The sequence below is a fragment of the Panthera tigris genome, chromosome X (assembly GCF_018350195.1).
Source record: "Panthera tigris isolate Pti1 chromosome X, P.tigris_Pti1_mat1.1, whole genome shotgun sequence".
NCBI lineage: Eukaryota > Metazoa > Chordata > Mammalia > Carnivora > Felidae > Panthera > Panthera tigris.
The window spans coordinates 122,116,179-122,185,005 of record NC_056677.1 but is presented as its reverse complement, the minus strand read 5'-3'; the positions used below and the strand labels follow the sequence as shown (position 1 = coordinate 122,185,005).

The 68,827-nt window shown below is 52.7% G+C and overlaps 4 protein-coding genes and 1 long non-coding RNA gene across 11 annotated transcripts; 4 read left to right on the top strand and 1 right to left on the bottom strand.

Moving 5' to 3' along the window:
• Positions 1-635: 635 nt before the first annotated feature.
• Positions 636-2,057, top strand: LOC122235540. Its single transcript, XR_006213591.1, has 3 exons — positions 636-734; positions 1,667-1,769; positions 1,926-2,057. It is a non-coding gene; the product is annotated as an uncharacterized LOC122235540 (long non-coding RNA).
• Positions 2,058-3,406: 1,349 nt separating this feature from the next.
• On the top strand, positions 3,407-4,732 carry LOC122235386 (melanoma-associated antigen 9-like). 2 transcript variants are annotated; one of them, XM_042974565.1, is made up of 2 exons: positions 3,407-4,354; positions 4,501-4,732. In XM_042974565.1, the coding sequence occupies exon 1, from the start codon at positions 3,506-3,508 to the stop codon at positions 4,223-4,225; it is 720 nt and encodes a 239-aa protein (XP_042830499.1). In that variant the 5' UTR covers positions 3,407-3,505; the 3' UTR covers positions 4,226-4,354; positions 4,501-4,732. The 2 variants fall into 2 exon arrangements, with proteins under 2 accessions (XP_042830499.1, XP_042830498.1); XM_042974564.1 differs by having other exon boundaries at positions 4,472-4,732.
• Positions 4,733-16,489: 11,757 nt separating this feature from the next.
• LOC122235410 (heat shock transcription factor, X-linked member 3-like) lies at positions 16,490-18,435 on the top strand. Its single transcript, XM_042974740.1, has 2 exons — positions 16,490-17,061; positions 17,731-18,435. Exons 1-2 carry the CDS (start codon positions 16,564-16,566, stop codon positions 18,319-18,321), a joined length of 1,089 nt encoding a protein of 362 aa, XP_042830674.1. The 5' UTR covers positions 16,490-16,563; the 3' UTR covers positions 18,322-18,435.
• A 591-nt stretch (positions 18,436-19,026) lies between these two features.
• On the bottom strand, positions 19,027-23,801 carry LOC122230417 (protein EOLA1-like). The gene is given in 5 exon segments (XM_042974741.1): positions 19,027-19,675; positions 19,678-19,881; positions 20,730-21,012; positions 21,131-21,278; positions 23,534-23,801. Coding segments are annotated over 3 exon segments (507 nt in total). The 5' UTR covers positions 20,983-21,012; positions 21,131-21,278; positions 23,534-23,801; the 3' UTR covers positions 19,027-19,625.
• Positions 23,802-24,682: 881 nt separating this feature from the next.
• On the top strand, positions 24,683-66,326 carry IDS (iduronate 2-sulfatase). Of its 6 annotated transcripts, none has more exons than XM_042974118.1 (11): positions 24,683-24,833; positions 28,387-28,466; positions 44,124-44,260; positions 44,921-45,098; positions 48,075-48,163; positions 50,764-50,964; positions 52,418-52,588; positions 56,075-56,201; positions 58,070-58,243; positions 61,511-61,693; positions 63,478-66,326. In XM_042974118.1, the coding sequence occupies exons 1-11, from the start codon at positions 24,706-24,708 to the stop codon at positions 63,510-63,512; spliced, it is 1,503 nt and encodes a 500-aa protein (XP_042830052.1). In that variant the 5' UTR covers positions 24,683-24,705; the 3' UTR covers positions 63,513-66,326. The 6 variants fall into 6 exon arrangements, with proteins under 6 accessions (XP_042830052.1, XP_042830051.1, XP_042830048.1 ...); XM_042974117.1 differs by having other exon boundaries at positions 61,511-61,702; XM_042974114.1 differs by having other exon boundaries at positions 61,511-66,326.
• Positions 66,327-68,827: the final 2,501 nt, after the last annotated feature.

The window sequence follows — 68,827 nt, the reverse complement described above, 5'->3', positions numbered from 1 at the left end:
TCCTGGGGCGATTCCTAATGAGGAGCAGAGGGATCTGCAGGCAAAGGAGCCAGGACCCCACAACAGAGTCAGTCCGCGCAGGCCCCCGGGAGGGATGGGGACACTGGGCGAGGCTGGACTTGGGCATCCGGGTCTCGGATCACCCGGACCGGGGAGTGGGGGTCGGATGGGTGAGCTGGGGAGAACCGAGGACCCGCTGTCGGTCGGGAGCAGCCGCTCCGGCGGGCAGAGGGGAGGAGGGCCCAGGTGCTGTCAGGAGACCAGGTCCACCCCAGCCCAGAGCTACGAAGTCAGTCCGTGCCGCAGGCCCGGGGAGCCCCTGCATCGGGTGGCCAGAGGTGGCGGGCGCCCCGTCACTGAGCCTGGGCGGTGCGTCCCAGAGACCTTCGGACCCTGGTCTGAGGGGCACGAGTTCCCTTCGTCAGCGGCCACGCGCCCAGGCCATCCCCGGGGTGCAGGAGGCCACGGAGGGAGCACCGAGGGAGGGACTCCGGCCCCCAGAACGGAGGCCCCGGCCCGGAAGGCGACCCCTAGCGGCAGCCTAGGCAAGCCCCTAGTGGGAATGAGGCCCCGCGGGGTGTCTGGACTTCCGCATCCGGGTCTCAAGAGACTGGCGGGGCGGGGCGGGGCGGGGCGGGGCGAGGCGAGGGGGCCTCGGCGTCGTCGGCGTCTTCCGGCCTGCGCCTCGAAGCCCGTCGGGCGCGGGAAGGGCGCCGAGCCTCGTGGGCTTCGAGGTGAGGCCCAGAGGGAGGAGCGAGGGAGCCGGGACCCAGAGGGGAATGAGTCCGGCGGTGGGGGCGGCGGTGGAGGCCGCAGGGTGGCGCGACCACGACGACCGTGACCAGGGCGTGAGGCGTGGGCGGCCTCGGGCTCTGGGTCCCAGCCCGACCGAGAGCTGGTTGCGCGCGAGGAGCCGGCGTCAGGCGGCAGAGCCCGAGGCCCAGGCCGCCCAGGGAGTCCGGATGGGGACGAGAGGACAGGGCTGAGGGACCCCAAGGAACCCATGTGAGCCCCTGCCATCGGCCCCGGGCCTCCCCGGACTTGGTCGCCTCGTGCGACGCCAGCCGCCTTGGCCCGGACCTCGCCGGGCCGGGAGGGCTCTGGTGGGAGGCAGCGGGCCCGGGGCTCCCCGGGAGAGCCGTGCGGGAGGACGGCCGGAGGCCCCTTGGACCCCAGCCCCGGGGCCGCCGTCGGAAAGCCGCCCCCGCGGTGGGTCTGGGCGAGGGGAGGGCCTTGGTGTGCGGGGCTGGAGCCCGGTCAGCCGAGGCAGGATCCCGGGCCCTGGCCGGGGTGCAGGGGAGAGAGGAGGCGCTGCCTCCCAGCCCAGGACACCTACGTAGGGCCCAGGAGGCCTGCCCTGCCGCTCGGGTCCGCTCTGGCTGTCAGCGGAGGCCCAGAAGGGGCAGGTCCAGGCTGGATGGGGTGGGGGCTCCCGGGGTGGGGGGGCGCCCAGAGTCCTGGCCAGAACCTCCTGGCCGCAGTGGGGGGTGGGGGCCCGGGGCGGTGCACGCGGTCGGCACCCACCCTGAGACCCTGAGGCGCCCCCTCCGTCCCTCCCTCCGTCTCTCCCTCCCTCCGTCTCTCCCTCCCTCCGTCCGTCCCTCCCTCCGTCCGTCCCTCCCTCCGTCCGTCCCTCCCTCCCTCCCTCCCTCCCTCCGTCTTCCAGGGGCTCGGAGAGCTCTGGAGTTGAGGCCTTGGTCTGAGGCAGGAGTCCCGAGGTCACAGAGCAGAGGAGGCGCGGCCGCGTGCCAGTCGGTTGTCCAGGCGAGGTGCGTGCTCCGCGCGTGGGGCCGGGGGCTCGCCCATCCCACCCCAGAGGGGACCCCTCGGCCCCCAACCCCCACGCGGCCCCGCTCTCAGGCCTGGGAGCTGGGGCTCTGTGGGCTGGGCCTCCCCCTGAGGAGCCACCCCTCATCTGTCTTCAGGGTCTCGCGACCATCATGCCCCTGGGTGAGAGGGGTGCGCTCTGCAAGCTTAAGGAGGAGCCAAGAGAGGTCCCGCTGCCATGGGATGCACCGCTGCCAGAGCCTGAGGACAAGGAGGTGGAGTTGAAGAAGGAGGAGGTGGAGGAGGTGGAGGAGGAGGTGGAGGAGGTGGAGTTGGAGGTGGAGGAGGAGGAGGAGGAGGAGGAGGAGGTGGAAGAAGTGGAGGTGGAGGTGGAGGTTGAGGTGGAGGACGTGGAGTCGGAGGAAGAGGAGTTGGAGGAGGAGGAGTTGGAGGTGGAGTTGGAGGTGGAGGAGGTAGAGTCGGAGGAAGAGGAGTTGGAGGAGGAGGAGTTGGAGGTGGAGTTGGAGGTGGAGGAGGTAGAGTCGGAGGAAGAGGAGTTGGAGGAGGAGGAGTTGGAGGTGGAGTTGGAGGTGGAGGAGGTAGAGTCGGAGGAAGAGGAGTTGGAGGAGGAGGAGTTGGAGGTGGAGTTGGAGGTGGAGGAGGTAGAGTCGGAGGAAGAGGAGTTGGAGGAGGAGGTGGAGTTGAAGAAGGAGGAGGTGGAGGAGGTGGAGGAGGAGGTGGAGGAGGTGGAGTTGGAGGTGGAGGAGGAGGAGGAGGAGGAGGAGGAGGAGGTGGAAGAAGTGGAGGTGGAGGTGGAGGTTGAGGTGGAGGACGTGGAGTCGGAGGAAGAGGAGTTGGAGGAGGAGGAGTTGGAGGTGGAGTTGGAGGTGGAGGAGGTAGAGTCGGAGGAAGAGGAGTTGGAGGAGGAGGAGTTGGAGGTGGAGTTGGAGGTGGAGTTGGAGGTGGAGGAGGTAGAGTCGGAGGAAGAGGAGTTGGAGGAGGAGGAGGTGGAGGAGGTGGAGGAGGAGGTGGAGGAGGTGGAGGTGGAGGTGGAGGAGGTGGAGTTGGAGGTGGAGTTGGAGGTGGAGGAGGTAGAGTCGGAGGAAGAGGAGTTGGAGGAGGAGGAGGTGGAGGAGGTGGAGGAGGTGGAGGAGGAGGAGGTGGAGGTGGAGGTGGAGGAGGTGGAGTTGGAGGTGGAGTTGGAGGTGGAGGAGGTAGAGTCGGAGGAAGAGGAGTTGGAGGAGGAGGAGTTGGAGGTGGAGTTGGAGGTGGAGTTGGAGGTGGAGGAGGTAGAGTCGGAGGAAGAGGAGTTGGAGGAGGAGGTGGAGTTGAAGAAGGAGGAGGTGGAGGAGGTGGAGGAGGTGGAGGAGGTGGAGGAGGTGGAGGAGGTGGAGGAGGAGGTGGAGGAGGTGGAGTTGGAGGTGGAGTTGGAGGTGGAGGAGGAGGAGGAGGAGGAGGAGGAGGAGGAGGTGGAAGAAGTGGAGGTGGAGGTGGAGGTGGAGGTGGAGGACGTGGAGTCGGAGGAAGAGGAGTTGGAGGAGGAGGTGGAGTTGGAGGAGGAGAAAGCAGAGGAGGAGGAGAGGGGGGGCCCGTCTCCCCCCCCTCCTCCTCCTCCTCCTCCTCCCTGTCCTCCTCCTGCTCTGTCCTCATTCTGGTCCCCCTGGAGGAGGGATCTGCTGCTGCCCGGTCCCCGAGTCCTCCCCAGAGCCCTCGGAGCACCTGCCCCTCCCCCAGTGCCATGGCAGGCGCTCCGGGGAGCCAGTCCCACCAGGGCTCCAGCAGCCCCGATGAGGAGGGGTCGAGCACCTGGGGGGCCCCGGCAGGGGCCCAGGCCTCGCTCCCAGATGCGCTCCGCGTGAAGGTGGCCGGCCTGGTGCTGCTGCTGCTCCTCAAGTATCGCACCAAGCAGCCGACCACACGGGCGGAGATGCTGGCGGCGGTCAGCCGAGATGACCGGGACCGCTTCCCCGTGATCTTCCGCCGAGCCTGCGAGTATCTGCAGCTGGTCTTTGGAGTCGACGTGAAGGAAGTGGACCCCCGCGAGCACTCCTACGTCCTGGTCAGCATCCTGGGCCTCAGCTGCGATGGGACGCCGAGTGGTAGGGACGGCATGCCCAAGACCAGCCTCCTGGTGCTGGTCCTGTGGGTGATCCTCCTGGAGGACGACCGTGCCCCTGAGGAGGCGGTGTGGGAAGCGCTGGGGGTCATGGGGGTGTATGCCGGCAGGGAGCACGTATTCTATGGGGAGCCCAGGGAGCTGCTGACCGAAGTCTGGGTGCAGGAAGGGTACCTGGAGTACCGGCAGGTGCCCGGCAGCGAGCCCGCACGCTACGAGTTCCTGTGGGGTCCCAGGGCCCACGCAGAAACCAGCGGCGCGCAGGTGCTGCAGCACATCCTCGCGGTCAACAGCAGGCAGCCCGGGGTCTCCGTGTCTGTCCGAAGAGGCTGTGAGCCATGAGGAAGAGCGGGCCTGAGCCCGAGGGGCAGCCGGGCCCGTTCCCGCCTGGGGTCGAGCAGCTTCTCCTGCGGGGCACGAAGCCAGGCCACTTCTCGCCTGCGAGTGCGAGCAGAGCGGGCGCTGGGCGTTGTGAGTAGTGGAGGGCCAGGGCGGCTTGGGGGAAAGCGGGGCCAAGAGCACGTTTGGGTGGGTTCTTGTTCTCTGTCTACGTGGCCTCGGAAATCGATCTTTGTTTCCTCGAGGAAGTTTTCAGATGTTGTTCCTTGTCACAGAAGGTTTCGTGAGCTTCGGGCTCAGCGTGGGAGTGGCACCCACGCCACAGGTGTTCGAGAGTCAGAGTTTTGCCGTTTGGTGCAACGAGCCGGGAACCCTTCCGTCCTCGTTCGGGATCCAGAAGGGAATCGCGGTGCCTGGGCTGGGCACAGACAGGGATGTCTTGCAAACGTGAAGACCTTGGCAGTAAACGGATGGTTTCAGGCCATGGAGAAGTAAAAGATGTTCGTTCTTGCTTCTCGTCCCTTGTCGTCTGTCATTCTGGACAAGGGACGTAGAGATGTGTGCCTGCCTTTGCTCGGGTCTCCAAGAAAGGAGGAGACACTCGATCTGAGCAGAGGTCCCCAGCTCACTGGGACATTTGTGGCCGGACATTCGCCGAGCTCTGCTCGCTCTCGGAAGGGCCCTGTGTTGGCAGTGAGGACACTAGGAGAGAGAGGCAGGACACGTCTCGCCCATAGGTGACTATCTAGCAGCTGCGGTCCCCATGGGAAGGCAGGGAAAGGTCCCCTAAGAGGAGCAGAAGAAATGAAAGAAGGCTGAGGCGGTGGGGCTCCAGGGGGGGGAAGCCCTGCAGTGGAGATGCCCTGCCCGAGCCAGGCTGGCCTGGGATCTCGGTTCAGTGCGATGCCTTCCGGGCAGCTGATCACAATGTAGCGGGGAGGGGACAGTGGCTGCGGTGGGCTCCCTGCCTCTGTCTCCAGGAAGTCGGGGAGTGAGAGCCTGGATCTGAGGCGCACAGACTCAGCTGTGCAGAGGGCGGGGGCACGGCCCGAGCCGGTCAGAGTCAAGGTGAGGATCCCGGAAAGGATGGTGACAGAGGTGGGGGCCTCGGTCTGGGATGCCTGGTTCGGGCCGGCAGAGAGAAGGGGCCCGGCCGGGCAGCAAGGCGTGCACGTCGACATGTGAGGGAGCACGGCCGGCCCCCCATCCCGGAATCCAGGTCAGTCCAGCCGGCAGCCCGAGAGACCCCGGCAGGGTGGTCAGGCGGAGCCCTTCTCCCAGCGGGGCTAAGGGTGGTAGACTCGGGGCCCCAGAGGGACGGGCCCAGGCTCTTCCTGGAGCTGGTGTCTGGACCTGAGGGAGAGCGGTAGGGCCTACTACACCCGCCCACCCTGGGTAGAGGCGTTCAGGCCCCGCTGAGGCCCCGGGGTTTCTGGAGAGGGCAGCCGCAGGCTGCGTCCACTCAACTGTACCTCGGGGGTTTGAGGGAGCTGAGGACCTTGGGGTGAGGGACAGGATCCCAGGTCAGAAAGGGCAGGGGCACGGGCCGGGCTAGGGAGTCCAGGTGGGGACATGGGGGGGGAGGACCGAAGGACTCAGGTCCCTAGGACACACAGAAGGAACCTGCCAGAGTTCGGGCACCCGCGTCCTTCTGTGAAGGGCCATGGGCAGGATGGGCATTTGGGTGGACAAGTCGGGCCGGACTTCCACAGCGGAGTCTCACAGCCACGGGGTGTGTGTGTGTGTGTGTGTGTGGGCGGGGGGAGGCGGCTGGGACACCTCAAGTGGGCAGAGGGCAGGGCCTGGGTCCTGCGGCCATTCTTGGCGAGGATGCAGAAGGAGGACAGAGGGAGCCTGGGCCCCTCAACAGAGTCAGTCTGAGCCTTCCGAGTGCCTGCCCCTCCCCCGCTGACATGGCAGGTGCTCCGTGGAGCCAGTCCGATGAGGACCCCAGCAGCCCCGATGAGGAGGGGTCCAGCAGCAGAGGGGACCCAGGAGGAGCCCAGCCCTCGCTCCCAGACGCATTCAGCCTGAAGCTGGCTGACCTGGTGGCATTCCTGCTCCTCAGGTATCGCACTCAGCAGCCGACCGACCACACAGGCGGAGATGCTGGCGGCGGTCAGCCAAGATGACCAGGACCACGTCTCCGTGATCTTCCACCAAGCCTGCGAGTATCTGCAGCTAGTCTTTGGTGTTGACGTGAGGGAAGTGGACCCCAGAGACCACTCCTTCTTCCTGGTCACCATCCTTGGCCTGATATGTGATGGGATGCTAAGCAGTAGGCAGGGCATGCCCACGGCCAGCCTCCTGGTGCTGGTCTTGGGGGTGGTCCTCCTGGAGAACAACTGTGCCCCTGAGGAGGAGGTGTGGAACGTGCGGGCTACCAACTGAGACCTACTCTGATGACAACGTGACCTAGGGGCAAGAAATCAGGACGCGTTATCAGGGCATACGTGAGTAGCACCAACTAACCAGCAGGATCAGTTGGAAGAGACCAAAGTGGGAAGTGTGTGGCCACCATGAATAAAAGGGGAGCTAACAACTGAAAACCAACTCTGAGGACAACGTGACTTGGGGGCAAGAAAACAGGACTTTCTTTTGGGGCTTATCTGAGCAGGACCAACTAACCAGATGGAACAGTTGGAAAAGACCAAAGCAGAAAGTGGGTGGGGGGGGCTACCAACTGGGATCCTACTCTGAGGACCACTTGATCTAGAGGACAAGAAAACAGGACTCTTTGCTCGGGCCTCAATGCACAGGACCAACTAACCAGCAGGAATATTTGGTGGAGACCAAAGATGGGAGTGTGTGCTGGGGAGGGGTGGCTGGAGTAAAACGGGGGCTACCAACTGGAACCCTACTCTGAGGACCACTTGACCTGGGGGAAAGATAAAAGGACTCATTGTTGTGGCCTATTTGAAGAGGACCAACTAACCGGCAGGAGCAGGTGGAAGAGACCGAGGCGGAACTTTGTTGGGGGTAGGAATAAACGGGGGGCTACCAACTGAGAAACTACTCTGAGGGCAACTTGAACTGGGGGCAAGAGAACAGGACTCTTTGTTGGGGCCTATCTGAGCAGGAACACCTAATCAGCAGGACCAGTAGGAAGAGACCAAAGCAGGAACTGTGCGGGGGGCAGCAGGAATAAAAGGGGGGCAACCACCTGAAACCATTCTCTGAGTAGAACTTAACCTGGGGGCAAGAAAAAAGGACTCTTTGTTGGGGCCTATCTGTGCCGGAGCAACTAACCAGCATTAACATTTTGAAGAGACCAATGCAGGAAGTGGGGGAAACGAATAAAAGGGAAGGCAACCATCTGAGACCCTATCCTGAACACAATTTGACCCGGTGGCAAGAAACCAGGACTACTGGTGCGTGTCTATCTGAGCAGGACCAACTAAGAAGTAGGGACAGTTGGAGGAGACCACAGCGGGAAGAGGGGGAAGGGAACAAAGGGGGACTAAACACTGAAACCCTACTTTGAAGACACCTTGACCTGGGGCAAGAAAATAGGACTCTTTCTTGGGGGCTATCTGAGCCGGACCATCTAAGCAAAAGGAACAGTTGGAAGAGACCAAAGCAGCAAGTGGAAGCAATAAAGGGGGCCTACCAACTGAGACCCTACTCTGAGGACACCTTGACCTGGGGGCAAGTCAACAGGACTCTTTGCTGGGGCCTATCTGAGCAGGACCAACTAACCAGCAGGAACAGTTGCAAGAGACCAAAGCGGGAAGTGGGGAGGGGCAGGAATAAAAGGGGTGCTACCAAGTGAGACACTACTCTGAGGACAATTTGACATAGGGGGCAGGAAAACAGGACTCTTGGTGGTGCCTATCTGAGCAGAACCAACTCATCAGGAACATTTGGAGGAGACCAAAGCAGGAAGTGAGTGTGTGTGTGTGTGTGTGTGTGTGTGTGTGTGTGTTGGGGGGGGTGGCAGGAATGAAAGTGGGGCTACAAACTGAAAACCAACTCTGAGGACAAATTGACCTGGGGGAAGAAAATCAGTCTTTGTCGGGGCTTATCAGAGCAGGTCCACTTAACCAGAAGGAACTGTTGGAAGAGATCAAAGTGGGAATTGGGGGAGGACAAGAATAAAAGGAGGGTACAAACTCAGACACTACTCTGAGCATAACTTGACCTAGGGGGCATGAAAACATAACTCTTTGTTTGCCCTATCTGAGCAGGAACAATGAACCGGCAGGGACATTTGGAAGAGACCAAAGTGGGAAGTGAGGAGGCAGGAATAAAAGAGGGGTACCCTCTGAAACCCTACTCTGAGGACTCCTTGACCAGGGAGCAAGAATATAGGACTTTTTGTTGGGGCCTATCTGAGCAGAACCAACTAACAAGCAGGAATACTTGGAAAAGACCAAAGCAAAATGTGTGGGGTGAGGCTGCGAGTATAAAGGGGGCGTACCAACTGAGACCCTACCTTGGGGACAGCTTCATCTAGGCAGCAAGAAAATAGGACTTTTCGTTGGGGCCTAAGCAGAGCAAGGATCCAGCAGGGACATTTGGAGCAGACATAAGCGGGAAGTTGGGATGTGCAGGAATAAAGGCAGGGCTACTGCCTGCAACTCTACTCTGAGGACAACTTGACTTGGGGGCAAAAAAACAGGACTCTGTGTTGGGGCCTATCTGAGCAGGATGTACTCATCAGCAGGAACAATTGGACGAGACCAAAGCAGGAAGTGTGGGGCGGGGGGCAGGAATGGGTGGGGGGGCTACCAACTGAGACCCTACTCTGAGGGCAACTTAACCTAGGGGGCAAGAAAACAGGACTCTGTGTTGGGACATAGGTGAGCAGGACCAACTAACTAGAAGGAACAGTTAGAAGAGACCAAATAGGGAAGTGTGTGGGGGGTGGGAATAAAAGGGGAGCAACCAACTGAGACCCGACTCTGAGGACAACTTGACTCAGGAGGCAAGGAAACAGGACTCTTTGTTGGGGGCCTACCTGACCAGGAACAACTAACCAACAGGAGCAGTTGGAAGAGACCAAAGCGAGAAGTGAGGGAGGGGCAGGAATAAAAGGGGGACTACCAACTGAGAACTTACTCTGAGGACAACTTGTCCTGGGGCAAGAAAACAGGACTCTTGGTTGGGGCCTATCTAAGCAGGACCAGCTAACCAGCAGGAACAGTTGGAAGAGAGCAAGCGGGAAGTGGGGGTGGGGCAGTTATAACAGGGGGGCTAAAAGCTGAGACCCGACTCTGAGGACAACTTGACCTATGGGACAAGAAATCAGGACTCTAAGTTGGGGCCTATGTGAGCAGGACCACCTAAGCAGCAGGACCATTTGGAAGAGACCCATGCAGGAAATGTGGGGGGTGCGGGAATAAAAGTAGGGCTACCAACTGAGACCCTACTCTGAGGACAACTCGACCTAGGGAGTAAGAAAACAGGACTCTTCTTTGGGGCCTATCTGAGCAGGACCAACTAAGCAGCAGGAACTGTTGGAAGAGACCAAAGCAGGAAGTAGGGGGCGCGGGAATAAAAGGGGGCTAACAACTAAGACCTTACTCTGGGGACAACTTGACCTAGGGGGCAAGTAAAGAGGACTCTTTGTTGGGCCCTATCTGAGCAAGACCAAGTAACCAGCAGGAATAGTTGGAAGAGATCAAAGTGGGAAGTGGGGGAGAGAGAATAAAAGGGGGGCTACAAACTGAAACACTACTCTGAGGACATCTTGATCTGGAAAAACAGATCTTGATCAAGAAAACAGGACTCTTTGTTGGGACTGTCTGAGGAGGGCCAGCTCACCAGTAGGAACAGTTGTTAGACAGCCAAGCAGAACATGTGCAGAAGGGTTAGGAATAAAAGGGGAGGCTACCAACTGAGACCATGCTCTGAGGACAACTAGACCTAGGGGGCAAGGAAACAGGACTCTTTGCTGTGGCCTATCTAACAAGGCCCAACTAATCAGCAGGAACAGTTGGAGAAGACAGAAGCTTGAAGCAGGGTGGCAGCGTTAAAGTGGGGCTACCAACTAAGGCCCTACTCTGAGGACCATGTAACCTGGGGCCAAGAAAACAGGGCTCTTTGTTGGGGCCTATCTGAGCAGGACCAACTCACTAACAGGAACAGTTGGAAGAGGCCAAAGTGTGAATTGCAGGGGCAGGAATAAAAGGGGGGCCACCGACTGAGACCCTACTCTGAAGACAACTTGATATAGGGGACAAGAAAACAGGACTATTGGTTCCGGCCTATCTGAGTAGGACCAACTAACTAACAGGAACAGCTGGAAGAGACCAAAGAAGGATTGGGGGGCAGGAAAAAAGGGAGGCTGCCAACTGAGAACCTGTTCTTCAGACAAGTTGACATTGGGGGCAAGAAACAGGGCTCTTTGTTGGGACCTACCTGAGCAGGACCAACTAACCAGCAGGACCAGCTGGAAGAGACCAAAGCGGGAAGCGTGGGGGGAGAAAACAATAGCGGGGGGGAGCCACAAACTGAAACCCTACTCGGAGGGGAACTTGACCTGGGGCAAGAAGAAAACAGGACTCTTTTGGGGGGCCTATCTGAGCAGGAGTAACCAACCAGCAGGAAAAACTGGATTAGACCAAAGGAGGAAGCGGGGGCGGGGGGGGGGCAGGAATAAATGGGGAAGCTACAAACTGAGACCCTACTCTGCAGAAAACTTGACCTAGAGGGCAAGAAAATAGGACATTTTCTTGGGGCCTATCTGAAGACAACCAACTAACCAGCAGATACAGTTGGAACATACCAAAGCAGGCAGAGGGGGGAGGCAGGAATAGAAGGGGTACAACCAACTGAGACCATACTCTGAGGATAACTTCACCTAGGGGTCTTGAGAAATGGACTCTTTGTTGCGGCCCATCTGAGAAGAACCAACTAACTAGCAGATACAGTTGGAACAGACCAATGCGGCAAGTGTTTGGTGGAAGCAATAAAAGGGGGTCTGCCAACTGAGGTCCTACTGTGAGATCAACTTGACCTAGTGGGAAAAAAACAGGACTCTTTTTTGGGCCTATGTGAGCAGGACCAACTAACCAGCAGGAACAGTTGGAAGAGACCAAAGCTGGAAGTGTGTGAGGGGGTGCAGGAATAAAAAGGGGCTACCAGCTGAAACCCTACTCTGAGGACAAACTGACATGGGGGCAAGAAAACAAGACTCTTTGTTGGAGTCTATCTGAACAGGACCAACTAACCAGCAGGAACCTTTGGAGCAGATCAAAGCTGGAAGTGAGGGGAGGCATCAATAAAGTGGGGCTACCAACTGAGACCCTACTCTGAGGACCATTTGACCTGGAGCAAGAAAACAGAACTCTTTGTTGGGGCTTATCTGACCAGGAACAACTAACCGGCAGGAGCAGTTGGAAGAGACCAGGAAGTGGGGAGGGCAGGTATAGAAGAGGGCCTACCAACTGAGACCCTGCTCTGAGGATAACTTGATGTGGGGGCATGAAAACAGGACTCTTTGTTGGGGCCTATCTTAGCAGGACCAATGAACCAATAGTAGCAGTTGTGAGAGACCAAAGCAGCATGTGGGGAGGCAGGAGAAAAAGGGAGGCAACCAACTGAGACCCTACTCTGAGGACAAATTGACCTAGGGGGCAAGAAAACAGGACTCTTGTTTCGGGCCTACATGAGCAGGACCAACTCACCAGCAGGAACCATTACGAGAGAAGAAATGAGGAAGTGTGTGTAAGGGGGTGGCAGGAATAAAAAGGGGGCTACCGACAGAAACCCTACTTTGAGGACAACGTGACATAAGGACATGAAAATAGGACTGATTGTTGTGGCCTACCTGAGTAGGACCAACTAACCAGCAAGAACTGTTGGCCCAGGAATAAAGGGGGGGGGGCTAACAACTAAGACTTTACTCTGGGGACAACTTGACCTAGGGGGCAAGTAAAGAGGACTCTTTGTTGGGCCCTATCTGAGCAAGACCAACTAACCAGCAGGAATAGGTGGAAGAGACCAAAGCGGGAAGTGGGGGAGAGAGAATAAAAGGGGGGCTACAAACTGAAACGCTACTCTGAAGACAACTTGACATGGGGGTAAGAAAACGGGACTCTTTGTTGGGACTATCTGAGGAGGGCCAGCTCACCAGTAGGAACAGTTGTTAGACAGCTAAGCAGAAAGTGTGCAGAGGGGGTAGGAATAAAAGGGGGCCTACAAACTGAGACCCTACTCTGAGGACAACTTGACCTAGGGGGCAAGGAAACCGGACTCTTTGCTGCAGCCTATCTAACAAGGCCCAACTAATCAGCAGGAACAGTTGGAGAAGACAAGAGCTTGAAGCGGGGTGGCAGCATTAAAGTGGGGCTACCAACTAAGGCCCTACTCTGAGGACCATGTAACCTGGGGCCAAGAAAACAGAGGACTCTTTGTTGGGGCCTATCTGAGCAGGACCAAGTTACCAAAGTAGTTGGAAGAGACCAAAGGGGGAAGTGTGTGGGGGCAGGAATAAAAGGGGGACTACCAACGGAAACACACCTCTGAGGAAAACATGCCCTGGGGGCAAGGAAACAGGAATTTGGGGGGGGGGGTCTGAGTAGGACCAACTAACTAGAGGGAACAGTTGGAAGGGACCAAAGCAGGAATTGTGTGGGTGAGGCAGCAGGAATAAAAGTGGGGCTGCCAACTGAAACCCTACTTTGAGGACAAATTGACCAGGGGGCAAGAAAATAGGAGTCTTTATTGGGGTCTACCTGAGCAGGACCAAGTAAGCATCAGGAACTGTTGGAAGAGACCAAAGCAGGAAGTAAGGGGTGCAGGAATAATAGGGGACGCCAACAACTAAGGCCTTACTCTGGGGACAATTTGACCTAGGGGGCAAGTAATTAGGACTCTTTGTTGGGCCCTATCTGAGCAGGACCAACTAAGCAGCAGGGATAGGTGGAAGGGACGGAAGCGGGAAGTGTGGGAGAGGGAATAAAAGAGGGCCTACCAACTGAAACCGTACTCCGAGGACAACTTGACTTGGGGGCAAGAAACTAGGACACTTTGTAGGGACTATCTGAGGAGGACCAACTCACCAGTAGGAACAGGTGTTAGACAGCTAAGCAGAAAGTGTGCGGAGGGGGTAGGAATAAAAAGGGGGCTACCTACTGATATACTTCTCTGAAGACAATGTGACCTAGGGGGCAAGAAAACAGGGCTCTTTCCTGGGGCCTATCTTAGAAGGATCAACTAACCAGCATGAGCAGTTGAAGAGACCACCTAGGGAAGTGTTAGGTGGAGAAGGAATAAAACTGGGGCACCCAAAGGAAACCCTACACTGAGGGAAACTGGGCCTCGGGGGCAAGAAAAGAGGACTCTTTCCTGGGGCCCATCTGAGTAGGACCAACGAACCATCAGGAATAGTTGTAAGAGACCAAAGCAGAAAGTGGGAGGAGGCAGAAATAAAAGGGGGGCTATCATCTGAGACCCTACTCTGAGGACAACTTGACTTAGGGGACAAGAAAATAGGACTCTTTGATGGGGCCTACCTGAGCAGGACCAACTAAGCAGCAGGAACTGTTGGAAGAGACCAAAGCGGGAATTGGGTGGGGTAGGAATAAAGGGGGGCTAACAACTGAGACCCTACTCTGGGGACAGCTTGACCTAGGGAGCAATAAAACAAACAATACTCTTGGTGGGACCTATGTGAGCAGGACCAACTAACTCGCAGTAACAGTTGGAAGAGACCAAACCTGGAAGAGTGCTGGGGTCAGGAAAAAAAGTGGGGCTAACAGTTGAAACCCAACTCTGGACAATCTGAGCTGGTGGCAAGAAAATGACTCTTTGTTGGGGCCTATCTGAGCAGGACCAACTAACCAGGAGGAACAGTAGGAAGAGTCGAAAGCAGGAAGTGTGTGTGTGTGGTGGGGGGAGAAGCAGGAATAAAAGGGGGTACCAACTGAAACCCTAGTCTGAGGACAACTTGACCTGGAGGCAAGAAAACAGGACTCTTTGTTGAGGGCCATATAAGCAGGACCAAGTAACCAGCAGGAACAGATGGAAGAGACCAAAGCGGAAAGTATGTGGGGGGCTGGAAGAAAAGGGGTACTACCGACTGAGCCCCAACTCAGAGGACAACTTGTCCTGGGCGCAAAAAAAACAGGATTTTTTGTTGGGGCCTATCTGAGCAAGACCAACTAACAAGCAGGAACATTTGGAAGAGACCCAAGCAGAAAGTGTGTGTGTGGGTGGGGGGCAGAAATCAAAGAGGAGGCTACCAACTAGGACCCTCCTCTGGTGACAACTTGATCTAGGCCGCAGGAAAATAGGACTTTTTGTTGAGGCCTATCTAGGTAGAACAAGTAACCAGCAGGAACAGTTGGAAGAGACCAAACCAGAAAGTGTGGGCGGGCAGGAATAAAAGGGGAGGCTACCATCTGAGACCCTACCCTGGGGACAACTTGACCTAGGGAACAAAACAAAACAAAACAAAACAAAACAAAACAGGAATCTTGGTGGGGCCTCTCTGAGCAAGACCAACTAACCAGCAGGAACAGTTGAAACAGATCAAAGAGGGAAGTATGTGGGGAACAGGAATAATGGGGGGGGGATACAAACTGAAACTCAACTCTGAGGACAACTTGAACTCGGGGCAAGAAAACAGGAGTATTGTTGGGGCCTGAGAAGGAACATCTAACGAGTAGGAACAGTTGAAAGACACCAAATCAGGACGTGTGTGTCGGGGGGTGGCAGTAGTAAAAGGGGGACTTCCCAACTGAAATCATACTCTGAGGACAACTTGATTTGAGGGCAGGAAAACAGCACTTTTTGTTGGGGCCTATCTAAGCAGGACAAACTATCCACCCGGAACAGTTGGAAGAGACCAAAGCAGGAAGTGGGGGGGGGCAGGAGTAAAGCGGGGGGGGGGGCACGAAAGTAAGACCCTACTCTGGGGAAAACCTGACCTAGGGGGCAAGAAAACAAGACTCTTTCTTTGGGCGTATCTGAGCAGGACCAAGTAACCACAAGGAGAATTTTGGAAGAAACCAAGGAGGGAATTGTGTGTGGTGCATGAATAAAAGGGGTGCTACCACCTTAAACCCAACTCTGAGGACAACTTACTTTGGGGCAAGAAAACATGACTTATTCTTGGGGCCTATCTGAGCAGGACCAACTAAACAGCAGGAAGTGTTGGGAGAGAACAAAGCAGGAATGGGGGGAGCAGGAATACAAAGGGAGGCTACAAATGAGAACCTACTCTGGGGACAACATGACCTAGGGGAGAGAAAATAGGACTCTTTGTTGGGCCCTACATGAGCAGGACAAACTTACCAACAGGAGTGGTTGGACGAGACCAAGGAGGGAAGCGTGTGGGGTGCAGGAAACAAGGTGGGCTACGAACTTAAACCCAACTCTGAGGACAATTTACCTGGGGGCAAGAAAACATGACTTATTCTTTGGGCCTATCTGAGCAGGACCAACTAACCAGCAGGAACAGTTGGAAGAGATCAAAGCAGGAATTGGAGGGGGGCAGGAATGAAAAGGACGCTACAAATGAGACCCTACTCTGGGGACAACTTGACCCAGGGGACAAGAAAATAGGACCCTTTGTTGGGGCCTATCTGAGCAGGACCAACTAACTAGCAGGAACAGTTGGAAGAGACCAAAAACGGAATTGTGTGGGGGCAGCATAAAAGGGGGCCTAACTGAGACCCTACCCTGAGGACCACTTGACACAGGGGGCATGAAAACAGGACTTTTTGTTGGGGCCTTTCTGAGCAGTACCAAGTAACCAGCAGGAAATTTTGGAAGAGACCAAGGCAGTAAGTATGGGGGGGGAGGGCAGGTAGGAATAAATGGGGGCTACCAAGTAAGACTAGGCCAAGTCCTCTAGGGATTGCCATCTTCTGACAGGTACCGACCCCAAGGGTCCATCTGACCCAGGCAGCCTTGGGGGCAGCCCAAGCCAGGACTAACCAGGGCCTGGCTCTTGACCAAATCTGAGAGACCAGCAACTGGTCTCCCCCATCCCTGGAGTGGGAGTAGACCTCGGATCATGGTTTCTCTTCCCATCCAGGGCCTGGTCCCATGAAACAATGTTCCTGGCTGCAGACAGGAGCCCTTCCTGGGAACTCAAACCAGATGTTTGCATATTCTTTTGGAAAAGAGAGAAGCTGGGGGCCCTGTGCCCATCCCCTCCCCCACACTTGGCCAGTGCTGCCTTGCCAGATCAGCTGTGAGCCACCTTTGTGACATCACATGACAAATAAAGAGGCGATGACTTAGGTAGCTGGTTGCCTCACTACGAGATTCTAGAATTTTGTGGACGGTATATATTGGGCATCCCCATACTGACCGAAGGCATTTGCGACTTGAGAGGTCAGTGAGACATTCTCACGGCAAAAGTGCTCCTGGTCTAGACTAGCTCCATGGCTAGTCAGAGTGCTAAGGAGATACCCAAAGGGAAGCTGGCCCCATCTGATGATGGAGAGCCAGCACCAGAATTACCATCTAGTTCATCCCAGGATCCAAATTTGGATTCCGGGGAGATTTTGGTGATGAATAGGGACCAAGCAGTGATCCAAGATCCAGGCCCCCAAGACAACCCACAACCACAGGCCCCAAACCAAGGTGCCGCCAACGTGGGAGAAAACAACAGTATTCTTGGGCTCTCCTTCCCAAGAAAGCTTTGGATGATCCTGGAGGACAACACCTTCACGTCGGTGCGCTGGAACGATGCCGGGGACACCGTGATCATCGACGAAGACCTTTTCCAGAGGGAGGTTCTTCACCGCAGAGGCGCGGAGAGAATCTTTGAAACTGACAGCTTGAAGACTTTCATCCGCCTGCTGAACCTGTACGGCTTCAGCAAAATACGCGCAACCGACCCTTGGGGGAATCAGTCCCCAGGGAATAAGAGAATGCTGGTAAGTAGAAAGTCCGTGGTTTCCCATGTTTTCTGTCTTTTCAGCACCTTCCTAGTAGACCCCAGATGAATGATCTACTGAAAGGGTTTAATTTCCGAGGACAACTTTCTTTCTCGAGAGACATTATGGAGAGATGAGAAAGTCTAGGCTTTCCTATTAACCTACAACCCCCTTAGATGGAGTGTGCATGTATGACTAAACATTCAGAGGCCAGGTAACGTCAAATAGGTATGTGAATCCCTTCAACTGGGCTTTATGTGTCTTTATTCAGTGAGTTTAGTTAGGTCCCAGGGCATAGTGAGCCTTGTAGACAACTTAAAAGGATCTTTTCTCCATAGTAGAACCAGACCATTATGACTGCTGTGGGAGGGGCCAGAGGCAGGGAGCGGTGGTGGGGGGATCCAGGGGCGGGGAGTGGGGGGGGTAAGGGGGGAGGGGGAATGGGAGGAGGAGGCGGAGGGGGGGAGAAGAAGAGGAAGGAGAGAGGTGGAAGGGGATTGTGGGGGGAAGAGGAGGGAGAGGGAGGCAAGGGGGAGGATGGGGGAGAAGGGGAGGAGGAACGGGGAGGGAGAGGGAGAAGAGGGAAAGGAGGTGGCAGTCTCGGTGGCAGCAGACACAAATCTTCCCTCCCAGAATGACTAAAATGATGAATCTCGCATCTCGTTTCAGATTTACCGCAACGCCAACTTTCAGAGAGACAAGCCTTTCCTGCTCGGGAACATTCAGAGGAAAAGTGACCTGAGAGTCACCACCACCTGGCTAGGCACCAGTGCACCAACTCCAAAGAGAAAGAAGCCGGTGGCAGCAACAAGACAGTCCCCACGAATCCATCACGAGGAACCCGCCAACGACGACGAGACGGTCCCCGGCGCAGCCCCAAACGCTCAGGGTCCCAGCGGCAGCCAGTCCTTCGCCTTCTCTGGCATTTGGTCTCTGAGCAGCGCAGCCGGGTACGCCATGGCAACTCATGGCCCGAGTGAGCCAGGTGGCCTGAGTGGGGAGGGCACCTCCAGGAACATGATGTTTGCGCCCCTGGCTACTGCCAGAAGGGATGACACAGGGGAACTGCCCATCAGCCCCCCAGTTTACCCCGACTATGGTACGGTGATGTCTCTGTATAACACCTGTTATTCCATCCTGCTGGCGGCCCTGTCAGTCATGTCCCCAAACGAGGCCCCCAGTGAGAACGAGGAGCAGGAGGGCTCCTCAGATTACAAGTGTGCCCTCTGTGAACATTTCAAGGAAAATCCGGGTCCCTAGGCTCACAGGCCACTGACGACAGCTAAAAACTCACCACTGTAACCGTCAATCTATTTTTGGCTTTAATGGAAACAAACACAACTCCGCGGGAGTAAATAAACAGTCTGACTAGAACCGCGAATCTGTGTTCTTTCTCACGTATGATGCTACACACACCTTATGCGATAAGCCCGGGGAGGCTGGGAATCCTGGCCTGAGACAGGTTCTGGCCCCCTACTGTCCTCTGTCCTTCGAAGCGGCAGCGTTTTTGCAGCCTCGGCCAAGGACCTGGCTAGGGAGCATGGAGGAGGCAAGCCCAGGAAGATCTGGTCCCCTGAGCCTCGCCTGCGGGTCAGGAGACAGAACCGCCTCACTCCTGACCTTGGGGGTGTCACCTCGTATCATTCGTGTGTTTGAAACAGGAGGGCTTTTCCTCACGGGTGCCCCTGTGATGCCGGGAAGTTTCTGATCAGCAGCTGAGCGCTTCTAGCCCAAGAGCCAGGGGCCTGCCAAAGAGGCCCACCTAAAAGCAGGGCCACCCCATCTGCCAAGGGACGTGGGGCCACTTTCTTGTTGCTCAGAAGAGACGGGCCATTCTAGTCAATGCCTGGGGGTGGGGGTGGGGGAGGGACAGCCCATCTTCCCCATCGGTAAGGACCACCAGAAACTTTGCTAAGAAAGCACACAACGACAACAAAAGATTTCCCACAGAATACACAACACGACTTAATCATTTTCCCATCGGTGCTGTATTTAGGATCCTTCCTTTGGCCATGAAGTAGCTAGCTGTGGGATGTGTCGAACACGCATACTTCATGGGCCAAGGGACGCTTTGACAACAGAGTAAGAGTCGTTTGTAAGAACAGACGGATGCTGTGTCTCAGTCTGATGCTGTCGTCATGGTGAACGGGGGCACCGTGGCTGGCCACCCCTGCACACCCCTTTAGCGCCCGCTCCCAGCCTTCCCACAAGGTCCCCTGGATGCTGTTCAAACGTCCTATGAGTTCTGAGCAGAACAACGAGAGGAGGAAACACGAACTGGTCGTCTTCAGACCTATGTCTTTGTACGACCCGGAAATCAGAAGGACTCAAGTAGTGGCGGCACCAAGACATTTACTGGCCGCTTCCCCTTTATCCCGAACGTCGAAGTCCTGGAGACTGCCGGCGAGCCCAGATAGGCATCTCACGAGGAAAGTCCCGCTGCCCTGTCCCCTGCATCTGAGTGGAGAGACCTGTTTCCACGAACAGCACACAGTGGCAGGGCCGATTCAGACTGAACCGGGCTTGTAGGTCTGCGGCATGACGGTCAGTGGATGGGTCACGATTTAGCCGGTTTCTCGGTAACCTTCCGCACTCGCCAGGCGTCCTGCCCCAAGGGCATCAGGTGCTCTGGGATGTCTACCTGGAAGATATCCTTTCCGCCTTTCCTGGGTATGGGCTCCAGTAACCACCTGGGGTTTGAAAGCACGGTGAGGTACTTCTGCTTCAGGCTGGTCAGCACAGCTTGATTCTCCAGCGCCACAACCTCATCAGGGGCTAAGTCCTCTGGGCACTGTACAGTTTCCCCAATGTCAACAAGCCCTGAGCACAAAGAGAAGCACACGATGGTTTTTCCTTCCAGAAACCAAGGCCCGCCTGTTGGAGAACATGATTATTCAAAGTTACAACCACCAGAGACCAAGAGGGTCTCCCCAAGGGGACACCGGGTACACTGGGCCCCTCGGACTGAGCATACCCGACACGCCAAAGTCTGCTTCAGGCGTTCTGGGTGAGGCCGAGGGAGGGAGCGAAACGGAGCGGAGGGCCTCGTCCTCAATGACCACCCCCAAATAATGGGCTGGCCCCAGCCAGAGAGCTTAGGGCAACAGGCAGAGGTCAGACCAGAAGGGCCCCAGATGCTGGGCGGAACAGGCACTCAGGTCCCCGAGCACTTCAGCAGGTGGCAGGTGCTCGTGTGGGACCTCCCCCACCGAGGGCTTAGGGGACTCACCCAGGATGCAGGGACAGTGGGGGTGGGGCATCGCACAGGAAGCCCGGCAACAGCCCGGGGTCTGGAGTCTGCCCGACCCACTGTGTGCACCGTGCTGCCTCCACGGTCTCTGTCGCACGCACACACGCGGGCACACGTGCGCAACCGTGAGCGAAGGTCACATGCACACTTGGAACCTGTCCCTGTCTCTCAGGTCAGAACCGGGCACTGAGGCCCAGAGCGGAAGCAGGGTTCACCTGAAGTCGTGGGACCTCAGCAACTCCCCCCATCCCCAGTCCCAGGGCCCCCTGCTGCCCCGCCGAAGGTGTGCTGCTTAAAGAAAACACGGCCCCCACACCAAGCAGCTCACACAAGGGAACAAGGCACAAAACTCCTGAGCAAGGTCCTGGGGAGTAGCCCTTGGGGGTGTCTCAGCAGCATGCGGCTTCTCTTCACTTGCCAGCGATCACGCCACGGCCATACTTTTCCCCTTCCAGAAGCAAGGCCTGAATCTGAGCAGGGGTCATTCCAAGCCTCTCCGCCAGCAGCTCCCTCCATGCGGTGTCTTCCCAGTCCCTGTGAGCAATGTGGATGGCGATGGTACGGTTCCGGTGGCTGCTCAGCAGAGGACGCCAACGCGTCTCCAGGGTCTTGACCCCGTTTAAGACAAAACCTGCATAAGGCTGCCGGAAGGAGAGGCAGCCGAACTTCATCTCCCCAGAGCGCCTTGGGCCTCACCAGACCTGCGGAGACACAGAACCACGAAGGTCAACAGGCATCGTGCCCAGCGCTCCAAGCTCATGACCTGGGGGCAAGACCTCTCCCCAGGGTCCCCCGGGGGTGCCCTGACACCCCACTGACCTGGACGGTGGGGGAACGGAGAGCCTTGGCTCCTCCTCCTCTGTCACTACACGGTCAGCTGACAGGCACAAAGGAAGGGACCGGCGGTCAGGATGACGTGTCCATCACATGGAGTCGTTGGGGACCTCAGAGAGGAGGGCGGGGATAGCTAGAGAAAGGCATGGCCAGGACAGCCTGTGGTCAGTTCTACATCAGAGGTCACTGAGCCCCAGGAGAGCACAGATGGCGAGGGGCCCCTCGGTTGGACGGCTCAGTGAGCTGGCTCTACCTCTCTCCCAGCACAGACAGGGACATCCTGGGCTTCGCCACCCTGGGGCTGCTGAGCGCAAACCCTTGGTATCCGACCTCAGCTCAGCGCTGGGGGCGCCCTGTGATCGCACATGGTCCTGGCAGCTGTCTCCTCCCGACCCCTTTGGGTGCCACCCTCCTCTGACCCCTTCCTGCCCCACTGCTCTCCACCATCAACAGACACCCCCCGACCCTGACCCGGGCCTAGAGAAACCAGGAACCAGAGCAGGAACAGCTGGTACCAGGGCGCACGCACCGTCTCCATGCCAGGCACTGGGGTGGGCGGTGGGCACAATCAACACATCACAGGATTCGATCCTCACATAACCCAGTAAGGCAGCGCTTCGTCACCCTGCTCTATAGCTGAGAAGGAGGCGCCGAGGGATAGAGAGACGGCCCATGATTGCAGGGGACCTGAGTGCACCTACCCCTTGTCCTTGCACCTGGACGAGGGGGTCCCTCCTCCTTGCGCACGGCAGAGCTGTGCAGTGGGAGGAGCACGAGCCTCAGCTGGGTCCTGGCACCTCAAGGAGCCCCAGTCTCCATCGGGGCCGCGAGGACCGGGGACAAGGTGCAGGGGCACCTAGCCCGGCATGTGGCACCTAACAGGACAGCCACAAACAGTGGCCGCCCCTCATCATTATCATCATCCTCATCACAGGGCCTGGGGCACTGCGCTGCACTCAGGAGCACCCCGAATCTGGATCATCTCTCCTCCCAGTTCTCGAAGGACATAAACCTGGCCTCAACCCCTCCTCTCGTTTAAGAGAACACATCTACTCTCAAAGATAAGGCCCTGGGATCACCCCTTTCCCAACCCACCGTCCTGCCGCCCTGGCACCACACCCCCTGCGTTCCCACTGTCTGGGGCTGAGCTGCGCGGCCACCTGCCCTCAGCTGTGCTCTGGGCCAAGCACAGTCCTTCACTGGAGGACCTCACTCCGTCTGCTCTTGCTCAGGCAGCCCTACTCCCCTCCCCTGTGAGTAGATGGTCTCGCTTTCAGAAAGCCACACCTGCACACCCCTCACTGCAGGGACAAAGACCCCCCCCCAACCCAGCCCCTGAGCCCGCACGTGTCTCCAGCACCTGCCAACTTGTCTAAACCTCTGCATAGCAGAGGTCCCAGGAGCAGCGGTCTACACTCACAGTCTCTACTTCTTCCCCTCGCACTGCCCGCCCTCCTCCATGAACACACCGGTTGCCGCAGGCACCAGCGACCTGCCCCGTGCCTGTCCATCTTCATGGAACTCACGGCCGGACAGCCCTGACGCGACTGACACCCCTCCTTCACTTCTCAGCCTTCCACGTTGCACCTCACTCACGGGTTGGTTCTGCTAACCACATAAGGCCCCAGCCGGCGGCAGAGAAAACCATTTCATGTAAGTGGCTCGTGTTCTCACAGCCTAGCAGACCCGTATCCAACAGGAGAAAGAGGACACCAGGCCCTCACACTGTCACACGGGAAGGATTTGGGGGCCCTATAGTCCAGTTCCCCTCAATCAAATCCTGGAAGTCCCCCCCCCGCCCCCGCCCCGGGAGGAGTGACAGGGGCAACAGGCTGAACCCCGCACAGCCGGCGGCCTCGGTGAGGTCGCGGCCCTTAAGGGCCCAGCGGGAGGCGGGGAGGGCCGGAATGACTGCGGACCGGTGCCCGTGCAAAGGTATGGTCGCGTTTCTCCGCGCACACGTACGTCGCGCGCATGTGATGGTGGCGGGAGGAGGGGACAGGGAAGGGTGTCCGCGGCCGCTCTGCGCTTGCTTCCAGACCTCTGGTCCGGGAACCCCCAGCCCAGAGGCACCGTCCCGCCGAGGGTCGAGCAGGCCGCAGCCGCACGGGCTTCCTGGCTCCCTTCGCGCGTGGCGGGTCTCCCCGCCCCCGCCCACCGCAGGCGCGCTCAGCCGATTCGGCTGCGGCCACCGGGCGGGACCGTCCGCTTCCCGTGACCCTGCGAGGCCACCAGCGCCGGGACGACCGCCTCCCACGCCCAGGCGAGGAGACGACGCGGCCCACCGAGAGAGGACAGAGCGCCCGGTCCGCGTCGTGGCTGTCCCGCCATCGCCGCGGCCCGACACCAGGGACCGCTGACAGGTGCCGGGCGCCGGCAGCCCCTCACCTGACGCACCCGCACAGACGCTGCCGCTCCTTTTTTGCGGGGCATACGCCGGCTCGTACCCACGTAGTTACGTACGCACACGGAGGTACGCAGCACGCCAGGGCGAAAGCCCGTAGGCACGCAGCCAAGCAGTTACGTGGACACGCACTTACGTACACACGCACATAGGCCCGCAGGCCCCGGTCGCTAGGAGACGTCGTTGGACTCAAGGGGCCGGGAGGCGCGCGGGACCATCAGGCTTGATAGGGAGCTGGGGCTGGCGGCTGGAGCGGAACCGGAAGGAGGATAGAAATGGGGGTGGGGCGGTGGGGGGAAGGGGCGGGGCGAGTCGAGTCTGGGGGTGGGGCTGTGGGCGGGGCGGCGGGAGGCCGAGCTGGGGGAGGAGTAGGTGGGGGCGGACCTGTGGGTTAGGAGCTGGGGTAGGAGGAGCCGTGAGACAGGGCTGTGGAAGAAGCTGGCGCCAGTTGTGGGAAAGAGTTGGGGCAGGACCTAGGGCAATGAGCGGGAAGGAGCAGGACGGAGATGGGAAAGCTGCGGAGGAGTAGCTGTGGGAAGAGCAGGGTGGGCCTGGGGAGGTGTAACTGGGGGAGTTGCAGGGGGGAGCTTGGGGTGGAGCCAAAGGGGAAGCTGGGGGACCACTGGGGAGGAGGGCAGAGCTGACAGGAGGAGCTGGAGCAGGGGCAGGATGGAGCTGGGGCAGTGGAGGCGGAGCTGGGAGAAACTGTGAGGGATGGAGTCAGAGGAGCTGGGGACCCCTGGGGGGAGGGCCCTGGGAGGAGCTGAGCGGAGTTGAGAAGCGGAGCCGGAGAGGGGCGGGGTGGAACCGAGGAGGTTGGGTAGGCGGAGCTGGGGCAGGAGGGGGCGGAGCTGAGAGAAAGCTGTGTTTGGTGGGGGGGGGGTTCAGGGGAGGAGCCAGGGAACCCACGGGTGTGGGGGTAGGGAGGAGCAGAGCGGAGCTGAGAAGGGGAGCTGGAGAGGGGCGGGGTAGAAATGAGTTGTTTGGGTAGCCGGAGCTGGGGCAGGAGGGGGAGAGCTGGGAGGAAGCTGGGAGCTGGGGCTGGGGAGCGGTGGGACCCCTGGGGAGAAGGAGCTGGGGTGGAACTGGGAGGAGCAGGCGGAGAGGGGCGGGGCGGAGCTGGGGGAGGAGTGGGAAGATTTTTGGGGAGGTGGATATGGTGGTGGAGCCATGGGAAGAGCTGGGGAACCTCCTGGGGATGAGGACCTGGGGAGTAGCAGGGCCGTGCTGGGGGACGCTCGAAATGCAGAAGTGGGGGAGTAGGAGGACGAGGCTGGTGGCAAGGTAGGTGGGAGAGCTGGGGATGAGAGAGGCCGGTCTGGGGAAAGGTTGGAGAAGTATCTGGTGCCGGGGGGGCGGTGTCGGGCTGGGTGAAAGCTGGGAGGAGAAGGTGGGAAGGTGCCAGGCTGGGGTGGGGTTGAGCAGAACGACGTGGGCGTGGGAAGCTCGAGGCAGAGGGGGGGGCAGGGCTTGGGGGAGGGGAAAGTTGGGAGGAGGAGCTGGGGCCTGGCGTGGCTCTGGCGGAGCTGGGCGGGGCTGGGTGGAAGCGCTGAGTAGCAGCTTGGGAGGAGCGGGCTGGGGCTGGCGGGTTGCTGAGAGGAGCGTGGCGCGGCTGGGGAGGAGTAGGGCGAGGCGGGCGAAAGCTGGGAGGAGGAGCTGGGGTGTAACAGTGTGGGTGGGTGGAGGGAAAAGCTGGGAGCTGGAGCTGGGGAGGAGCGTGGCTGGGCTTTAGAGGAGGTAGGCGGGACTGTTAGGATACTTGGGCGGAGGAGGGTAGGACTGGTAGGATAGCTGGCAGGGGCAGCTGGGTCTGAGTAGCGCGGGACAGGTGGGACAGATGGGAGGAGGAGCTGGGGGATAGTGGGCGTGGCTTGGGCGGAGCTACGGTGGAGCGGGGCGGAGCTGGCAAGGCCGGAATATTGGACCTTGGGGACCGCGCGGGGCTGAGCAAAGGTATCTCAGTGGCGCAGACCAGGCAGTGCCCTTTATAAGCGTCCAGTCCGCGCCGCACTCGTAGGCAACAAAGTGGCAGCCCCAGGGTCCTCAGCGACCTGAGGTGACCCTTAAAATGGACCCCGGAGAGCACGGAGGCGGGAAGAGGGTGGTACCTGCAGGTTGAATCCCGCACCTCCGGGCTGAACGCCCAGGCACCCTGGGATGGCCAGTGGGGGCCTGAGGGACGGACTTTATATGAACGTATTTTGCAGGTGAGAAGAAAAAATTCCTACTCTGTTTCCTGCTGCCCCTCAGACCTGACATGTGCCAGACAGAGTCAACCGCCCTGTCAGAGCTGTTTCCTGCCCTCTACCTCTCAGTCAGGGACTCAACACACTCCCTGTCGCCCTGCTTTGTTCCTGGGGTTCCCTTACCCTCACCCTCCTTCCGCATTTGCTTGGTGGCCAAATCCGGTGTCCCTGCCTCCCAAATGCCTGATTAGAATAGATGCTCCTCTTCTTGTCCCCACTGCTACTTCCTGAGTTCAGGTCTGAGGTCTGGGGCTTTTTACCTGAGCCCCCACACCGGCCTGGATGCCTCCTGTCTTTCCTCCTCCAGTGGGTCCTACACATGCCGTCAGTTCACTTCGGTTTCTTAGCTGCACATCTGTCGTCATCAACCCCATACTGAAAACACCGGTGAGCTCTAGCCTCTTTACGCCCCACCACCTGGGAGCTCTGGGAGGGCCATCCAGTGGCACCAGCTCTCTCCCTCCTTACAGCCCAACCCTGTCGGTCACTGTGCTGTGGAGTCCCTGTGCCCTGAGCGCACATACCCTACCAAGACAACCTGCAGCGTGGAATGTTCACCTCTTCTGGCCAGGTCCTGTCCTCCTTCCAGGCACAACTTCATCATCCCGTATACTTCCCCATGTCCAAGCATCAGTCACTCTTCTCTGCTAGTTCAGGTAGCACTCTATACCTTCCTCCCTCCCTTCTTTCACTGGGCTCTTATTTCCCAGTGTTGTAACTGCTCTCCCAGAGTCTGTGGTCCTCTCAGGGGCACTGAGTTCCTTGAAGGCCAGGACTGTGTCTTACTCATTTCTGTAGCCCAGGTACTTGGGATACAGTAGTTGCTTAGTAAATATTAAATCAACAGAGAGGGCTTCTGGTGTGCTTGGGTGGCTCAGTCGGTTGTGTATGACTCTTGATCTCTGTTCAGGTCTTGATCTCACAGTTCGTGAGATTGAGCCCTGTGTAGGGCTCTGTGCTGAGAGCACAGAATCCACTTGGGTTTTTTTTCTCTCCCTCTCTCTCTGCTCCTCCCCCACTTGTGCTCAGTCTCGCTCTCTCTCTCTCTCTCTCTCTCTCTCTCTCAATAAATGAAAAAACATTTACAAGAAACAGGAGGACTGCTTTCTCTTCCGGTAGCAGCACCATCTCTTTTCCTGGCAGAAGTGGGAGGAAACAGGAATGCTGGTCATGAGGTGAGGGACAGAGGGTACCTTCCCGGGATTTTGGCCTCAGGGCTGTGGAGACTATTTTTCATACCACGGTTCTGTCCCCGTAATACACCCCATCTTCCTTTTATTTAATTTATTTTATTTTATTTTATTTTATTTTATTTTATTTTATTTTATTTTTAATTTTTTATTTATTTCCTCCCATCTTCCTTTTAGGAAGTCCTTGCCGTTTTCACCATTGCCCTTTGCAGGGCCCGCAACCCCAGGACATCGCCCCTTTGGAGCCCACGGCACCTGCTCAGTGCAGAACTCCCTGTCCCCCATGGCCAGTCTGAGCACTTGTCTTTGCTGTTTCTCATCCTTTTCTCCAGTGACCTCTGTCCACCCAGCCCCCTGGCTTCAGCTGTCCCTTAGGAACTGGCCACCACTGTTACTCTTGGTGCTAATCACTCTGGCTCTGCCATCCTCTTTGGCCCATACATTCCCCTGCCTAGCTGATCCTTTATGCTCAGTGTGATCCCTATACACCTCCTCCCTTCCTCTCCTTCTCTGACCCTGTCACCCATTCTTTTACTTGCCAAGAGGTGCAAACTGCACTGTGGAGAATGTTGCCTCCTCCTCACCCCATATGCTTCTTTGCCTTTGAGGCCCAGGGAGGCTTCCAGTTTGCTCCTGCTGTGTGTTTTGTGGCACCACTGGTCTGGGACCAGGTTTAGCCAAACCCCTGGCCCCCCTCACATACTTCTTGGCAGGTCTGGTTCCTCCTCTCTGAAGTGCCTTTTGCCCATCTTTATATTGAGTTGCTTGTGTTTTTTGTAGTGAGTTGGGTGAGCTCTTTTTTCGTGAAAAACTTTTAAGTTTATTTGAAAGAGTGAGAGAAAGTGAGAAAGCATGAGCCCAGGAGGGGCAGAGAGAGAGAGAATCCCAAGCAGGCTCTGTGCTGTCAGCACTGAGCCTGAGGTGGGGCTTGATGTCACGAACTGTGAGATGAGCCAAAATCAAAAGAGTCAGACGCTTAACTGACTGAGCCACCCAGGTGCCCCCTGGGAGCTTCTTTTTATTTTTATTTATTTATTTTTAAAATATTTAACATTTATTTATTATTCAGAGACAGAGAGACACAGAGCATGAACATGGGAGGGGCAGAGAGAGGAGGAGACACAGAATCCAAAGCAGGCTCCAGGCTCTGAGCCGTCAGCACAGAGCCCAACGCTGGTCTCAAACTCACAAACTGCAAGATCATGACCTGAGCCGAAGTCGGACGCTTAACTGACTGAACCACCCAGGTGCCCCTGGGAGCTTCTTTTTAAATAAAATCTTTTTAAGTAGGCTCCACATCCAACTTGGGGCTTGAATTCCCAACCCTGAGATCAAGAGTCACATTGGGAGCCCTTTTTGAAGTCTGGATACTAAATTGGGCCTTGGTTGTTTGTGTTTCAGATTCTTCCTGCTACCCCTTGGGCTTTTTTCCTCCTCTCTTTGCGGACCTGCTTTGGACTCAGTATTCGCACGGACACTTTGTAAGTGACCCCAAAGTTCAGGGAGCGCCCAGGGTGCTTCCTGCTGGGGGCTGCCATCCACCCCCAGCCCTGCCACCTGAGATAAGCAGCCCCCAAGAGGAGGCGCTGGTGTGCCCAGCACTCTGCCCATGAGAAAAGGCTCCTTCTATTCTTGCCTCTGTAGTTCTCTTGGTTACTGCTTGGCTTTAGTTCCGTGCCCTGGACTCACACATGACGAGCGCTAGGGCAGCTGTGTGGCTGTGGAAAGATAGCCTTGTTTCTTCTGCTCCAGCACTCCCCTTTTATCTCCAGATCTTCATCTGTCCTGTTTCCAAGATGCACACTCCCCTAGCCCCGCTTCCTCTCTGCCCCTGGGCAACTCTTGTTGGCGGTGTCCCTCTCAACATGGCCCAGGTCGAGTGGTCCAGCCTGAAAACCACTTACTTCTGGTTTTGTTTAAATGACCCTCCAAGTTCATGGGAAGAAGCTGCACCGTGGGGTACCTGCGGACATGGGTGGGCTACTTTGACGTCGCTGGTTAGGTCTCGGGCCTGCACACAGAATGTGGCACAGCCCAGTTGGAACCTTGGGAGTTGCTGTGAACTTCTGGAATTCTACACCCTTGTATTTATGTTACAGCTTATTATATCAACTTTAATGGGGGGTGGGGAGATGCTCATTTCCATGTTTCCATCACTCCTGAGCTCTTTGGCATTACCCGGAGGCAAGAAGGCTCATAATTTGGGCATACTTCCCTAGACCTTTCTCTGTGTTTTTTCTTTACTCCTTTGAGTTCATGCTGTATTACCATCTTGTCTTGTATTTTTTCACTTAACATTAAGTATTCTTCCATGTTCTGAAAGGTTCCTCAGAAGACATTTCACTAAGCTCTGCACCTCATCCTGGAGTATATCGGATTCCAGACTTGCCCCACTCAAGGCCAACTGACAGATGCTCAGGGATAGCCCAGCATACCTTGGACCCAATGACACTCTCTTTTCAGAAGGTCTGGCATAGGGGGTCCTCCTGAAGCAGATTTGGAGACAGAGTTTATTGAGTCTCTCATATCGGTGTCAACTTGGACATTGTGCCCAACAGCCTTGAACTGTGGTTATCCTGTTTCCTAGTGTTCATTCACCCAGAGGTCCCTTTGGGAAGGGCTGGGGGATCATTCCAGTATCTATTTGCCATGGTGCTGTGGTGTCCTTCTACCTGGGGACCTGGCCACTTCCCTAGTCCATGGTTCTGATGCCAGCAGGCCAATTCTGAAGACCCAAAGGGTTCCTGCAGGACTAGCCAGGAGTGTCTCTGGCTGCACGCAGAATAGAAATCAAACGCGAGCTAGCAGGAGGTGAATGCAGAGTGTATTGAAGATATAGGGAAAGTGCAAGGACAGAGTATTCGGGAGACTCTGGAAGGGAAGAAAGGAGGGAGTCTCGTCTTTGTCTGGGGTCTGGGGTTTTTATTGAGGCCTGGTGTATGTGTCCCCTCAGGAATCCAGGAACCCTTTAGAACAAAGGCGGGGGCCCAGGTGTCATTCCTTAGAGCCAGGGGCCTTGGCATCAAGATGTCTAGCACCAGTGGTCTAGAATAGGCATATGGCAGCTTCGTCTGGTCATTGTCACCTGGTACTTCCTTGGATGTCATCTACTCTAGAGAAATCATTATTTGCATTATGAGACATGTGTAAAGTAGGGGTGCAGGTCCTACCAAGAATAAAAGCAGGAAAAGGAGCAAAAAAAACCGATTTTTATGGAGTCCTTCAGTTTCCCTGTCTCAGCCGTAGGTCTCAGAACTGGCTCGGGGCAGAAGTGGGGCAAGAGATCATGACTTGTTTATTGGGGTGGCTGCACTCAGCTTCTTACTGTGTATTCTTGCTCTTTTGAATATCCACTTGAGGCTGTACCTTGGCTGGTTGCCTGTCCATTACATCGCTAGGAAGGCCTCCACTTCCACTACGCTGTGGATCAGACCTCCTGGTCAGTGATGTCTGTGATCATGAGCCCCTGGCTTCTGGCCATTCGGTGCTACCCCAGGGCCTCTACTGCAGTCGTGATGGGGGAGGGGCGGGAGAATTACCTCTCCCGCCTTTCCTCCCTGACCAGGCCTGGTATGCCCTGCCTGTGCTGGGCATGGTGACTTCACTCTAGTTGAGGACCTGGCAGTAGGCTGCCCATCTCTTCCTGCTTTTCCTGGAACTCTTCTGGCTGGAGCAGGGTGAGTTCTGTAGCAAATCAAGACGGTTGGTCACCCTGCCTCCTGGGACGGAGGGCACCTCTGGGGAAAGACTTGGGTAATGTGTTGCTCCCTCGGAGCTATGGTGGACGTACTAGCTCTTTACTATGGGAAGGGGTGGGCTGCTGCCACAGACTCAAGTTTAAGAGATCTCTGGGGAGTCCAGCTCTTCCCCTACACGTCCCTCCCTGTTCCTTGTGTCAGGGATGCAGGTGTTCCCAAGTGGACTTCTGATGTTGGCATGACAGGCCTGCCTTAGCTGAGTGTTCAGCCATCTTTGAAGTTCAGCCATTCCTATCAAATCCTGAGCTTGACCTTTGGCCACTGCCTGAAGTGGGGCTACTTTGTAAGCTACCAAGGAAACTCTGGGGCTCCCCCTTCATTTTCAGCTTGTTAATCACCCGCAGCTTCTCATCCCCTTGTAAGCCACTAGTGCAGAGAAGTCACCTCCATCCATTCCCTTCGTCCTTAGAGTTGTCATTCTCATACATTCCACATACTGGATCTTCTCACCTGCCAGGAAATTACTCTCCACCTGCCAGCTCAGCAAAAAGTTCTAGTGTGAAAGTTTTAGTGGCTCGACTGTCTCCTTGTGCCTGGGGTTATCTGCACACCACCCGTCCTCCAGGATGGGTCGTCATTGCCAGTGGGGTAGGAGAAGAGTAATCCCATACTAGACCCCATCTTGCCACCTGCTTTTTGGACCACTCTGGAACCAACGATGTCAGATTAAGTCCTTCAGGGAGCTGACCCCAAGAGGGAGTTAGGAATGCCAAAGACTGATTGGGGTCTAACCCCCACTGAAGGAGAGGGAGGAAGCAGGGTTGGGCAGGGTGTTCCTTCAAACCGGATGCCCACCTGACAGTCTACCAGTCCACCAGGGAGCTGCAGAGCAAGAATTATCATTCTAGGGTCAGCATCCCACTGGTGTGGTCAGGCTCTCGCAGTGCCTGAGGCTATGCAACCCACATTGACTGAATGGATAAATCTACACCTAGTAGTACCTGAGGAGTGGGTGTAAGCTAAGCAATGTAGGGCACCAGCTGCCTTTGCTTAGGCGCAGCCACGCTCCACCCTGCGGCTGGCTTGGTCGGAGGTGCTTTGGCCTCTTGTACATCAGATACCTGCTGAGGTAGGAAGGGCCTTTGCTAACCACATGTCTGTTAGCACTGGTGTAAACATAGGCTGATGGGAGAAGGCAGATCTGGGGACAGAACATCGGGAGGCAAAGCACATTTAAGCCAGTAGACACCCACCTTGCGAGAGGTTCCTTGAAGGCGTGCACTCTGTGTTCCTCAGAGCTGAGAGGAGGCAACTTCCAGGCAGACCTGTATGCTGTGGAGCCTGAAACGAGGCAGAATGAGAGGCAGTCAATGTGAATAGGAAGGAACTACTGACTTAGGATGAGGGGCTGGGGCTTGAAGGCAGATAGGGGCTTCTTAGGTTGGAAGTGGGGGAAGGGCTGCTGGGAAGGGCCAGATACCTGCAGGGAACTGAAGGAAGGTTCTTGACTGGAGCAGATGCATTTGTGGAGCACCTCCAACCTGGCACCATCAATTCAGGTCTACTGTACAATTTTTGGCATAGGAGTTTGAGAGATTTTGATACGCTGTGAAGTGGCATTCATTGCCCGTGGAGGGAAGTGTGTGTGTGTGTGTGTGTGTGTGTGTGCGTGCCCGTGCGTGTGTAAAGCAACCTAGATGTGGCTGGTCAGGCTCCTGTCCTCCATAGGGGGATTATAGCAGGAAGTCCAATGTCTATTCTATGGTTACGAACCTGGGATTGATCTGTGGCACCCCCACTACTACAGTGTGAGCCCAAGCAAATCACTTTACCTCTCTGAACCTCAATTTCCTCATCTGAAAGACAGGTCTAATATAAAAATCTACCCCTAAGAAGTGATAATATTTTCCAGGTTACCTCCTGAGGGTGAGGATCACATGAGGTAATTCATGTGAGCGCAGTCTGTAAACCATAAAGCATTCTACTACTAATAGTGGTTGAAGAGGCGTCTCTTCCCAAGTAGGCTTTGCTAAGTAAGAAAGGATGTGGGGGGTACTGCTGGCCTGTATCTTGAAGCCTACTGATGGGAGATGGGCAGATACTGAAAACTCTGTAACAGGATGTGGCCTGGTTGGGGTCTCGGGTGCCGTGCGTGCATTTTGACCAAAGATGTATGGCGGCCCCTGGGACCAATGGAGAGGCTTTGTGAACCTATGCGTACTGACAGGGTTTGAGAATTGAGGGCTATGTCAGTGCTGGGAATGCATAAATCTGGGAGCTTCTTCCCAGCTGTGTGGGAGTCGACGTCAGCCTGCTGCCTCAGGTAATACAGGTCCAAGATCTGCCACCCACGATTCTGTCATCCATAAAGCTTTGGTAACCAGAAGTGTTTCTGTAAGCTTGACCTAAACGCTTCTGGTGGTAAAACCAAAAATGAACGGCATGAAGCTATTTAGAGAATCCTGAATTTTCTTTATTTTTTTCTTTATGTGCCTTATTATTAACACTTGGGGTTAATAGTCACATGTTTCCCTGAAGTGATGTCCATGTGTTTGCTAGACCCTGCAAGGGTGTCACTGATAAGTGGCCCTTGGCTCTGTCACATTTCTGAATTCTGAAATTCATCTGGCCCAAGGTTTTGGATGAGGCATGGTGCACATGTGATACTAACACCAGTAAGAGGCAACATTTGTTGGATTTATAGAGGCCCAGAGTTCCTGGATGTTTGTCCTTCCTCCAGCCTTCGGCCGCCAGGGACGCCCTTCCCAGGACTGAGGCCCTCCCTGGGTCAACCTGCATGGGTGGATACCTCACCTCCTGCCATACTGTACCATGATGAGAAATCTCATTTGATACCCAGCACAGTTTCCTGTGGTGGAAATGGGATGAACGCAGAGCTCAACATAGGAAGGCCCCTTGGCAAAAGCATGTACTACGTACACTAGCCGTTTATGTTACACACGGTCTGCCCGCAGTCTTGCTTCAGGTGAGTCTCACGGTGCAGCCACCCGGAGCCTGGGCCCACTCGCATGACTCGGGTAGTGTGATCTGGGGTGTGATTTTGAGAGAAAGGTGATGACGAAAGCAGCTTGGCAGCCCCAGACGCCCAAGTGCTGCTTCTACAGCTCTTTGCCAGCATCGATAGGGAAGCATGGCTGGAGGACAGGGGCAGAGAGGACGCCACACAGCCTGCGCTGGTTACTCTTGCACAGGCCTCTGCCTGGGGAGCCTGTCAGTTCTCTCTGGACAGGATGAAAAGATGCCAGAGAGCAGCTTGTTGAGGCTGATCTGCAGTGGTCTTGTTTTCGTTCATCGTCTCCATTTTTTTCTCGAAGGATTTTGGATATTTTCCCCTCACCTGGGGGTGTCTTGACTAGTGATCTCATGTCTTGCAGCTGACACAGGTGAACATTAAGGAGGCAAGGAGGTTAGGTGAGGCCAGGCAGCCTGGAGGCTGAGGCAGGCAGCACGGGGCCTGGCGCGCCGTGAGTGCTTCCTGCAGGGGAGTGCCTCGCGGTCACACATTTGTTCATTGTCTTCCTCTTCACCAAAGCAGTAAGTGAGAGAGCGGGTCTGGAGTCCTGTCTTTGTCAGTCTTTGTCACTGACAAACTGTGTGACCTTAGCTCACCTCCATTTCCTCCTCATGTAAAATGAGGGTACCAGAACCCACACCCTGGTTGGGACATAAACTTCAGGCAGTGCCATATAGTTCTCACTCACTGCATACTCGGCGACTAATGATATTATCATTAGAATTCATTTGGGCCCAGAATTCCTAAGTGAATGTTTTCCCTGAGCAAAATTAGGGTTTTCTACCAGCCCAAGATCTAGAAGCTCTCTCTTACCTGCCCACCCAGCTTCTGTGCCTCAGTGACCCTCCATGTACCCTGGTTGCCTGGGAGGACATACAGTGATCACCCTCACAGTACAAGGCTCATTCAGCAGCCCAGACAAGGGCCCTGGCCTGGGTCAGTCTGTGGCAGTGTGGCATCTTGGCTAAGAGGCCAGGGTTTAAGTTCCAACCCTTTTGGCTATGAGACCTTGAGCCAGTGATGCCCCTTCTCCAAACCTCTGTCTGACCATCTGTGTACTGGAGCTAATATAGAGCGCACAGTCCCTGGGGCCGCAGTGAGGACTTAATGAGTTGAAAAGGCTGGAATGGATTTGGTGCACAAAGATGTTACAGGAAAGAGAAGCAAGACAGTGGTGCTGTCATCTTTTGTTTGACTTGACCCCCCGCCAGCTGACAATGGCATGAGAAGTGCTGATGCCACCCCACTGCCATCCCACCGTCGCATCCCTCTGGGAACTTACTCTTTAAGCAGCTTGTTGATGTAGAAGACCAGTCACACAGGAAATGGAAAACCAGGATCCCCCTGATCTTACTACCGTGAAAGGCATACTTGGGAAACGCCACATGTGCTCCCTGGAGCCTATCTGGCATCCGGACAGGCATCACTTGAGTGAAGACTGAAGCCCCCCCCACCCCATGCCACAGGCTGTGGCTTTGTAACTGGAAATGTTTCGCTGGCCCAGCTGGCATCTCTGTGAAGTTCACAAGCCACGGTGTGAGGCTCAGGTGAGCCGGTGATCACTGCGGCTGTGCCCCCGGGGGGCTGGAGCCGGGGGAGGCAGGGATCTGGGACTCCATGGGCTACACACAACCCCTGTTCACTGAGTGCCTACTGGAGGCCGGGGAGGGGCACCAGCTGGTCTCTGTGGGGTTCTTACTTCCAGGAGACCCAGGGAAGGTTAGCAGTAGGCGACGTCCATGCTGCAGACCTGGGATTGAAAGCAGCTCTGTCTGATGGCAGAGCCCATGCTCTTTCAACTGTCCCATCTTATGGCCACTCAACACACTGTCACTCAAGGGGGAGGACTGGGACTTATGAGGCTTTGCTCCTGCCCAGGATTCAAAGGCTGCCCTTGGACTCCAAGACTCAATGGAGAGACATCCCAACTTTGAGGACTTTTGAAAACTTTAAATGTGAACGGCACATGCCATTTAACAAGAGCCCCCTTTGGTATGCCTTCCACCCCTCAGTGTTTTTATTGGTCCCTTACAGGCCGTTAGAGAAGTTTCTCATATTGACAGGCTTTGCAATGATGTTACAGACATATCACATCACACCAGTTCCACAAGTGATAACAGCCACTGCTTCCCAAATGGCACGTTTCTTCAAGTAAAAAGCAGATGGCTGCATGTAGCATAGAGGGACATCATGTCTTGGTAAAGACAGAATTGAAATTCTTGGCAAAGCAGGACATCCCTTTTAGTACTTGGCCTTGTGTCATAGCAAACGAAGGCCGGTTTTCCTCATCAAACCAGCAAGATTGCTCTTACTACCTTTTTCGGTGTCAGCTACTAACTTCATGAGGGCATCTGTCTAACAAGGCACATGGTAATTGGGTGCAACTCCGAAGATTCCTTGTATGCTCCTGTTTTTATCCCTTGATGGTGGCATATTTCAAGCCGTCTTTAGCTGTTCCTTCTATCGATGCATCTATTCACGCCTGAGGTGTGTTTCATCATAAGGGCACCAGCAGAAGGGCCCCTGGAAGAATAGCACCAAACCTTACAGTGTTTCCCACTCTGACTCGTCCTCCGGCTTTTGCTTCAGAAGTGCAGGGGGTGATGGAAGCTTGGCAACCTGGCTGTGGGCTCCCCTTTGCAAGAAGCATCTGCTTGTCAGAGCCTGAGTGTGCAAGCTGGTAACGCCCGGTGACATCTGGGCTTTGCCTGCAGACCCAGCGACCAGAAGTGCCTCTCCTGGCTCAGAAAGCATTCTACCAAGAGTCCTTTTTTTTTATTCCAAGAGAGCTGTCATTGTTTCTGTTCCCTGAGGTTCTTTGTCAAACTGGATCTGAGGGAATAAGCAGAAATCCTCCCTAAATCCAAGAGGAACGGGGAAAAGGGAGGAAGGGGAGTGACCAAATGTAAACTCATCCCGATGAATGCAACGCAAACGGAAAAAGAACCGGTCATACCTCAACTCAGCGACAAAGCAATGCTTACAAAGGTCTGATTCGGCATTTCTGTTTTACTTATTTTGTTTTAAGCTCATGCTCTACGAAAAATGCATACTTGTGAGGAAATGAATCATCTAGGAAGCGTTGCTAGCAAACACTGGCGCTCGGGAGACACCTGGTGGAAGATTTTAGAAATGCTCTGCTTCCTGCCTCCGACAACAGGAGGTTTGCTTGTTCCAAGCCCAACAAGCCCGGCCTGTCCACCCAACCCCCGCTGAGCTGGCGGGATCAGTGAATAACAAGATGGAAAAGTCTGGGCTTTAAAAGAAACAGGAGAGGGAAGGGGGAGAGGAGGGGAGCAAAGATGAGGGAAGGGAAAGCTTGCTTGCAAGATGTCCAGAGGCACATGGGACTGTGACTAACCCCTTCCATATGAGAGAATCCTCTCACCTTATGGTCCTTGGCACAGAGCGTGACCCAGGGTAGGAGCTCAGCAACTGTCAAGGCTGCCGTGATGCCTAGCCCTTCTACCCTGCATGCTCCAAGGGGCTTCTACTTCAACAGAATCAGATGCCGGTTGTGGTCCAATTCACTTTCACCCCCTTGAGCCCCCAGCCAGGAGCCAGGATGTTGCCACTGCATCACAGACCTCAGGGCAGCCCAGGCCATTGGAGAGCAGACCCCCAGAACTGCCTCACACGAGAGACAGCAACTTCCAGGAACGGGGCCCTCGGTGCCCAGCGTATTTGGTGGCAGTCAAAGCCCACATCAGGCTCCTCAGAACCATTTCACCTGCCCACGGAGACCAGGGCCCTGCCCGCCACTCTGTGTGGGGTTGAGACAGCCCCTCTTTGCGGTGGGCTGAGTACAACCTGGGCCGCTCTGCTTTCTCATCCAGGTAATTCTGATCATGGTTCTCATCCCAGTCATCCTCTGAAACCCAATGAGCAGTGCTAGTCCTGGGGACACAGCAGCAAGTAGAAGGGGCGGGGCCTGTCCTCAAAGAGGGCCCACCTGATGGTCCTGGCTCCAGAATGAAAGCCAAGCCTTGAACTCTCCCCTGAATCCTCACCCTTGGGCTGTGGTGAGGTATTGTGTAGTATTTACCAACTTACCGATGTGTGCTGCCCTCAGCCCTGAGTTAGGGTCAACAGTGGGAATGCAGTAGAAGTCCAAGGGCAAGGGACTTGTGTTCTCTTGCTGGACTATGGAAAGTGCACTGAGTCTTAGAATTCCCCTCACACTGGATCAGCATGGCTCAGCTGCATTAGTGCCTGAGGCAGCACCCCCCCCTCACCGAGCTTCCTGTGGCCCTAAAGTGGCATGGAAAAGCAGCTGAATATACCTGTTCCCTAAGAAGGGCACGGAAATTGTGTGTGTGTGTGTGTGTGTGTGTGTGTGAGAGAGAGAGAGAGAGAGAGAGAGAGAGAGAGAGAGAAGCACCCTCCAACGAATGTCACAGTGGAAAGTGGTGTGGACTGCATACCAGGTTAGGCTAATGCCTCATTGAAAGCTGGCATGAAGGCGTGCTATCTCAGGGCTGGGTGGGATTGCACATCACAGTGGAGGCTGGCATGGACCAATGATAAGGATCAAATGTGCTTGCTCGCTGTCTCTCCAAATGTCATGAAACTCTGCCTCACAGGATTTAGGTGGTAGCCTAGGCATAAGAAGGAGAAAATCCTGAATTGCCTGATAATGATATTTGGTAATTAGTAAGAAAAGCCCAAAGTAACTGGAAAAATGTGGAATTGACTAGATTAAGATTTCTGATATGGACTTAAGGCTCAAGAAAGGGTTCCTCTGTGGTAGCCACAGGTCTATATAGCCCTCATTATATAGCTTCCTACTTCTGTAGTGTACCTGTCCTTGTATAATCCCCCCCCTTGGTCCTTGTATGGGCAGAATTCACTACTTATAAACAATAGAATATAGCAAAGCTGAAAGGATTTTGCAGATATAATTAAGACCCCTAATCAGTTGCTGTGAGTTAATCAGAAGGGAGATTATCCTGGGTGGATCTGACCTAATCAGATGAGCCTCTCAAAAGAGGGCCAGGCCTCCCCTGAAATTAGAGCAATTCCCCGCCGGCCTCAAAGAAGTAGACAACCATGTTGTGAGAGCACCTATGAGAGGGTCATCTGGCAAGGAACTGTGAGTAGTCTCTAGGATCTGAGAGTGGCCCAGGGCTGATGGCCAGCTAGCAAACAGGACCTCAGTCCTACATCCGCAAGGAACTTAATTCTCGCAACAGCAGGGACCTGGAAGGGAAGCCAGAGCCTCAGATGAGAACACAGCCCCAGCCAGCATGTTGACTGCAGCCCTGTGAAACTCTGAGCAAAAGGCCCAGCTAAGCTGCACCTGGACTTCTAACCTATGGAAACTATAAGGTAATAGATGGGTGCTGTTTACAGCCACTAAGCTTGTGGTACAGATAATGCTACCGGGAATTGTACGTGTCTTTTGGTGGCCATGAGTACACTCACACGTTTTGAGTATATGCACCGGCGTGGCATTGCTGCTTCCTAGGGCAGGCACGCGTTCAGCTTTAGCCTTACGAAATACTTCCACCAGGTTTTCCAAAGCAGTTGTAGCAATTAGCACTGCTACAAGCAAGTAGGAGAGTTTGAAGTGCTCCATGTTCTTGGTAGCACTTGGTATCGTCCTTTCCTGTACTTCTGTTCTCTCTCTATTTTTTAATGTTTATTGATTTTTGAGAGAGAGAGAGAGAGAGAGAGAGAGCAAGCACAAGCAGGGGAGGGGTAGACAAAGAGGGGGACACAGAATCCGAAGCAGGCTCCAGGCTCTGAGCTGTCAGCGCAGAGCTTGACGTGGGGCTTGAACTCACAGACGGCAAGATCATGACCTGAGCTGAAGTCGGAGGCTTAACCGACTGAGCTACCCAGGTGCCCCTGTTCTATATATTTTAAGTTCCTCTCAACTTGGTTCTTTCACTGAATTTTTAATTTTGCAATTGTAGTTTTAATTTCAAGTGATCCTTCACGTTTTATAGTACTGTTTTTATACCAAACTGTTTTTGTTCTATATATTCAATATCAAGTCTCTCTGAGGATATTAATAAAAGGTATTTTTTTAAGTTTTTTTAATGTTTTTTTTTTTTTTTTTTTTTTTTTTTTTTTTTGAGAGAGAGAGCGAGCGAGCAGGGGAGGGGCAGAGAGAGACGGAGACACAGAATCTGAAATAGGCTCCAGGCACTGAGCTGTCAGCACAGAGCCCAGAGCGGGGCTCGAACTCATGAACCGTGAGATCGTGACCTGAGCCAAAGTCAGACGCTTAAGCGACTGAGCCACCCAGGTGCCCCTAAGTTTTTGTGTTTTTGGTTTTTTTTTTTTTTTAGGTAATTTCTACACCCAGCGTGGGGTTCAAACTCATGACCCTGAGATCAAGAGTCTCATGCTCTACCAACTGAGCAAGCCATGTGCCCCAATAAAAGGTCTTTTTGTTTTTCCTTTTTAACTTGTTCTTCCCTGTCCCTTAGTCATCTCTTTCCTATAGGGCCAGCTTTGCTATTTCTTTTTCATGATACTTCTCTGTCATCTTGTACACCATCCTCAAATATTTAGCTTTTCTTTGTTGTCTGGTTATGCTTAAGAATGAGGTTGACTCGCAGCTCTGTGGCCCCAGGACTTATTCAGTGGCATTTAGTACGTTCACAGTGTTGTACAATCAGCGCCTTTGTCTAGTTCCAGAACATTTTCAGCACTCTCAAAGGAGACCCTGTACATGTTCAGCACTTGCTCTCCATCCCCTCCTCTAACACCTGGCAACCATCAATTGGTGTTCTCTCTGTAGATGTACCTATTCGAATACTTTCTCTAAACGGAATTATACCATACGTGACCTTTTGTGTCTGGCTTCTTTCCGTTGGCATGATGCTTTCAAGAGTCCTCCATAGTGCAGCACGCATCAGGACTCCCTTTCTTCTTTATGGATGCATAATAGCCCATCGTGTGGCTAGACCACAATCCCTTTATCTGGCGACAGACATTTCAGCCAGTTTGGCTATTGTGAATAGTGCTGTGATGAACACGCATGTACAAACACTTGTTGGAGCACCAGTGTTCAGATCTTCTGGGTATATATCTAAGAGTAGAACTGCCGAGTCACATGATACTTCTATTTTCAACTTCTTACAGAACTGCAAAACTATTTCCACAGCAGCTGACTCATTTTACATTGCCACCAACGAAGTCCAGGTTTTCCTATTTTTCTCCACATCTTCACCAACGCTTGTGATTTTAAAAGTTTTTGATAATGGTCATCTTAGTGGGTGTGAACTGCTACTTCTTTGCGGTTTCGATTTACGTTTCTGTAATAACTAATGAATTTGAGCATCCTTTTCCATTCTTTATTGCTGTCAGGTTATATTGTTTTTGTTCCTTCATGATTATTTCAAAGGGAGGAAGAGGTGTGGTGAACAGAGGGATGTGTCACCTAAACCCCCTTTCAGTGATGGCCTTCTTGCCCCAGTTGCTGAGAGGGCACCTCCTTTGGGGCTGTCCACCCCTTCAGGGCCTGCCTCAGCTGCACAGGGCCACCTTGCCCAAGTTCGGACCCCTCCCAGGGTATATCTGCATTCAATGACTTATCAAGGTGATGTAGAAATATCTGGCCATATTGGCCTAACCCCCATGGGGTTAGCCGGGGCCTGAATCACAGCTCAGCTGCTGCCTCTTTCCACTCTTGCTCCCTTCTCATCCTTTCCACAGGTATGTCTCCCAAAGGCACTCACTGCACACTTCACTCTGTTTTGGAGTTGGCTTTTGGATGAACACAACCCATAAAAGACAATAAACGTATGTGTCTGGTTCATTAACTTAAACTGCAGGTGGAACCAATCATGTTTTCTTTAACATTCCAGAAACTTAGGGCACCCAGGTGGCTTAGTCGGTTAAGCGTCTGACTCTTGATTTCAGCTCAGGTCATGATTTCATGGGTTCATGGGTTCGAGCCCTGCATCGGGCTCTGTGCTGATGGCATGGAGCCTGCTTGGGATTTTCTCTCTTCCACTTTCTCTCAGGCCCTCCCTCACTCGTGCTCTCTCTCTCAGAAATAAATAAATAAACTTAAAAAATTAAAAAAAAATATTCCAGAAACTTAATTAATACTTGCTTATGTATATACTGTATGTAGAAAGATTGGGGTTTTTTTCTTTGGATGCCTCTATTAAATCTCATGCAGGCACTGAGCTACAAAGTGGCGCCTGTCTTGAGACATTGGAGACCTGTTTTTATGATGCTCTCAGCTAATTATTTTAGTCTTTAGTGAAACCAGGCTACTCCCCTAAATACTTCTCAGTGAGCTGAAGCTACTGTGTGAATGTCCTTGATATTTAGGAGGGCATTTCATATTCTGGTCTGCTGGGGTGTGTAAGTACTTTGGAAAAATATCTGCTTTGTGTTCCTTAAATTGGACTTTGTGGCCAAAAATTCAGTCTTCGGCTTTGCTCTCACTTCTCGTCCATCATCATCTCACTCTACTTCTGCCTTTCATCCTTCACACCGCTCCATTTGCCCTGCAAGTTCAATCTCAGCCATGTCTGTGACCTCTTGGGCTTTGTTGGAACATTGAAGGGACCCCCTTCTCCACTGGTCTTTTCTTTGCTTATGTCCATAGCTAGATTGAGGACAGAGAGGCCATCTTTCTGCAGAGAATTGGGTACCCATCACATACCCTGGCTGCAGTCCCTTCTGGAATTCAGAGTCCTTGATCAGGCTCATGTGGTTGTTGGCCGAATCCATTTCTTTGTGGTTCTAGGGCCAAGTTTTCAGCTTCTTACTAGCTGTTGGCTGGAGGCCACCCTTAGGTCCTAAAGGCCATCCAGAGTTCCCTGCCACATGGCCCTCTCCAGGGACAGTTACAATATGGCTTTTCCACGACCAGTGGGAGAATGCCTCTAAGTGTGTATTAACAAGATGGACTCATAGATACATCCTAATGTAGTCACACATGTGCAATGCTATCTCACCTTCACCATATTCTACTGGTTAGAAGCACAGGTTCTACCCACGCCCAAAGGGAGGGGATTATACAAGGGCACGACCTACTGGGGGTCACCTTAGGGTGTGTCCACTGCAGCTGTCAATGAATACTAATGAGGCTTTGCCTGACCACCCTATCAACAATAACATGCAAATCCACCTGGCCTTATATTTGTCCAGACCGTGTGTGCCCACTGGCATTCTTTGTTTATTTGGTTATTTAAGGTCTGCAAGCCCCACCAGGGCAGGCACTTTGAACTCCCGAGCCGCCAACAGTGCTTGGTATACGTATCTGCGATATTTAGTATCTGTTGAACAAATGCATAAACGGGGGGACCTTTCAGATGGAGGAAGGCAGCTTCTCAAAGAGCTGCATTGAAGGAGAATGTCATTGGGCTGGTCTGCAAGGAAGTGTGACTTTTATGGAGTGATGACGGAAGGGAAGGGCTTCCAGGTGGAAGGCATAACAGGAGCAAAGGCAAAGAGGCAGAAAACTGCTGGTTAAGGACAGGGGTTGCATCGCAAAACTTTGGACACACCTGGAAGGATTCCGGCATAGCTCCCCAACAAGGGAGTAACCCGCGGCTTGGCTGGTCTGCCAAGCGGGCGGGGCAGCTGGGCGGTGCTGGCTCTGTGCTCGAACGACGGCCCCGCCCCCTATGGCCGGGATCTCGCGCAGGGGCCTCGCGCAGCACTAAGCCCCGCCCCCGAGGGGCGGGGCGGGATACGAGGTACGCAGGCGCACTAGCATCCGGGCCGGCTCCAGGGCCTGTGGGGCCGGCGGCGGCCACTTCGCGCAGATCGCTCAGGTGACGCTGGGCTAGCGGCGGGCCCATCCGCCGCAGCCTGTCACCATCGGCCCGGAGTGGCCGCGGCGGGACAGAAATGCCGCCGGCCGGCCAGTGTCTGCTTTGGCTTGGCCTGGTCCTGGCCTCCGTCTGCGCCTCCCTTGAGTCTGCGGCGCCCAGCAACTCGACCACAGGTGCAGCCTTGGCTCTCGCTCAGATTTCGGGTTCCGTATCTCCTTTCCTGCCTACACCGGTCCTTAACTTCCTGTCTCCGTCCCATCTGCTATTCTTTCTAACATCCAAACTTACTTTCCTCCCTCTCTCTGTCCCTCCCTCCCTCCATCCTTTCCTCCCTCCATCCATCCTTCCCTCCCTCCCTAAATTCTTCTTTCCTTTCGTCTATCCTTCCCTCCCTCCCTCCCTTCCTCTCCCGACTTCGTCCAGGCTTGAGGCCATGCCCAGAGCCTAATCTTGCCACCCAGGACTGGGGCTGCTTCTGTGCACCCACTCCCACCCTCCCTGAGACATAGCCCTCATCGCCCCCTCCCTGTCTTGGTTGGCTGGGCTGTCCAGGGTGCAGGGGCCAGCCTAGGACCATTCAGTACCTTAGCACCCCCCATGGGTGGGGGTTCGCTGTCAGTGCAGGTGATCTCACTGAAGCTTCTCTCTCCCATGCAGGTCCTCTGAATGTCCTTCTAATCATTGTGGATGACCTGCGCCCCTCCCTGGGCTGTTATGGGGACAAGGCCATAAGGTCCCCAAACATTGACCAGCTGGCATCCCGCAGCCTCCTCTTCCAGAATGCCTTTGCCCAGGTATGTCTGGGGGCCTCTAGGTGTGGATGTGTACCTTGTGCACTGAGGGTTGGGGGATGGGGTCCTCTCAGCTACGCTTAGGTGGCACTGATGGTGCCAGGCATGTCTTTTTTAGAGGGAAGCATAGTCTGGAAAATGGCAAAAGAGAAAACCTGGTTGTGCACTGGCAAAGAAGTTTGTGCCTTCAAGCTTGGCAGAGGGTGACCATCCCCTAACATGCTCGGGATGGTCCTGCCCAGCTTGCTTGCCCAAAGAGGATTGTCTGGTGCTGAGAAGGAAGGGGCATTGCAGAATGCCGCTCTCCGGTCTGCTGACCAAACTTGGGCAAGCACCATGCAGCTTGCCTTGGTGGCATTCCTCCCTGAGCCCCCTCATGGGTCTGCCCTCAAGACCCTTTCCTGCTCTGTGTACCTGTAAGGCTCCATCACACAAAAGGACACAATCATCTGCTGGTTTGAGGGATTGAGTCCTCCCCTGCCTCTTCCTGGGAAGACATTCCTGGCATCTGGGTGAGGCCCAGATCCCACTGGTTGGCTTTGAGATCTGCATGACTCAGCTGCCAAGCTGTTTACTGAGGACTCTTGAGGTTGCCTGGTTACCTTTTAGCATCCAGACTGTTTTCCTCTGAGGACATTTTCCTCTGCTTCTGCTCCCTTACAGCAAGCAGTGTGTGCTCCGAGCCGTGTATCCTTCCTCACTGGGAGGAGACCAGACACCACCCGCCTGTATGACTTCAATTCCTACTGGAGGGTACATGCTGGAAACTTCTCTACCATCCCCCAGTACTTCAAGGAGAATGGCTACGTGACCATGTCGGTTGGAAAAGTCTTTCACCCTGGTACTGCCTGCCGTCCAAAGTCTGGGTTCTCTTGTGTTCTGTGCCTGAGGGCCAGAATCCCCTGCTGGGGCTGGGGCTATCTTTGCAGAGGGCTGTATGGGTTGGGTGGACCCCTCATTAGTCACCACTGTCTTTGTACAAACTCCTACTTCTCACCTTAGCTTCCTGTCCTCACCACACATGAAAAAGGGTAGTGGGACTTTCTTCTTTCAGAAACGAGTCATGATGCTGTTTGGTTCCTTCGACTTCTCACGCAGAAGGAAGGGCACTGGCTGGGGAGGTGCCAGTGCTGGGTGTGAGTCTGGCTCTGTGCCTGACCCTCTGAACCCCAGGATCCCTGTCAGTAAAGTGAGACCAGGGCAGCTATGCTGATTTGTCCAGTGAAGAGGCTGCACTTTGGTGGGGCTGCTGCTCCCCGCCTGTAACGTCAGAAGGGAGAATGTAAGCTGGTGCCCTTAGCCTAAAGAGTGCCAGGGGCCACCAGCACTGACTTTCAAGACTGCCTGATAAACTGGCTCTCTTGAATGCCAAAAGGGGAATGCTGAAGCACAAACTTTAAAACGGTTTTTTAACGTACTGAAGCTAACGCATGATTATTTGACGGAAAGTTGGGGGGGGTGGGGGAGGGGAGGAAAGCAGGAAGTAAAGGATATGAATTACTTGTAATTGCACCACACTGAGGAGGACTATATTTTGAGGTTCCCTTGTTGCAGACATATTATTTTTCTGATTTGAGATTTTTCCTGTACAGACAGCTTTATGTTGTGAATGTTTTAAACATAAACTCTTCCCCACATAGCTGCCCTTCGTGCAAAGTCACTGTTAACGACAGCGTGGTAGTCTCACGTGCAGATATGCTGTGCTTTCATCCAGGTTGATTTCAGGTTTTTTGTGTCACACGGAACCCTGGGTTGAACATCTCTGCAGGCAGGGTGAACTGATGGGCAGCAGCACCAGGGATCCGGGCTCCCGCGTTCCAGTCTCAGCTCTGCCACTTCTGAGCTGTGTGGTTAACCTTGGGCAAATTGTTCTTCCCCCTTGAGCCTCAGATTCCTTCCCTGGCAAATGAGTTGTAGCTGCCTTGATCACCTCCCAGGGTAGTGACCCAATCCAGGTAGTTCAGGAGCGTGAAAGGGTGTTGAAAGCCCCATTTATACCACAGTGGTACTTATTGCCAGGGACTACGACTAATGTTTTCAGGAGCTTTCCCTTTGCTCACTGGTTACACGGGCAGGCTCAAGAGCCTTCTGGAGCCCAGCTGGCCGGTGCAGGTTGAGGATAACGTGTGGCTTGGCTGAGTCGGGCCTGGTTTTAGAAAGCGAGTGTGTCAGGAATGACGTTGTGTAGCCAAAGGCCCACCATCAGGGACTTCCTGCGCTTGGTGCTTACCTCATACTACCCCTTGCCTGAGCACAGCTGGAGGGGAGAGACGAGTCTGGGGAGCAGAGGGACTAGAGCAGAGGGGAGGTTGTGCTTCAGGAAGGGAGGCTAAAGAAGGCCCGAGTGGCGTTGTTTGGCTTCATTCCTCCTGGTAATTAGATTGTGGAATCAGGCTGTAAGCACCACATCTTAGCCAGAGAGCGAGAGCTTTGCCTGCGGTCCTTGTGGAAACCCGTTTTTCAACTGGGTCTTTGTTCTTAAGACCTTGTTCCATGAGGCAAAGACCTGTTCAGGGAAGACAGCAGCCACCATTGATTGATGGCCAGGCCCGTGCCAGTTCCTGTGCTGGCCACTCCTGTAATCCTCTCCTCAACAGCAAGCACAGTGGGTTTTTATCATCGTCATCATCTTCTGAGAAGGAAATTGAGGCTAATGGAAGTCAAGTGGCTTGCCCAAGGTTGCATGGGTGATAAGGAGCAGTGCTGACATTTGAACCCAGCCTCCTCTGGGTCCAGCGGCTTCCTCTGCTGCCTCCACTGTGCATTCTGTGTTGATGAGCCCTCCACCCACTGCCCCCTTTCCTGCCTTGCCCGGTGCTCCCTGCTGGAGCCCTGGGTCACTGTGCTGGGGATGCTCTTTCTCCTGTGGTTCTGCCTACATTACCCTCCCTGCCCCCTCCTATCTCATCCCACTGGGCAGCACTTTCTTTCGGGTCCCACACACGCCCCACTGCCCGCTGTCACTTGACCCGTCGCGTCTGTGGCTTCCCTACTTACACAGCACTTCTACTGTCTAGACAGGGGGCTGTCCTTCCATGGTTTTGCTGTTATTTTGTCTTCCCAAATAGACTAAGGCTGCTGAGCTTAGGGGTGGGTTTCTGCTTCGTGAATGAGCACTGAACCAGGTGTCTTAGGGCATGGGTTTGAGTCCCAGCTCACTCCTCTATATCTGGTTGGCATCAGCTAAGGCACCGACCTTCCCTGAGCCTCCCCTTCCCCACCTGGCCCGTGGTGGTGCTGCTGCCTCTGCTCCTCCATTGTAGGACAGGGTAGAGGCTCCAGCGAGGGCTCTGTGGGGCTCTGTTGCTGCAGCTGGCTGGCTGACCTGAGGGGGCCTTCCTCAGGGCCTAGCATGAATAGCCAGGGCTTAAGGGACTACGGGGTCGGATGCTTACTACTCAAATAGAAACCTAGTGAGTTGGCTTTAAGGTACATTTTTTAAATGTTTATTTATCTTTGAGAGACCACAAGTGGGGGAGGGGCAGAGAGAGGGGGACAGAGGGTCTGAAGTGGGCTCTGCACTGACAGCAGAGAGCCCGATGCAGGGCTCGAACTCATGAACTGCGAGATCATGACTTGAGCCAAAGTCGGATGCTTGACTGACTCAGCCACCCAGGTGCCCCAGAAACCTAGTGAGTTGGCTTTAATGGGGACGTCTCATCATCTGCCTAAGCTCTTGATTTTATAGATGAGGAAACTGAAGCCCAAAGAAGGAAGATGATACTTCCCTCGTTCACAAAGTTTTAATTTGGAGTGGGGAGGGCATTGGAGGACCCTTCAGATTTTATTTAATGACTTTCTTTTTTCCCCTCTCAAGGAATATCTTCCAATTATAGTGATGATTCTCCATATAGCTGGTCATTTCCACCTTATCATCCCTCCTCTGAAAAGTATGAAAACACCAAGGTAAGGATGTGAAAGAGGTGCTATTCTGTAGAGGAACTGCTTTTTTTTCCTGTTTAGCAAATTAAGGTTAACTGCTGTGTATGTCACATGTTCTTTCAGGTTGGTTATACAGTGAAGTCTGTGATCGTGACGTGGCAGAGACAGATGTCAGGATCGTTAGCATTAGATCCACTGGGAGAGGTGGCTTCGTTTTAGAAGCACATGGATATGGCTTGTTCTAGAACCTTATGCTCTAGTGTGTAAGGCTCATTTAATGGCTGCCGGGTGCTTACTCTGGATAGGGAGAAGAGCGGCTTGTCCTCCAGGGGCCTTGGCCCAAGTTGGGAGAAAGGCATATGTACATATATATGTCTTTCTCTCTGTCTCAGGCCTAACGGATAGGATCAGGTGCTGAGACCTTTGATGGGGGTTTTGAAATTTTAGAGCATTACAGAAAAAAAAAAAGGAGTCTGCAGAGAACTTTAATCTTAGTGTAGAGGAACCTGCAATGTAGAAATGAAACTAAACACTACATTTAAAACATTCAGAAAAGCAGCTGGAGAACTGAGATAGGACATAACTTCTCTGAGGTTTTTAAAGATCTCATATGGAGGCGGACGTGGATTTGGGGGAGGCGGTTGGTCAGGGGAGAGGAGTATTCTAAATTTTTGACAACCTTCCATTTCAGAATACACAGCAAGAGCTCAGGGCTCTGGCCTTTGGCCTGTGCCTTGAGTACTACCAGAGTGACACTGGGAAGACATGTCTCAATGCTTTCATCCCCTGAAGCCGTTTTGAGAGTTTTTAGTGACCTCACTTATAAATGCTGGCTTCTGTCCTTACTCCCCACATTCATCCTCAAAGCAGTGGGTCTGACTGTCCCAGATCCCCGCGAGTGCTGCAGCTCATGTGTAGCTATAGGGTGAGCAGGTGCTGGGCTGTCTTGCCCGGGGGCGGGGTGGCCAAGATTGGCCTGTGAAAGAATGCTGCTTTTTGGGATGGGGCCGCAGCAGCTGGGTGTTTGTGAGGCCAAAATCATGGTCAGAACTGACCTTGGCCTTGTGGGCACTATGACCACTTTGGGCAATGAAGCAATAGGTTCCATTCTGTGCATGGCATCATTGAAGATCTGGAAATTCCATGGATTGTGATCTTATCCAGTTGACTGGGACTTTGTCACTCATAAGTCTTAGTCTGTCTTTGAAATTGAAGACAGGGGTTTTTTTGTTGTTAAAAAAACGTTTTGAGATATGATCGATACACCATAAAAGTCACCCTTTTAATGTGTGCAATTCAGTGATTTTTAGTATGCTCAGGGTTGTGCAACCATCAACAAATCCATTTAAGAGCATTTCCATTACTCTGGAAAGTACGTGGGTACCCGTTACCATTCATTCCCCATTTTCTCTGAACCCTCGGCCTATGGCAACAACTGATCTACCTTCTTTCTCTATGGATTTGCCTATTCTGGACACTTTGTGTAAATGGAATCATACAGTATATGGTGTTTTGTGTTTGGCTTCATTCATAGTGTTCCTGAGGCTCATCCACGTTGTAGCATGTATCAGAACTTCATTACCTTTTTTTTTTTTAAAGATTTTATTTTTAAGTCCTCTCCACCCAGTGTGGAGCTTGAACCCACAAACTCGAGATCAAGAGTTGCATGCCTACTGACCGAGCCAGCTAAGCTCCCCAAAGCTTCACTACTTTTTATAGCCAAATGGTATTCCATTGTACGGAGGAGATAACACGTTTTATTTACCCGTTCATCAGCTGATGGACATTTGGGTTTCCACTCTTTGGCTACTATCAGTAATACTGCTATTCACGTACAGGTGTTCGTGTGGCTTAACTTTTCATTTCTCTTAGGTGGAACTGCCAGGTCAAGTATCTGTGTGGACGTAGGTTTTAATTGTTTCCCGGTATCCACCTAGGTGTAGAATTGCTGGGTTACACACTAACTCTATGTTTCACTGTTTGAGGAACCCCCTGAGTGTTTTCCACAGTGACTGTAGCATTTCACATCCCCAGCAGCATGTATGAGGGCTCTGGTTTCTGCCCATCCTTGCCAGCACTTGTTAATGTCCAGTTTAAAAAATTCTAGCCATCCTAGTATTATTGTCTGTCCAGTTTTAAAAATTCTAGCCATTGTAGTGGGTGGGAAGCGGTATCTCATTTTGGGTTTCACTTGTGTTTCCATGATGACTAATGACATGAAGCATCTTTACATGTGCTTTTTGGCCACTTATCTGTCTTGTCTGGAGAAATCTCTGTTCAAGTACCTTGTCCATTTTTTAATTCGCTTATTTATTTTTTATTGAGCTGGAGACAAATTTGTTTTGGTCATTCGTTTACATGGGCTTCCTTTAATTAATTAAGGCCTGGAGACGGAAGATGAACAGCAAGAAGCTAAGTGCTGGTGGATTTCTGGCCCAGGCCCTGCCTGGAAAAGACGAAACGTTTCTCTGTTTTAGTTCTAGTTCGTGTGTGCCCAACCACTTTGAATGATGAAGATTTACAGGCTAGTGATATGAATGTTAAATCCTCTGTGTGTGCAGCCTTCATGACTCCTGTTTCTTGCATTTCAAGAGCTGACAGCGTTACATGTTTTGTTTTCAAAGACATGCAGGGGGCCGGACGGACAGCTCCATGCCAACCTGCTTTGCCCTGTGGATGTGGCGGATGTGCCGGAGGGCACCTTGCCTGACAAACAGAGCACCGAGCAAGCTATACGGTTGTTGGAAAAGATGAAAACATCAGCCAGTCCTTTCTTCCTGGCTGTTGGGTATCATAAGCCGCACATCCCCTTCAGATACCCCAAGGTGAAGATCTGGCTGAGGGCTGATCCAGCACAGCTGTGACAGCTCTGTCCTTTCTCGAAGGAGAGATTAGTGTAGTGAGGGCGGCCACATCCTGCCAACCCTGTCGCTGGGGTGCCTAATGGCACTATTGTACTCAGTGGTGTGGAGATGGGATGCAGAGGTCAAGGCTAAGAAGTAGACTTGGGGTATGTAAGAATCTTGTTGGAAATGCTTGGTTTTCTGCCTCCCCCACTGGAGGGTTTTATTTTTTTTCCCTTGGACTCCGTGAGCATGTGCTGGGTTGGATAGTAAGATCACCAGAGAGAAGGGAGTCCGAGCCGGCTGCCAAGGCCCTCGGTAAGGGATGGTCCTTGGGGGCACGGTTCCAAGGAACGTGAAGCCCTGTTCAGTAGTTGGCGCTCCCCCTGAGCCTGGTGGGTCAGACCCCTTCAACACAGGGCACTGCTTGCATGTCCGTCATTCAGAGCATGTAGTCTCTGCTGTTTAAAAATCCTTTTCAGTTTTTCCCTGTTGTGTCTTCCCCAGGCCTAGGCAGCCCATTCTTTTGACTTTGTAAAGAATTCCCCTCACTAGTGATGGATGTAGAGAGCAAAAGACGTGTTCTTTGATGTTCTGACTGGGCGCAGGGGATCTGGCCCTCCCAGCCGGGGTTAACCTGGCAGGCCTGGCTGCTCTCCTTAGAAAGGTCTGCTTGCGAGGCTGGGCTTTGGCTGGCCTCTGGGAAGCTGGAGTTGGCACCGCTCCCAGAGCAATGAGTGGCTTTCTGTGCCCAAACTGTTGATGCAAACCCCCGCTCTCCTGCCTGGAGTCTGCAGTTTGGGTATGTGAGGGCAGAAGGTTCCCCGGGGGAGTGACCCCAGGAAGCAGCCCGGGTGCTGAGGCTTTAACGAGCTTCTGTGCCGGCAGCATTTCACACATGTTGGCACACTGCTCCCTGCTGGGAGGATTAAGCACATCCTGTGTGACCTCACTGGGAGAGGATTCTGGAAACTTGTGCCTGGTCTCCCTTGGGCATTGCCCACGTGGCTTTGCTGATTGTGTCTGCTGCCCTTGCACTGTCATCAGGCACAGCCACGGGCGTGCCTGAGCACGTTCTGTGAGCAATTCCCAGGGTGTTGCCAAACCGGAGGGAGTTTTTGGGAACTGGAAACACCCTTCCACGCCTTTTCCACTTGGAGGGGAGGTGGGAAGTGGGGACGGGAATAGGAGGGTATTGATATATAGGAGAAAAGAGAGCCGTTGCTGCTCGGTTCATAGAAAACAAGTGGCGTGGTTTCATTACCATTGGCATCTTGTGAGTGTGACCTCAAGTCTGACTTTGTAGTGTCAGTGAGCTGCCGTGTAAGTGCATCACAGGCTTAAAAAGGCGGTATAAATATCTGTAGAGTCCCAGCCTTGTGCCTCTGCCAGAAAAGAATGACAACCTGGTGTCTTTGTGTGCTTTTCCCCCAAGGAATTTCAGAAGCTGTATCCCTTGGAGAACATCACCCTGGCTCCCGATCCCCAGGTGCCTGCTGGCCTCCCTCCTGTGGCCTACAACCCTTGGATGGACATCAGGCAGCGGGAGGACGTCCAAGCCTTGAACCTCAGTGTGCCCTATGGCCCAATTCCTGTGGATTTTCAGGTACCAAGGACATATTTGAAGGAATTATTGGGCACTTCTGGTGTGATGTCATTGGTGACACCACTTTTCTCTGTAGACACCACTCTACCCATTGTGTCTTCCTAAGAATCTTCTCTGTGCTAGGTGTCTTGTGAGGTGCTGGGAGCGGGGTGGTCTGGAGGAATTTCGGATGTAGGGGGTGCTGAGTGGATGTAGTCTCCCAATCAGTGTCTCCACTTCCAAAGAAGGAGGCATCTGGAGATTTGGTGATTCACGGGACGTAGGCACCGGGGTAGGGAGGAGGCCTGGACGACCATCACTAACTCATGGGGGTGCTGTTCAATCCAGGTGACAGCTCATCAGCTATGGGATGGCGGGCAGCTCCTGTGTAGCCCAGAATGTTTGTTTTGCTGGCACTGGCAGGTCCTCTCTGTGGGGAAGCCTGCACAGGTACCCATCACTCTCAGGTGGTGGTGTGGTGAGCAGGGCCTTGACACAGAGGGAGCTGGGGCACCGACGTGGCCGTCCCGCTGCAACATCTGATGTCCCTTTGCCATCATGTGGGGGTGGAGCAGCCAGAGTTAGAATCCTCATGCTGACTCATCAGTCACCCCCCCCTGGAGTACAGAAACCGTGCTGACCAATGCTCTTTCTGGACTATTCTACACGCAGCCCTGCCCTTCTGTTACTATGTGAATACACCAATAGGCAATCTAACATGGAAGGTAGACGGCAGTGTTTTTAAAGGCTGCTTCCTGGACCGCCTGCATCAGAATCCCCGCAGGAGCTTCTTAGAAGCACTGAGTCCTGGCGTCACTCAGACTTAGGGAGTTGGGAGCTTGAGGTGGGTCCTGAGAACTTGCATTTGCAAAAGCACACCTGGCGATTCTGATGCACGCAGAGGTTTGGAAACACTGCTACAGGGCACAGTTCCAAACACCACAAAAGGGTGAGGGATGTGCGCCCCTCGTATCTGTTGGACTCCTGAGGTTCGGAGGGCAGTGGTGAGAGTTTGGAGAGGAGTAGATTCACCACTTGGTCCCATTCCTAACTTCCCGATGCCGGGATTCTGAGAGCAAGGCTGCGCGAATTGCAGCTCTGAGGCCACACCTGGATACCTTGTTAGTGACGGCCACTTAAAATGTTCTTGAAGTGGGACTGTATCCCAGGAAGGGTGCCCAGTGTTTTATGTTGCTATCTCGCTTGGTCTGCATGGGAAGCTAGTCAGGTACCTGCCGTCGCTGTTGTCCAGGCTTCTCAATGGTCTGGGTTCAAATTCCCGTTCTGCCCCATACCAGCTGCACAACCCCTGGCAAGTCATTTTATGTCTCTGAGCCTCGGCTTCCTTCTCTGTAAAATGGAAAGGAGGTGGAGAAAGGTTTTCAGCAGGGAGCACAGAGCACATACGAAAGCGTCTAAGACAGTGCGAGCTGCGTGTGAGGGCTCCTTCAGGTGCTCTCCTCCCCTCCCCACACCCCTCCTCACGGGTGGTGCAGCCGCCCAGAGGACCTCCCTGGTGTGCTTGTGTGCTCCTGCCTCTGCACACTCACCTTGAACTTGGGCCCTGCTCACTGTCCTCTTGCAGCTTTGGGTGTCTGTGCCCAGGCCGCATCTCACTCCACTCTTGAGTGTCTCAATTTTGCCCTCTCCAGCCTCTGGCCCTCTTCCTCAGCTCCACATGAGCCAGTGACCTCAGGGACCACACTCGGGGTTTGCCACCTCCCGGGTCCACTCCTGCTCGGTCGTCACCCTGACTGACCGCAGTCTCTTCTTCTCACAGCTCCCTCGCTCCATGTCTCCGTTCTCCACATGCCTCATGGGGATTGTGAGTGTGGCCCTCTCCTCTCCCCCTGGGTCCTGTCCCCTCTGAAGTCTCCTCCTGGGCAGGTCGCTTACTGTTCTTGCCAGCTCATCAGTACACTTGTGCACCGATCCTTGCCCCACCTGCAGTGCTCCACTCTGCTCTGAAACCCAAGTCCTGAGGCTGCTGGAGTGAACCCGGGCAGCCATGAGGTGGAGACACGCTCATGGGCCCAGCCTCCAGCCCCAGCAGCCCATCCATGGGGGCTCTCTGCTCAGCACTCCCTTGACCTGTGCGGCCGCTCAGAACCCGTGCCACTCTCCTCCTGCCCCTTCTACCCCTCTGCCCCATCTCTCGGCAGATGATGCCACTTGGGATTTCAGAAATGGAGGCTGGTGGACAGCCCTGGGGAGGGGACACCTGGGATGTGTGTGGGTACCGACCTGGGCCATGCCCCCCTGGCCAGCTGTGTGTCTCCAGGCAAGTTAATCCACCTCTCCGAGCCCTGGAATCTTCCCGTGTCATATGGGAATGTTAATGCTCACCGTAAAGGGTGGCTCCGAGGATCGGGTGGCACCCGGCAAATATTTGGTAAACAGCACTGTTGGTAATGCCCCTTACCGGTTGCCAGAATTGTGCATGCTCGTGTGCTGGGCTGTGGCCGTTTCCCTCATCTCGGAAGAGGAACAGCAGGGACCACCCCCACCCCACCCCCTCGTCCCATTGCCATGAGCTCCTCCTTCCTCAGAATGGAACCTTGTTTGGAATCAGGGTCATTGCAGATGTCATTAGTTAAAATGAGGTCATACTGGAGGGGCACCTGGGTGGCTTAGTTGGTTAAGCATCTGATTTTGGCCCAGGTGATGATCTTGCGGTTTCGCGAGTTCAAGCCCCATGTCAGGCTCTGCGATACAGCACAGAGCCTGCTTGGGATTCTCTCTCTCCCTCTCCCTCTCTCTGTCTCTCTGCACTTCCCCCGCTTGTGTGCATTTTCTCTCTCTTCTCTCTCTCTCAAAAATAAACATTTTTTTTTAAAAAGATGAGGTCATACTGGAGTCGTATGACCTGTGTTCTTGTACACAGGAAGAAGGCCATGTGAGGAGGGAGGCACAGATTGGGGTGATGTGGCCACAAGCCCATGGGCACCAAGGATGTTGGGCACCAGCATAAGCTGGAAGAGGCAGCCCCCTCCCTCAGAGCTGGCAGAGAGAACCCGGCTCTGCCGACACCTGGGTCTCGGACTCTGGCCACCGGAACTGGGAGACAGAACATTTCTATTGTTCTAAGCCCCCCAGTTTCTGGTCCTTTGGGAGTGAATAGAGCTTTGGTGGGGTCTTTGGTGCCACCCTCAGTGGGAGTTTGGAGTGCCTGGGGGATGAGTTTCAGTGTACGGGGCCATTTCCTGGGGGCCCGTAAGATTATGTGAAGGAGATAGAAGGGGATAGTAAGTGGCACATCCATCTGCTGTGATCTGTGCCCTAAAGTGAAATCTGATTCACTTAGAAAATAATCTTCCTTTTGGATCTGCTGCGGGCCCAGATTTCGTCGGGACCATGTGGGCAAGGGGCTACGGATGGTGGGAAACACACGTTATGTTTTGGCTGAGAGAGTTAAGGGTGTCAGTGGCGGAATGCTCAGGTGACACTCTTCTGTGCGCCACTGCAATTCCAATTGTACTCACTCTCTTTCTTTTTTTTAATGCGCAGCGGAAAATCCGCCAGAGCTACTTTGCCTCTATTTCGTATTTGGATACACAGGTTGGCCACCTTTTGAGTGCTTTGGATGATCTCCAGCTGACCAATAGCACAATCATTGCATTTGCCTCAGATCATGGTAAGCATTTTCAAATACCTTGGTGAGTCACGCAGAACATAGGAACTTTTCTGTGAAATGTGCTTTTCTAGATTGCCTTAAACATAGGCGTGTTCTCTTTTGGGAATCAGCAGTGCCCCAAGTCTGGGGTCTCGGGGCGCTTTTATGATTGTCTTATTAGTCCTGGGACCTCTCTCCATGGAGGCGGGGCCTCTTTTGGGTACAAGGAGCGTCTTGGATGCTTGGGTGGGGACCTGATAGCAACCTTTTTTTTTTTTTATTGATGAACTCAGCAGGAACCCTCCGTTTGTGTCGGGAGCCCTTTTAACCCATGCTGCTCATCTAGACTGTTGGAGGATTTCAGTTTTTCTTAGGAGGATCCAGAAGAATCCTGGCAGGGCCCCACAAGGCCCTCAGACCTGACTGCACCCCTCTACTCCCAGCCCCGATGTTCTCTCTGCCAAGAGCCTGGGGCTCACAGTGCTTTCTCTGTTTTAATTAAGGCAGTTTCCTACTTTTTCCAAAAATGGAAACAGTTTATTTAAAACTTTTGTTCTTAATTTGAAATTTTTATCAAACTCAAGAATAGAGGATAAACAACACCCCCCAGTCCCCATCACCCTGCTCCCACATGCCCGAGGCTAACTGGTGCTGACAGATCTGGGATCCGTTTGGCAGCCTTTGGTTGTACATATACATGTGGCGGTGGAGTGTGTGTGTGTGTCTCATATATAGTCATGGAACAAGGCAGAATCGATTGTGCTTATAAACTGTTTTGTTCCCTAGTTTGCTTTTTCCACCTAATGTCACAGACAGTTCTCCATGTGATTTCTCACAGGCCTGCCTTAAGCCTTGTAAAGTCCCACATCATTTTGTCTTCTGTGGAGGCATCCTAAGTTTTCGCTGTTTCCTGATGGTTTGCCATCCCCTCTGGCCCCTCTTTCCCGTGCCCAGTTCCTCTTCCAGTGCTCACAAGTCTGGTGCACCCATGAAGGCCAGGCCCACACGGAAGCTCTCTTTGCTCTGAGGCAGCTGCACTGATGACAGATGGCCCTCCTGAGACTTCCCACCTCCCAACCACAAAAGCCTTCTCCAATCCATACATGGCAGCTTGATGTGGCTTTGGTTATTTTGTAATACTAACTACTCAACATGCAATCTCTTTTATCTTTTTTATGTCAAAGCGGGTGCTCCGATGCAGACATTAGAAATTTCCAGCTTGGGGTATTCAAGCTGTCTTTTGCAAGGGATGGATGTTTTAAGTCAGGGTTAAGAGGTTTTTTTGTTTTTGTTTTTGTTTTTTTATCAAGGTTAAGGATCTCAAATCAAGTTATATTTGTTTGGTCTGTGGTATATTTTAAAAATTGAATAAGCTATCCTTGTCTTTTTAAAATGTGAGTGATAGTGCCACAGTGTCACAGCTCATTGTTCAGCGGCATGCCATCAGGTGCAGACCTGAGCCTGCGGGACTTGTGTCAAGGGAGGCCAGCCCAGGGCTGGGCAGCAGCAGCGCTGGCTGTTGGAGCCCCCGTCCAGGCAAGGGGAGCCCCTCACGGCAGGGGCGGCATGTCTGTGCAGGGCCATGGGTCCCTCAGCGCCCAGCCTGGGTGCAATTGCTAGTTGTTTGCTAAAAGAAGATAGTTTCATTTGAGAATTTAGTATTTTTTTTTCCTTTTAGAGTTTCCTCATTCAGGACAAAGGTCTAACTTCAAATAAAGCAATACTTAGATTTAGGGGAAGTCCCCTTTTTGTGGTCATTATATAGGAATTTCTTCTGATGAGTGTTTGTTTCCTCTGGTTTTTACAACAGGAAATGAAACGGTATCTAAAGTGGGCAATGAATAATATCATTGTTCGTTTTCTGTCGTTCTGTGCTTTTTATGACCCAGGGTGGGCTCTAGGTGAACATGGAGAATGGGCCAAATACAGCAATTTTGACGTCGCTACCCGCGTGCCCCTGATGTTCTATGTTCCCGGGAGGACGGCTCCGCTTCCAGAGGCAGGAGAGGAGCTTTTCCCTTACATCGACCCTTTCGATTCTGTGTTGGAATCGATGGAGCCAGGTATAAAATACACCAGAGAGATGTTGCTTGATAGTAAGCTTTCTTTAGTTTATATGTAAATCACCTTACCAGTTCAGAGCCCAGGGCTTACCCGGTCCGTCTTCCTGCCCGGTGTTGGCATTCCTGAGTACCTCCGGGTCAGGGAGGGGTGGCAGGGCCAGAGCCACCAAGTACGGCCCTCGTCCACGAGGAGCATGGAAGATGGGGAGCGAGGAAGGAGTAGGTGGCACCCCCAGGATGAGGAGGACTATCATGGCGGTGACAATAGTGCGCTCCAAAGCTGGGAGGCAGGGGTGACAGACTCCACCAGGGCCGGGGCTGTCCCCCTACAGATGAGCATAACTCTTGCCTGCACACTTCTACGGGGACTCGGCCCTTTGTGAGGAAGACATTTGCCGTTTTGGCAGCTTACCGGTCTAGTGAGCCGCTAGATCTATCAAGTAGGCCAGGTGACCTGCTTCTGCAGTCCGCAACAATGAGCAAGTTTACTTTGACTTCCACGTGCCAGTCCATCTCAGCCTTGAAAATGACACCAATACCTCTCTTCTCTAGGCTGAGATCCCCAGGCCTGCAGCCGTTCTTTCAGGCCCACAGTTATTGTGGTCTCTGTCTTCCAGAAACTCCAGTTTAAGAAAAAGATTTCCAGAAATGTCCCTTGAACAGGATACCCCTTGCTACAGCATGGGGCAATCTGTGCAGGTTCTTTGTGAATTACTTCCTAAGTTGATCTGCTCAGCGCAGAGACGAGTCATGTACTTCAGATGACATTTGCTTTTTTAGGGGTACGTTTTCCATGAACTCTCAGAAGCCAGGTTGTTCCCTTTCTGGACTTCTTTCTTTATTTAATCCATCTAAATCCATTTAACATCTAAATCTTGCCCTTTATATTGATTTCTATTAAAATTTTTTTTCCTTGGTTCTGGCCTATCATCCTGGCCTTTCTGGATCTTTCTCAGTTTGCTTTAAACAGCCCAATTTTATTTTCTCTACACGTGATTTTCGTGTGCTGCATGCTTTGCCTTCTTTCAAGCCATTGATAAGGTTAAATCTTTTTAAGGCATGATTATAGCCCTTTGTTTCCTTGGAGAAATCTGACCGGTTGAGAATGTTTTGTGTGTTTTTTTGGAAACTTTTTTGGGGAGGTGTTCAGCAAGTTGTAAATTCACATAACTGCACCGTTCCCAGTTTATGCCCCAATTTTATCTCCAGCCTCTGTCTCTTCCCTGAACTTTGGGACTTGGGTTTCCAACAGCTTGTCCCACTTGGCCAGCCTGACGTGCCCAAGCTGGGCTTCTGGCCTTTCACTGTAAGACCCTCTTGGCCCTCTTTTCCCTCTCAGGGAATGGCTGTGCTGACTCAGGCCAAAAAATCGTGGAGTCCTCCTGACCCCTGCATCTCTTCTGTCCTCCATATGTAATATGTAGTCCTCGTCAGCAAGCCTGTTGCTGTCCATTCAGTCTATCTGTACTGCTTCTCACTGAGTCATGCTGCCACGCTGGGCCACACCGCCACCATCTCCTGCTGGATTCCTGCAGTGGCTTGCTGAAGTCTCCCTGGTTGTGCTCGTGGTCCCCTGGAGTTCCTCGTCCTCGCAGTGACCGAAGTGATCCTGTTAAAACCCGAGTCAGGTGGTGTCACAGCCCTGCTCTGGAGCCTCCCACATACCTCATTGAGTGGAAGTCCTTATAGCAGCTGACAAGTCCTGATGGGATCTGGGCCCCCATTTCTCCCTGACCTCACCTTTTTTACAGGCATCTGGGGTATCTGTCTTGGGCAGCAGCCCACAGTCTGGATTTGTGTCATTGCTTCCTCATGACTAGATTCAGGGTAAACATTTTTGACACACACACTGGACATGAAGTTGTGTGCTTCCTTGGTGTCACAGTGGGGGCACTCGGTGGTGGCGTGTGCCACTGTTAGTGATGCCAGATTTGGTCCTGATTAAGGTGGCCATGTCGGCCAGGTCTTGCCATTTTGTAAAAGTATCTTTCTTTAAGCTTCTTTTCTTTTTATTTAACTTACAAATTAAATGTGTTGAAATAAAATTGGGCAGTATAAAGCAAATTCTTAGAGATCCAGAAAGGCCAGAATGATGGTCCAAAGCCCAGACCGGTTTTAATAGGAATCAACAGAAAGTACAGGATTGAGACTTTAAAGATGGATCCACCACAATGAGATGCCATTTCCTATCCATTATCAAAATCAACAGAAAACTCCAGCACTGGGATGGTGTGGAGAAACTGGAACCCTCACACTGCTGGTGGGGATGTAAAATGGTGCAGCCACTGTGGAAAATGGTTTAGCCATTCTTCAAAAAGTTAAAGGTAGAGTTAGTGCGTGACTGGGCAATGCCACTCCTAGATATATAGCCCACAGAATCAAAAACAGGTATTCTAACAAAAACTTGTATTTGAATGTTCATAGCATTATTCATAATCACCAGAAGGCTCAAGCACCCCAAGTATCCACTGCCGGATGAATAGATAGGCAAAATGTCGTCTCCCCACATAGCGGAATGTTAGCCTTCAAGAAGGCAGGACATTCTGACACCTGCTACAACATGGATGAGCCTTGAGGACATGATGCTCAGTGAAGTAAGCAGTCCTAAAAGGACAAATACTATGTGATGCCACTTACACGAGGTCCCTAGAGGAGCCAATGTCATAGAGACAGAAAGTAGGACAGTGGGTGCCAGGGGCTGGGGAGCAGGGGAGATGCGGAAGGTAGTGTTTAATGAGGACAGACTGCGGTTCGGGAAGATGGAAACAGTTCTGGGCATGGATGGTGGTGATGGCTGCGGAACAGGGTGAATGTTTGTGATGCTGCTGAAGTGGACGCTACAACATGGGTCAGGTGGTAAGTTTGATGTTCGTGTTCTCCCACAATCTAAAGGAGATGTGCTGACATCCAGGAAGGAGTCATCTGCAGGGTGACACTGTTGAGATTCTGAATATCCTGTCCCACAACAGATTTTTACCTGGTGGCTTGGGCTTCCATGGGTGATCCTTGCCTGAATCAGTTATTACACTGATGGCTCCAAAATTGACATCATTTTTAAAAGTGCCAGCTGGTTGCGGGCACCTTCATTTTGTGTCCTCTAACTGGGTGAGGTGCCGAGTTGGCGTTGTTCCTAAACTCTTGGGCCAAAAATAAATGTAAAAAAACAAAAGACAACGCGTGGTGCCCAGATGGGCTCCTGTCCTCATCCTGTTGGCTGTGCAGGCTTCCTTAAAGTAGTCCATTCAGCAGGATCGCTTCCTGTTTCAGGCCGGCGAGTCATGGACCTGGTGGAACTTCTTTCTCTCTCTCCTACGCTTGCGGGACTTGCTGGCCTGCACGTCCCACCTCGCTGTCCTGTTCCCTCGTTTCATGTGCACCTGTGCCGAGAAGGCCAGAACCTTGGGAAGCATTTTCAACTCCAGGACCTGGGAGAGGACCTGCACCTTCGTGGTAATCCCCGTGAGTCTATTGCCTATAGCCAGTACCCCCGGCCCGCAGACTATCCTCAGTGGAATTCTGACAAGCCGAGCTTAAAAGATATAAAGGTCATGGGCTATTCCATACGCACGATAGACTATAGGTACACTGTGTGGGTTGGCTTTGATCCCCGTGAATTTCTGGCTAATTTTTCTGACGTCCATGCAGGGGAACTGTATTTTGTTGATTCCGACCCTCTGCAGGACCACAACATGTATAATGACTCCCAGGGCAGAGACCTTCTCCAGTCATTGATGCCTTGAGTCTTGCCAAGCACTGAGGAGGGCGTACGTAATGTGCTCCCTTCCAGCTGGGGAGAGGAGGACTTAGAGCTGGTTATTTGGCGATTACCCACAATATTGGAAGCAACCCGGGGGTAGGCAATCAAAGCGTGCATCAACAGTTTGGCCTAAGAATATGTAATAGCCCAGCCCTTTGATTCTTTATTAATTTGAGTCTTCATTTCTACTTGGTGATCGGACTGAACCATTCTTTCCCATTTTGAACAATCATAGCTTATTTATCAAATGGATAAGTGTAAAGCGAGCAAATGAAAATTGTCATCCTTTTAGCCGTCAAGACCATAATCACCTAACGTAACGCTATAGTCAAGAAATACTGGAATTATTTGCGAAATTTAGTGCATTTCAAAAAGTAACCGTATGTCACATGCTGTTTAACACTAAGTTCCTGGTTGTTTTGTTTATAATTTAATAATTTATTTAGCCCAATATATTCAAAATATTATGTCAGTATTTCAGGTTTCTTTTTAAAATGTTAAATAATAATGCCAGATACATTTAAGTCTTATCTTCAGTTTTTGTTCTTAAGATTGCAAATTTTCAAAATCCAAAGATAAAATAGGCATGAAGTGATTAATGTGGAATCTAGGCATGAAGTGATTAGTGTGGAATCTCTATATCAAATGATACATAATGCTCAGTAAACCAGAGGCATGAAATGTATGGGAAATTCAGTTAAAAATGTTCAAAAAAATGTTCAGAGATGTCTGGCCCAAGTAATAATTTGTTAGCAAGTAATATGACCCTTGACCTCAGAGATCACCTCTTGAAAGGCACTGTTACGTGTTACGTTATACCTGTATCCATGAATTGAGTCACTCAAAACTGTTAAGTGTTTTCCTTCTTCAGGAATAGTTGGTTGCAGATATCCACTTATCCAGGAGGCCAGAAATATTTGACTTTTAATTGCTGATTAAAGACAACACTAATTTTATTAAATTCTAAATTATTTTGAGAATTGTTAAAACTTCATTAGTGTAATATTAGGTGATTTCTAATCCCCCAGAATGTAGTTCCATGTTCCCCAAACATGAAAGTAACCAGAAGGCAGGCGGTAGTAATAAGCTTAGCCTATTAAAGAGGGTGGGATCGTCACAACTCCTGTTAATAGCAGTGGAAGCTGATCAGTTATCAGTAGTCATCAGAGGAGTCAACCGCATTCTAAATCAATATCATGTGTAGTCCTGTATCAGAGTGAGTCATTTCTAGTAATGAATTGTGTCTTTTAAGTGCATCAGTGCTTAAAGGTAAATGCTTGTGAAACAAACTTCAGCGAATTAGGTTAAGTCACTTCTGTGTATTAAATTGTAACAAAAAAGGCAAGATAGCATGTTAAGAGATTACTTCAAATCAGTAGTTTCAGACAGTTTTTTGTTTTTGTTGTTTTTTTACTAATTAGCCTACAGTAGAGGTGCATATGGTAACACAGTGCTCTTCTAATTGATTGTGACTTAGTGTCCCGGCAACAACGGTTTCTAGTTGAAGAGTGAAGGGCCCTATTCATCTCTCCTGATCCTGAGGCTCATCTTTCTTCTGGATGCCTACGCTTTACTTGTCGGTGGGTTCCCTGGGCCTTTTATTTCTCCTTCTTTGTCCTTTTTACCGCTCTCATCACTTCCATGAAGATTTTTACAATCCAGTCTGCAAATTCGTCGTGACATATGTTCAATGTGTTTAGCTTTATCTCCTCCTCCACAGTTACAATGATAAGTTTGAACACAGGCCTTTATCTCACATCCGTGTGCTGCGCCTGTTGGCTGCAGTATGTACACTTCCTCATTTTTTCTCGCTCTATTTCTTGAGGCACAGCTTTAGTGTCAAAAATCGCCACGTTCTGCTTTCGCCGAAGTTGTTAGCTGAACTGCGCCAGAAAAGAGTGAAGTGGCAGATACATTGGGTGTGCAGCTGCTGTTTTGGCCCGTAATTCGCCAGGGTGACCAAAGCCATATCCGGAGCCGGGTCCACGTGGGGCGCTTTTGTGTGTGGATCCGCCTCTACCGGAAGTGCTTCTGTCTTGTCTCTCCTACTTGAGCACGCGGCGTCAGAGTGCTCCTTAGCTTTTAGTTTTTCGTGGCTTTCCCTTTACAGATCTCTCCCTTTAGAAACTAAGGCTGCATTTCACATTCGATGGGATGCACATCCTCTCACAGGTTGCGGGGGGGGGTGCTTTCTATTTTTGACACCGAACCCAATTTAGAGCCACTTTTTGTTTCCTTTTGCACGTCTCTGGCACATGTTGGGATGACTAGCCGCTTTCTGGGTTTCCGATGTCCAAGCTGACCACATTCCTTATCTTGACTCGGCCTAGAGTAAGCATATCTTTGTGGCTCCACGTGACCTTTCTCTGATCTCACTGAGCTTGACGTGTTTTATTAATGGTTCCACAGTCACTTTATTTGTAGAAAGCCCCATATCACTTGAGCAGGGGTTCTTTGATACAGTTCAGTTGAAACCAGACTAGTGACCCAAGAAAGGTTGAGTGGACCTGTCTCCATGGCTCAAACATGAGGGTACACCAGAACCACCCGAAGCCTTGCTAAAATCCAGCGTGCCAGACCCTGCCTGCTGAGGTTCTGATTCATTGCGTCTGGGGTGGGGCCTGAGAATGTGCATTTCTTACAAATTACGCTGCTCCCCCGAAGACCACACTTTGAGAATCACTGCCCCTAGGTGTGTGCTGTCCAGTGGCAACTAGGCACATGTGACTGTTTACATTAATTAAAATGAAATAAACATTTCAGAAGCAGAATCGAAGTTGCACTTGCCTATTTCAAGTGCTCATCAGCCCTGTATGATTAGTGGGCACCATATTGGATAGCACAGATCTAGAACCTTTCCATCGTGGCAGAAAGTGGAACAGAGCTGCCCAAGACTAACTGCGTGAGCTGGGTCCACCTAGCTGTTGGCAAGTCCCTCCTGTGAGCCGATTCTGCACCCTAGGTTTGCGTGCGAAGACTTGTCTGGAGGCGAGCCAGGGACGCCAGGTTGAAGCGTGGCGCCGGGAGCGCCCTCTGGCCATCGGCTCTTTCCTCCCCCACCGCTAGTGCCATCACCATCTCCCCAGCCCTTCTCACCTCCTTCCGAGTAGCTTACCTCCCCCTCCTCTTTCCTCCCTTGCCCCTGAAGAATCCACGTGTCTTCCTGAACTCCCTCTTTGATCCTGCCCTTTGAGAACACCGTCAGTGCCTACTACTGGGTCTCCTCAGACCTTCGTTGAGCAGTCAGAGTCTTCCCTGACTCCACAAAGCCCCTTTCCTCGGCTGACCAGTTTTCATACTGGTCCCTGACTCTCCCTGGCCAATCCCTACCTCCTTGCCCACCCCTAGGTTGTCCTACCCCCCCGTCCATTCATGACCATTCTTCACAGCCACTCACCTGCTCCCATCTCCAAGAAGCTGAGGCTTTGTGACTCTAGAGTGTGTCATGGCATGAAATGAACAGGAACATCACTAAAGAATCTTATGGCTGCTTTGGAAAAAGGTATCTTTTTCTGAACGCAAAATTAATGTGTTAATTACAGAAAAATTGGAAAACAAATACAGTAAAAGGTAAGAATATGCATCAGTATTTTGCCCCAAGATGGTCACTGAATATCGTGTCTTCTCTGGGGTATGAATGTTTTACATTGCTGTGATCATGCTCTGTGTTTTATCGTGCAGTTTTATATTATTTTTTTCACTAAGTATTATGTGTGGTTACTGCAAATTTCTGCAGATACTTTATGATGGTGGTAATATATTTTGTTGTGTACTTTTACCATAATTTACTTAACCTTCTTTCAAATTATTGAAAATTTAGCTTATTTCCCGATTTCCAGTATTGTAAATAATGCTGTGATGAACAACTTTGTGAATAAAATGTTTTTATGTACATCAAATGACTCCCTTAGGCTGCTCTCTCAGTGCCAGATTGTCAAAAGCTTCTCGATTTGGCCCCTCTCCCCACTCTCCTGCTACCTTAGGGTAGTAAAACTAAAAATAAAGCAAACAAGCATACAATAATAAAAAACATAAAACCAAAAACCCCCAGCAGACCCCGCCCCTAATGGTAACAGGTGAAAGTGGCATCCTGTTTTACCTTCTAACTCTTTGCTTATTACCATCCTTAAACATTGCTCTCTCTGTAAAATTGTTGGGCATTTGTATTTCCAGTTGTGTGAATTTGCCTTTAAATCTTGGTTATGGGTTTCACTTTTTAAAATAATCAAACAAATTACTCTTTTCCTGCGTGATTTTTTTTTCCCGGTAAACACGGGGATCCTTCCAAATCTGGAGATTGAATAAATATTCATTTTCCTTTCCTGATTTTGTGGTTGCTTTTATACTTAAGTTACCCTGTCTCTTCACCCTGTTATCAGAATAATGTATGCTCATTGTATGAAATTTGGAAGACATACATGCCAGATGGTGAGGATGACCACCATGTCCAGAACATAGCCACTGTAGACATGTGTGCATTTCTCTTGGCTCTTTTTCCTGCCCACATACATATGCACAGATGAAGACGTTTTTATCTGTACACAGATGAAATCCACATCCAATCCTGTATCCCACCTCTGTGATCTGAAATAACGTTGGCATTTTTTTTACATCATTAATGGCTTTTGGCAAGAAGTCATGATGAGTGTGCCGCCCTTCCTACATTAATCCTTTTTTACTGAAATTTTCAAATTTTTGTATGCAGTAAAAAAATGTGGTGAAGTGCGTATAATATAAGATTTACCATTATGTGTGCAGTTCGGTAGGTAGCATTAAGTCCCTTCACGATGTTGTGCCATTGGAACCTCATCCACAGAACTTTTTTCCTCTTGCACAACTGAAACTCTGTCCCCATGAAACACCCAACTCCCCATCTCCCCCTCTCCCCAGTCCCAGGAACCACCATTCTCCTTTCTGTTCCTACGAATTTGACTACTCTAGGAACCCCATGGAAGCTGAATCATAGAGTATTTGTCATTTTGTGTCTGGCTTCTTTTACTTAGAATATCTTCAAGGTCCATCCATGTTGTGGCATATATCAGAGTTTCCTTCCTTTCTAAGGCTGAATAATACTCCATTGTATGGATAGATGACACTTTGTGTCTCCATTTGTCCCCTGATGGACACTTCAGTTGTTTCTACCTTTGGACTATTGTGAATAATGCTGCTGTGAACATGGGTATACGGTTATCTGTTCAAATCTCTCCTTTTAAGTACTTTTGAGTATATATCTAGTCTGCATTCATCTTTAATCACTTAAAACTGTTGGGGTGTATGCTGAGAGATGAGCGAGCTGGTTGGCGGAGCCTCACCCTGGCTACAGTGGGTAAGGTTTCTCTGAATGATGGCAGCAGGCCGACCTCCCTGATGCCTGCCGGGGTTACCAAGCCATCATTCCTCACTGTGTGAGGGGGGCTTTGGGTATCAGTTCCAAAATGGAGCTCAGCCCCTTCTCCTTGCGCAAGTCCAGCCTGCAGATTACAGCTCCTTTGCAGAGTCTCTTGAATTTGGCCTGGGGTTGGGAATTGAACTAGAACCCAGGTGCCCCCTTTGGCTCCGCCCATTATCTCTTTTGGCCTTAGGTAGAGCCCATTGTGGTTGAGCCTGCTGTCAGTCTAGCCCCCTTCTGCCCCAGTGCACTTGGTGTCCCTCACCTCTCCCAGGCAGTCTCTCCTCTATACACGAGAACTTGTAGCTGAGAGGGTTGTCACTAGCCAGTGCCCTGGGATCGCCTACAATGTTACGATGATGGGTAAGAGCCCTCACCGCTCTCAGGACTTGCCTCCCACGTGCATCTGAAGTTCCTGCTGGTGCCCCGCCCATTTGCCTACCTAGTGGGGCAGATGTTGCTTTCCTCTCAAGTGTCTGCTGAAATACAATCTGATGTGGTGGAAAGCCCATCCTTGAGGGCTTTCCTTGGGGATCAGAGTTCCCTGGCTGTTACTCCATATCCCACCAAGATTGCTGGCAGGCACTGCTGATACTCATGAAAGGATGTTTGACTCCGGATTCTGGACCGTGGTCCTAGGCCTCTGATGGGGGCGATTCCAAGCTGGAGAAAACAGACATGGCTTTGGTTGGCTCTGGGTGCGGTGTCTGGGAGGCCACCTGCAGGTGCATGCAGAGGGCAATGTGGCACACCCCGGGCAGAAGGGAGCCCTGCTGGCAGCAGGGAACAAAGGCTCCATGTCTAGTGTCTTTGGCACCTGCTAGGAAGCCAGAGTTAGGACGTGGACAAAGAGAGGAGCAAAGGCCAGGGGTTAACGCTTTTGCTTTTTCCTGTCTGTAAAAGTCAGGAAGTGTGATTTATGCGGGTGACATGGTTTAGAGCAGGACTGGGGCTGACATTTACAAAACCCTTGCCCTAATTTATTGTCGTTTCGGGTGTGCTTTGGAAAGAACCTTTGCAGGTGATTTATATTCAAAATTCATTATTTACTTAACAGGTTTTATGAATTCATCTCCTCCACACTATTGAAAAAGGTATCCTTGTATTTGTGTTAAGTGCAGCATGAGTTATTGTATGAATAAATCATATTAAATTTGCCATTATCATTGTGTGTGCAATTCTTGCTGCTGTTTTGGGACTGCTTGATGCGGCCTTAAAATAAGTGAAGCCATTTAACGGCCCTCCATCCCATCGTACGGTTTTGCCCCCTCACAGTATCCAGCCTGCCCCCACCCGTGTGAGACCAGGGCAAGTGTGCTGTGGGATTTGAGAAGCGGCTGCATTATGGGAGGTAGGCGGTAAGTTGCACTTGGGCATAGAAGCGCCTTGCTGGGCAGTGCTATTTCTCTCAGCTTACCCTGCAGTTAGAGACTCCCCA

Bases quoted from the DNA above. Each gene is read 5' to 3' on its own strand.
- LOC122235386 (XM_042974565.1), top strand. From the start codon at position 3,506: ATGGCAGGCGCTCCGGGGAGCCAGTCCCACCAGGGCTCCAGCAGCCCC.
- LOC122235410 (XM_042974740.1), top strand. From the start codon at position 16,564: ATGGCTAGTCAGAGTGCTAAGGAGATACCCAAAGGGAAGCTGGCCCCA. The intron at 17,062-17,730 runs GTAAGTAGAAAG...ATCTCGTTTCAG, and splicing joins CAGGGAATAAGAGAATGCTG to ATTTACCGCAACGCCAACTT.
- IDS (XM_042974114.1), top strand. From the start codon at position 24,706: ATGGTGGTGGAGCCATGGGAAGAGCTGGGGAACCTCCTGGGGATGAGG. The intron at 24,834-28,386 runs GTAGGTGGGAGA...TTTGTGTTTCAG, and splicing joins AGGACGAGGCTGGTGGCAAG to ATTCTTCCTGCTACCCCTTG. The intron at 56,202-58,069 runs GTAAGCATTTTC...TTTATGACCCAG, and splicing joins TGCATTTGCCTCAGATCATG to GGTGGGCTCTAGGTGAACAT.